Source organism: Sorex fumeus, unplaced genomic scaffold, assembly GCF_029834395.1.
Source record: "Sorex fumeus unplaced genomic scaffold, SorFum_2.1 ptg000051l, whole genome shotgun sequence".
Classification (NCBI taxonomy): Eukaryota; Metazoa; Chordata; class Mammalia; order Eulipotyphla; family Soricidae; genus Sorex; species Sorex fumeus.
Genome location: NW_026606108.1, coordinates 43,587,840 through 43,659,928, shown reverse-complemented (window position 1 = coordinate 43,659,928; position 72,089 = coordinate 43,587,840). Strand labels below are relative to the sequence as shown.

Here is a 72,089-nt window from a genome sequence, read left to right as displayed (position 1 = left end):
GGGACCGCGCGGGGAAGGGACGTGGCGCTCCGGGGGCCGTGCGCACGCGGCTCCCGGGCGGGCGCTCTGGGGTCGGGGCGGGACGCGGCGCTGCGCACCTCTCCCCTCCTGGCCCCAGCCCGCAGCATGCAGAGACCTTCGCTGTGCCCTTTCTTCTTGCCTTTCACGCCACCACCACGCAGCCCCCCAGAAACATACACACACACACACACACACACACACACACACACACACACACACACACACTCACTCACACCCCTCCCCAGCCCAGTGGGGGAGAGATACTCATGAGTTTCTCTCACTGGGGCTGGAGATAATCTGGAAATCTACCAACAACCCCTTTGCACGTCGTGCACTTAATTTCTGTGAAAGACACAATTTTTCCCTTCGGAAGCTTTGTTGGTTTTTGCTTATGGCCCCAAAGTGGCTTGAGCCTGGTGGGGAGGTGGGCCGGGGGGCGGGGGGCTAGGGTTGGGGGAGATTGAACCTTAGCCTCTTAAATGCCCTTCTCTTTCTCTGCCCCTGCCTGCTTTCCCCATCACCAGCCTCCCAAAACAACTCACCAAGTCGCCAGTGAATGCATGACTGGATCAAGCCAGACAGCCCTGGAATGAATGGTGTTGGTCCAAAAGGAATCCATGGAGCCCTTCAGAAAAACTCAGTTTGTCCTGGGCTTACCTTCCCGGCAGGAAATGGTCACCTATCATCATTGTCGGGGTCTGTTTCCTTAACTGAGCATCTCTCTGGGTGTGCCCTTGTCTCTCCAGGTCATCCCAAGAGGACTCCAGTGGAAGACACGCCTGAAGGAGCCATTTCACTCCCGCCCCAGAGGGATCCCTTAAGTGCATCATTAGAGTTTCAGGAAGGCATTTCCAGGGCAACCTAATCCACTAACAAAGTGCTTCCAGTTGATTCTGCCAGTCAGTAATGGCCCAGCCAACAGCTTACAGTAAGTCAGCCACCATCATTTCCCCTTTAAGACTCCACCACTGTCTTCAGACTCACAATCCTAATTATATGGCACTCCACCCATGAATAATATATGTGAGGTACACTACACTCCATTCCAAATAATTGTCATTTTTTTAAAAAAAAAAGTAAAAACCATAAATAGAAAGGAAAGTAAACAGATACAATGCATGGAACACATGGGTTTACGACCAACTCTTGCCCCAAGAATTAGCTTGTAGATATTTAGAAGGAGGATCAATTAATTTCTAATCCAACCTTCCTTTCATTCAATACATATCAGGTTACTAAACACATTCAGAGCATTGGCTAACGCTCTAACCCCTGATTATATTTGACTTTGTTTCTTTAACTAAAGTATTAACCTGTTCTGGCCTCAATCACTGGGATTTTAATGCTGCCCCTATCAAAAAAAAAATGCTTTTTATTTGATGCACTGATATCACCATCTAGTGGCTGTATACTCTCACTACAGCTCTGTGTGTCTGGCAATTGAAAACCACCACAAATGTTAGATTCACTCAATTTTCTCCTTTAGTGGTGGTGATTCAAATATTATCTGATGCGACTGTTCACTGTAAAGACAAATTAAAACTTTGGTTCTCATTAAATAAATGGAAAATGTGAATCAGATACTATACCAGGTAAGTGGTTGCATTGGCTATAGTTTAGACTGGCTGTAGCATAGAATGTTCTTTCTAACACAGTAGCCAGTACACCGTGATGGTAGCATGGCAGATCAGGTATTAAATTAGTTTGGGTCAGTTTAGCAGATGTGGAGGCTGAGAGATGTGAACACAGTCTCTTAAAGCTAAAGAAATTTTTAGCTTAGGTATGGAATAAAACCACCTTAAGACTCAAATCTAACAGCCAGAGAAGGTCAATGTCCAGGAGGCTACACACTGGGGAGTGACAAGGTGAGGTGTAATCCAGTGCCCTGATCCCAACATCCGGGATTCTACTCTAGAGATGAAAAGGTGGAAAGAGGTGTAGAGGAAGGAAGAGGGGGAGGAGTTGGAGGAGGAGGAAAAGAAAAGAAAGAAGAGGAAGAGGAGGAGAAGGCAAGAGGAGGAGGAGAAAGAAGTAGTAGGAGAAAAAGGAGTAGGAGGAAGAGGAGGAGGAGGAGAAAGAGGAAGAGAAGGAGGAGGAAGAGGAGGAGGAGGAGGAGGAGGAGGAGGAGGAGGAGGAGAAGAAGCAGAAGAAGCAGAAGAAGCAGAAGAAGCAGAAGAAGAAGAAGAAGAAGAAGAAGAAGAAGAAGAAGAAGAAGAAGAAGAAGAAGAAGAAGAAGAAGAAGAGGAGGAGGAGGAGGAGGAGGAGGAGGAGGAGGAGGAGGAGGAGGAGGAATAAAAAGAGAAAGAGGAAGAGGAAGAAGAAATAATAAAACAACACATATTAGAAAAAAAGATTTATATAGCAGCAGAGTAAGCCAGTGTGACTCCAAGAGGTTATCAGTAAGCCCCACTTTTTGGTACCTTAATAAGAGGCAAGAAGCCAAGCAGAGGCTTTAAGTGAATTCCTGTCCTTCTTGTCAGCAGATAACAGTGCTGGGATAATTCTCTCCTGGCAGTCCTCCATTGAAACTCTGTAAGATGACACACTGGGCCAAAGGCTGAATGTACAGCAACAGATTTCCCTTAAGGACAGAGCAAGGAGCATCCTATTCATTTAATATTCGAGCCCATATTGAGACCTGTCATAGATAAATTAGGGAGGTGATTAATTGTGTCTTAGCCTCAGCTTCCTGCTGTCCATATTCACGGGCCCCATTCACCCTGTGTGTATCTCAAAAGGACAATTTAAATTTTGAAATAATGTGATCACTTCCCCACATCCTCACCCTCTTCCATATCCTTAAGTTTCCTCTCCCCTTTAGCAGAGATAGATTTTATGCTGACTGTCTGTTTTCAAGGAGGAAATGGATCTCATAAACATATTCATAGTAATAGACTGTGCACTTACTGTTGTAGGTGCCTCAAAGGCTCTCATATTCTCACCACGATAATAATAGCTTCTGTTTATGGAGGAGCAGCTGTTAATCCTTGAACCAGCTCTCTTCCAGCTCTGCCTGACAGTGTGACATGGAACAGGAGACTTCATGTCTAAGAATCAAGAATAAACAGAATAAAGAAGACTTGCTCCCCAAGTATGTTGCGCTGATGACATGCAATATGTATGGAAGACACTTAGCAGTACTCTGGATCTGGAGAGTGTTTAGTAAATACCAGGGCTAGGTGTGATGGCAGTTGAAGTACTATTTTCATTGTTGTTAGGCTCACATCAAAGCATTCAAAGCTTATGAAAGATACCCAAAAGTGCAATTCTTCTTTCAAAACCCTGCTCTTTTCTCTGTGCAGTTTAGTAAAGAACATTGTTGATCATAAGTGTAGTCTTGGGGTATTTGGGACTTTGGTGAAGGAGATGGGAAGACAAAATGGATAACTGAGAAAATAATCAACTTCAGAAGACTAAACATGAAAATGCAACTATCTTTGATGAGGCAAAGTTACATTTCTGGTACTATTTCATTAGTTCTATTAAGTATCTACATTGTGGTCAACACAGTGTGAGTTACTTAATAGACAAAGCTTATTTCAATGCAATCTCTGAATGCAATACCCTCCACCTCTCTCTCCCCTCTCCCTCCCTCCATCTCTCTGTTTCTCTCTCTCTTATAGAGAGGGGCCCATGGATGAGGCTTAGTCATGGAATACCATCTTTACGTACATGATGCATGCAAGTCATATTCTCAACACTACTGTTTGTATCCACGGCACTACAACAAATATAAGATACTCAGCAAGCACCACAACCAAGTACAACTAAATGTCAGACTATATAGCCAGGTGTGTGCAAGCACTATAAACAAGGATGCTACTCTTAAATGTTGCAACAATACAGGCAAGGAGTGGAAAGGTTTTAGATGATTGTCTCTCATTTTCAGAAAGCACACTGCTTTATTTAGCTTTGGGTCCTACAATGTGCACATACGATTTGAATGAATCACTTAACCTCAGGCGGCCTCTGGATTCATATCTATAATATGAGTCTGCCTTCTCTTATAAAAACAAAGTGACTGATGACAAAATAAAAGCCTAGTATAGCTACCAAACCTCCAGAGAGAAACGAGGAAGTCATTTTCTATGCTTACACAGAGAATTAAGGTGGCAAGTGGTGATTTTTCTAGTTAACATAAAGTCTTCTAAGAAAGAGTTTGGATTAAATTTATAAGATCATAAAGTTCAAAGAGGAGAACTTTCAAGATCATCTGATCAGGCTTCATATCCAGCTCATAGCAAACCTTTGGTCTAGTCAGTTCTCTCAGTCAGTCTCTCCTGAAATGTAATTTGATAATTTAAGCTATTCCTATCACCATGGTGCCTTTGAATGGGGGTCTGTAGAATAAGTTATTCCAAGTAAACTGTCACTTTGAGGTCAAAGTCTTATGTCTTATTAGAAAGATCTGAAACAAAAACAGCCCTTTAAGGAAAGAAAATGATTCTACTTTCTGCATTAGTAAGATCTGTTGGTTTGGGGGAAGTGATAGGTTGCAGAAATATACACTTTTTTCTGTAATTGACAGAAGTATGCTCACCATTTGTGTGTGTGTGTGTTGTTGTTGTTGTTGTTGTTGTTGCTGTTGTTTTGATTTGTTTTGTTTTCAAAACAAGCAAGTTTATCTGGAACAAATGGTCAAAGTTAGGAGTGCTGGTTTGGGCCATGCAGTTGAGTAAAAGCCAACTTGCATGTATGTGTTTTGAAACTTTGATCTTATCTACATAAAACCTAACCAACACAAATACAGACTCCAAAAGGATTGGCAAATAGGAGGGAAAATAGAACATAGCTGTCAGCCTACCAAACAAGTGGTTCCAGGAAATATACATGCAGTTTTGAAGAAATGGCTGTAAAACAGCCTCCCTGACACCCTGTCCTCAGCAGTCTGTTTTACAATGTTGTATTATTCACTGCATGAGACTTGTTAAACATGCTGTATTATACATGTTGTCATTGTCCTCATTACGGCTGCCATATGTTCTATAACATATCTCTTGTTAAAAGAGTAGTACAATTTGTTGCCAGTGATTACCAATATTTCATCTCTTACCTGGGAAACCTGTTTGTCAAATGGCCTCTTTATAGTATACCAAAACATGCAACATGAGTGCAAACAGAATCAACTCAGAAGAAAGCTAAGATAATAAGGTCAACAACACTTACCTAAAAATTGCAATAATCATAATCAGTGATCTCTAGAGCACATTTTAAAACTTTTCTAAATAGACTTACATATGTAAAAACGCATTTTTTCAGACTTCCTGAAGCCATTCATACTAAATTAAGTGTAAAAATTCCTGTTGAAATTCAAAGGAGCAAGCTTTAGAATCAGGCAAGCAGGGTTTAAGGTCCTTTAGCAGCTAGCTGTATGCTTGATCATGAGCTAATCACTTCACCTCTCAAGGTGTTTTCAAAATGTATATTCTATAAACAAAAACATTCATTTTGCAATTGATGTTAATATTTGAGATGACATTCTGAAGTTGACAAGGATTCAATAGGTAATGGTCAATGGTGTTATATTATGCTTAGCTCAATTTTCTCTCCTACCATTGTTCTCCAAGTTCTGCTCATATCATATGGGTCTGTGTGAATGAGTGAACAAAAAGGTATCCATGACTTATTTATGGTGCTGTGGCTGATCCCATTTCTAAAATTCTGCTTCTCTCTGCTAGTAAGGACAAAGAAGGAAGAAAAGGGATATCAGGAACTCCAAGCACATTTGTCCTTGTAGATGGATAATTAGTTTATTAAAATATGCCCTCATGCTTTATAAAGTAACTTTCAAAGAGTGATGAATGGAATAAATTGAATAAACAGTCTGATTCATTAAAAAAAATCTCACATCATTTTATAGTGATTCAGCAAGTCATTCTGGAGTACCAATTGTTTGTATAAGGAATTTTTCACAACTAAATCCAAACAAACATGTTATACTCATAGACTGAAATGAATCTTACTTGGGATCTGCCAATAGGGAACAGAAGGAAGAGAGAAAATCAAATAAAGAATGTAAAGATTTAGCTCAAAAAACAAAACTGAATTGCTTTATATTAGAGAACTCAAGAAATCCAAACTGGGACTTTTGGATAGACTCTGAAACACTACAAGATATCCAGAGCACTTTTTTTCCCTTGCCTTTGAATTATTAGCTAGAAACATACAATGTAGAAATAAACTTAAACATTTCTTAATATTTCTCCAGCAGGTAGCAGAGCACCTGAAATCTAGATTATATTTTAATAAATATTAGTTGAATTTGATTGCAGAAGCAATAGTATCTTCTCAGACCGAACAATTTGTTAAGAAACTAAAATGAGTTTTAGTCTATAATGGGCTGTGTCTTGAGAATATAAAGTAGTTACCTTTAATTTAATTCTCAAAACATTGTATTTTACCTGCTTTTGGGGACCTATTCATTAGGCCAGGCTCAAAAACATTAACAGTTGCAAAAATCAGCATTTCCTAACTCACCTGATTCAAAAAACTTTTCTGAGTGCCCAGCATGGTTGCAGACTACAATGGAAAAAACAATACACCATCAAAAACAATTTATTTTTACTCAGAAGAGTAAGAGAGCACAAATTTCTATTTTCAAAATTTACTGATATTAGTTTCTTAAGATATGTGCCCATGGACAAATCAATGACTAAAATGAATAAAATTAGCCCTTTATTTCCCAGACAATTTTGCCAGCATTTCATTTCCTTTAACTCCTAAAAGAATTCTGAGCAAGTTGTTTGCATTCTGGATAACAACATAAAGGAGACTTTAAGAATTTTAGGAATTAGCCACAGGCCACATGCATTCTACAACTCTCTTGTAGCTACACCAAAATTTGTTCAAACATATGATTTTCCTCATTAAAAATTATCAACTAGAGGAAAGGGCAGTTCAGATAGAGAAGGGAGCACCAAATAAAGGATGTTTGGAGGATCCTCCCAGGAGGGGAGATGCATGTCGAAAGTAGACTATGGACTGAACATGTTTGCCACTCAATGCCTCTTTTGCAGACCACAACACCCAAAAGGAGAGAGAGAACACAGGGTATTGCCCTGCCACAGAGACAGGGGGGATGGGGGGATGGGGGTGGGAGGGATATTATCCTTGGTGGTGGAAAATGGGCACTGGTGGAGGGATGGGTATCTGATCATTGTATAATTGAAACCAAAGCACAAAAAATTGTAAATCTACAACTTTAAAAAAATAAAATAAAATAAAGGGGAAAAAATTATCAACATGGGATAGAAAAATAGTATATTAGATAGGGTACTTTACTTGGATGTGGTTGACCCATGTTGAATCCCTGGCACCCAATATGATATCCTGAGCCCTACCAGGAGGGATACCTGAGTATAGAGACAGGAGAAAGCTATGTGTATGGTCAGGTGTGGCAATCAATCAATCAATCAATAAATAAATATGTACCTAAAAATTCTCAACGTGTACCTAATATTTGGATTGGCATCATACACACCAATACATTCCTAGTATCAATCATCATTATATATCCCAAATATAACACAGTGCCTAGCATAGAGAACTCCAAGTATTAGTAAATTGTACAGCCGAATGAACACATAAATGAATGAAAAAATGGGCAAAGCAATTTTAGCAGAATACAGTAAACATCTTATCTTTTGTGACATGTTGATAATTTTCTTAAGTTCTGAAATGTTAGTTTCAAAGGAAAGAATTGGATAGTGATGTGACTCAAATGATAGACCACATGCTTCACGCATGCCTCGTATATGTGATTTCATACATTGCTGCATGGCTCCTCTGCGCTGCACAACTCCTCCTAGCACAGGTGGAGGCAGCCGTGGTGACCTAGTGCTGCCTGAGGTGGCTCTGGCCCTTGAACACTGCTGGGTATTGGCCTTGAGACTGCGGCTGGAAAGGCACATGGCAGAATGATTCAGGAGTTCCAAAGGTGAAATATAAAATTATCATAATCAAAGAACTAGCCCTTTGTGAATCCAGATGGATGGATAATATAGATTTATACATATATATATTTCCAAATGCAGGAGCTTTTAGAAATAAAAATTTGCTTTAGGGAAAATCAAACAGAACAACAAAATACTAGTGCTTTTTAAAAAGTTTGGTGGGGAGGGTTGGAAGGGGGAGCGGCACACCGGGCAATGCTCAGTGGTTACTCCTAGCTCTGCACTCATGAATTACTCCTGGTGGAGCTCCTGGGACCATATGGGATGCTGGGGATCAAACCTGGGCCGGCCGCATGCAAGGCAAACATCCTATCCACTGTACTATCGGTCCCTAAAAAGTGCTTAGATTGGAGCCAGAGCAAGAGTATAGCACTTAGGGCACTTGCCTTGCATGAGGCCAACCTCGATTCAGTTCCTGGCACCCCATATGGGCCCAGAGCCCAGTCAGGAGTGGTCTCTGATAGTGGTGATGGGGTTGGTGGTGTTAGAAAATTGTACACCTGCAATTTGATCGTGAATGATTTTATAAAATCATGGTATTCTGAATAACTTTATAAATCATGGTACCTCAATTTAAAAAAAAAGTGATTGGATATGGTGGGGGAGGTATTCTTTATTCAGACAATATATCTTGACAATTCTAATCTGCATGCACTGTAGCACTGTAGCACTGTCCTCCCATTGTTCATCAATTTGCTCAAACGGGCACCAATAACTTCTCCGTTGTGAGACTTGCTACTGTGTTTGGCATATTGAATACACCACGGGGAGCTTGCCAGGCTCTGCAGTGCAGGCAGGATACTCTTGGTAGCTTGCCAGGCTCTCCGAGAGGGACAGAGTAATCGAACCCGGGTCAGCTGCATGCAAGGCAAATGTCCTACCCGATACTTTTCAAAAATAAAAAAGGAATGGAATGTGAGTTAGAAGGCCTGATGATTATTGACCACTACCACCACCCCGCCTCCTCCCAATACACACACACTCAAACATTCTTATACTCGTCAAAGGATTTAAGAGGCCAAAGCTTACAATTCAAATACAGGACAGAAAATGTCATACTTGTTCTGTATAATCAGATACTCACAGCTTCTCACAGGAAACTATACTGTTACAGACAATAATCTGAGCCTTGTCACCTCACACACTCACCCTGGGGTGTCTTGAAATGACAGGATAAGTCTGGTTAACATTCATCAGGAAAACAAATACCTTGGCACAAATGGAGTGACACCCAAAAAAAGATGTGTGCATCTGATAAAAACGGGATTTAACCTGATGTCTCTTGACCAGCTCCTTGAATTTTTTAGATATTTAAAATGAGATCTTGAAATTACTTACATCTATGTTGCTGAAGCACTATCATAATTATAAACAGGCTAGGCTTTCCCTAAATAAAAATTAAGTAAAACATAAATTAATATTTAAAATTATATAAATGGGCCAAGGATGGAAAGGTGTTTGATTTCTCTCTTGCATCAAAAAGTGTAAGCAAGCACAACATATCTATTCTACTGTCAATTTGCTCCAGGACTTGTATGGCTCTAGTGTAAAGAGAGTATAAGAAAGTGACTTAGCCAATAGAAAATGACCATGAGTTCAACAGAGCACTTCACAATAGTCACAACTTCTTCCCCTACAAATCATTAGCAGAGTCAATTGGCTGACCAAAGTTAACATTGAGTCTGTCTCCAGAGTCTAAGTGCTAGCAACACATGAGGTAGCTGTGATTCAAACAAGAAACTCCAAGGTTCTTTCCCCGTTTCTGGGCTAGAGATATAGCAGAGCAGTTAAGGCACTTGCCTTGCATGTGCCGTAATGTGTGAGGCCAACCATGGTCTAATCCCAGGCATGGCATATGGTCCCGTTAAGCACTGCCAGGAGCAACCCCTGAGCAAAAGGCCAGGAGTTAGCTCCGAGTACTCCCAGGTATGGCCTCAAAAGCAAAATAACTAAATGAATAATTTTTTTGTTTTGATACCTTCGTTCATTTTCCCAAATATTTATATGCCTATGTGTGCAAAGAATTATGTGAGGTATTACAAAGTATGAATAAAGATTATATAAGATATTATAAAATATGAATAAAGATAGAAAACATTTATAAAGACGTGGCGAAGCATGAGTAACTCTTACCCTCAAACAAATTTAAAGTTTAAAAGGGAAAAACACAGAAAAGTAGTTCTTTTTTTTTTTTACCTTTTGGGTCACACCCAGCAATGCTCAGGGGTCACTCCTGGCTCTGCACTCAGGAATTATTCCTGTGGTACTTGGGGGACCATATGGGATGCCAGGGATGGAACCCGGGTCGGCTGCGTGCAAGGCAAACGCCCTACCCGCCGTGCTATCGCTCTGTCCCAGAAAAGTAGTTCTTAGTCTGTGTCCAAGTTGGAGAAAATGATGATTACTTGAGATCAATTAAAGATGTCCTGAGAAATGCATGGAGTAATGCAAAGCAGAAATATGTTTTAAAACTCCAAGGAACATGATGGCTATCACAAAGTGCTAATTAACAAATTATTGATGATCTCAAGAAAGTCCCACCTTGCATCAGATGTATGTCAAAGCAGTACTCCTTTAGAACTCATTTAGAAAGTCTTCAAACTGGTAGATCTCACTTCACTGGATGATCTCAGAAATATTAATTTGGGTATAAAAATGCACATTATAGTATCAGTCCATACAGCTCACTAGCTGTCAGCAAGTGAGAACTAAGAATCAATCTGAGTGGCCTTTCCCAATTTTGTTGTTTTGTTTTGTTTTTACTCCACCAGATCCTCTTTCTGACACAGTTGGGTACCACAAAATGTTTGGTTCTGGATGGCTGACAATGGTGTGAAAATGACAAAAGAAAAAATTCTACAAATGACAAGGATGACACTGGGTACCAGCAAGAAGACCTGACTGCAAGAGCTTGAACGCATCTGTGGCATCTGAGTTGTTATTTAGACTTCGGTCTCAGTCTAAGTTGCACAGTGGACAGAAGATGCATTGTCAAATCATTTGACTGTTTGTAGGACATAATAAACTCTTACTGCATCCTGCAAAGAATTATCAAGAACCCTGTGAATATATAGAAGAAATAGCTAATGGGGCACATATTAAAACTTCAGAAAACTGGAAGAGAAAAAAAGTGAGGAGGAAGTTGTCTGTGTATGACCTTGGTAGCATATCCCCTGGAGTAGCCTGCTGTAGTAATTAGGAAGAGCATCAATTTATGGGATGTGGTCATTTCCAGGAACATGTTCCCACAATAAAAGAAATATGCCCAGAGTTTCAGACTGGGGGATAGAGGTGGAGGAGGATTCAAAAGACTGCTTCTATTTCAGATGCCTCAAGAGCCCTGTAATTAAGGATATCCTGAGGGCTTGGGGAAGTTGACTTTCAGTAAGCAATAGCAATTCTTTAAGGCAATTGTGTAACTGAGAGATGTAATAAGAGAACAAGAGTTATTATTTTTTCAGTACAAAAGTGCAACCTAAGACTAATTTTGGTCACCTTTCAGTACTGTAAATAAAGTTTGCCTAATGGATAAATACACACAGGGAATCATTAAGACATCCTGGTTCCAAGTAGAGTCTTGGGATCAGAGAGTTCTAGGGATGAATCAACTAGAAATATGAGACATGACTTTTCCAACCAGCTTTCTCTCCCTAAGAGAGGGTAATAACTATAGTCTGTTATGGAGATTTTTGTGAAAATCAACCAGTGCAGTTTGAGTGCTGAATTCATCATCGTAGTGAGCATTTAACAAATGGCACTTTTGTATATTCCATGTGTTTTCCTCAAACTCTTTTAGATTATTAGCTTTGTAGAGCAGAAAGTAGAGGGCCAGAACGATAGTTCAGCAGGTAGGGCATTTGCCTTGCACACAGCCGCCCCCAGTTCAATCCTCAGCATCTCATATGGTCCCCCCAACCACTGCCAGGAGTAATAACTTAGTACAGAGCCAGGAGTAACCCCTGAGCATTGTTAGATGTGATCCAAAAAGCAAAATAAATTTTTAAAAAAGAGAAAAAAAGTAGAGTTGCATTATTAATATTTTTTAAGCAGTGCTCACTCTAGAGCCTGACAGATTAGAAGAAAGCAGAGATGTATCACCAATGCCCTTTGAGCATGCAGAACCTCCTATAGAGAAATGTTTTAAGCACATTAAAGGGCACCATATGGCAGGAGAATGATGTTCCATGTCTGGATAATACAGTCTCCACTTGCCAAATTGTTAGTGTAACCATCCCTGACCTTGTGAAGCTCCCTCCCTTCTTCTCATTTGTTAGATGTCATCTAGCCCAGCATGGTTTCTTGTACACAAGGATGTTTGAGGGAAAAATCCTCCATGCTCTTCTTGTTGACCTGATTTAAGCTCAGAGCGTTGTCATCGCTGTGCAAATGACTTTAAAATGTTGTTTGGCCCTGGTCTCTTTTCAACTTCTACCCTGCTGGGCATCTTCTCATGGACCTACAGCACCTCATCTTCAAGTTCAAAAGTCCGAAAGTTCAAGTCCCGAAACCAGTCAAATATCTGGTTTCCACTCCCATAAGTTGCATTTCACCAAGTTCTTTCTGAGTTAATAAAATTTCAGACCTGTTTGCTGTCCAGATGGAAACAGTTCACCTTGTTCCTCTCATCCTATTGGCAAACACCTCACCTGCTGTTCTATTTCTTGGGCCCTCCCCTACATTTCTTTCCCATATCCCTTCTTTTCTATTTCCATTTGTTCAGCTCTTCTTTACCCGAATTTGTTTTACCCAGTTATTATTTAATTCTACAAATAATTACTGAACACGGATGACAGACATGCACTATGCTATACATTTCAGAGGCAAACAGGTAGAGTGTCTTTGTCCTCATGGAACTTCTCGACAAGGACAAGGACAAGGATCTTCCTTTTTAATCCCCCTTCTTCTTTTCTTCCTTGTTGTTCTTGATGTTGTGATGCCCAGGAGTTGATACCTGGATATGATGCTTCCACATTTAGTTGTGGGGTGTGTAGTGTTCACACACTCAGCTGCAATGCTCATCAAGGTTTATGGCAGTGCTTGCACACATACTCGCCCGGGGTGGTACTTTATTTGAGGGCACATAAACTATGGTCATCACATTCACTGGAATTCACTAGAATGCACCCCCAACCCCCTTGTGCTTGCCTGGGGTCAGACTTTCTTGCCACGGTCACACAGCTTTTCTTCTTGTGGTTCTCCTGGTAGGTGGGGGGGGGGGGGGGGGGGCGGAGTCACATACTTTGATGGTGCTTACAGACACCTGACACCAAAGTAACTGGAAATTGCTTTAATGGCAGGGAGCAGAGACAACAGAACTACCAAGTTTATAGCAGAGTTACCAGTATCATACTCAGTGTTTGTGGGACAATGGGGATTTGAACTCAAGATCACATGCTCGCAAGGTAGATCTTCTGAGCTTCTGCATTCTTCTTCTAAGCTGATCTTAAGTAAACAAATATATTGTCTCTCACCAATAGTGATACCACTGGTCATTAAAAAGGAGCCAGGTAACATGAGAAGAATTACTTGTACTGGAGGTGAGGATAATCAAAAGGGAATGGAGTGCTACAAGCTGGGATTCTTTGAGGAAGTGATATCTAAGCTCAGGCAAGGGGCAGTTATGTGAATTTTGGAGAGCAGATAGAAGGGCAAGAACAAGATCTCATATTTAAGGTCAGACTAGGTTGGACTTAGGACCCCGAAAGTCCCTGCCTTGGAGATCTGTGAGAAGAAATAAGATTTGATAAGTCTGCAAAGCTAACAGGAGTTAACCTATGTGGCCCTGATAGTTGCTGGAATTTGAAATTTGATGGAAATCTAGTTTTTTCTCATTGTAAATTTTATTTTATTTTAGGTTCCATTGCTATAATAGTGTTTAAAATACATTTATTTATATACAAAGTCACTGCCCCCCCCCCCAACCACCCACAGTAATAATACCCTTTACCATTGTGCTTATGTCAACTCTAGTGTATTCTTCTGCCCCCACCTCACTCTACATCTCTCCCCTCTGCTTGGTGATAGGTTTTGTAAATTGAGGCCAAAGGTTTGTATTCAAGACTGTCTATCGCCTTATTTTGTTTCTGTATTCTACAGATGACTGAGTTCATCCTGTTTTTGGTCTCCCTCTGACTTACTTCCCTTAACAGACAACCTCCAGTAACATCTTGATGGCAGCAAACTCCATGATTTTATCTCTCCTTATAGCTGCATAGTACTCCATTGATTATGGTCACCATGATTTCTTTATTCATCAGTTTTGTACTTTTGGGTTGTTTCCATAGCTTGGCTATTGTACAGTGGGCTGCAAAAAACATAGGTGGGCTAATATCTGCTTAAAGGAATGTTTTCATGAACCCATGGTAGTTATTTTTTTAATTTTTTTTAAATTTGGGAGCTGCACCTGGTGGTGCTCAGAGTTTACTCCTGGCTCTGTGCTCAGGCATCACTCCTGGGATCAAACCTGGTAAGCCATTGGCAAAGCAAATGCCTTACCCACTGCACTATTGATCTGTATCTGCCTCTTGATGATTTTTAACATTAAAAGTGACATGTTGCAGTTTACTTGTTTTGTTATGGGTGACTCCTAAGCAGTGCTCAGGAGACTGAGGGGCACAACTGCTTATTCTTGGCCAACTGGGCTGGTGGTAAAGTACCAGAGCCTGAGGATACCATAACTGCTCTCTCCATGCGGTGCCAGAGAAATCCAGGCTACTCCATCAGCCTCCTGGGCTGTACCCAGTAATACTCGGGGAACCATTTGGTGCCAGAAATAGAAGCCAGGTAGGGCTCATGTTGCACACGAACACTCTAACCACTGTACTCCCTCCAGGGCCTCTTTATTTGTTTATAAAGTTGACTTTGGTTGCTATGGGATAATGGATAGTAGGGGAGAAATATTGATTTCAGTGAGTAGAATCAGTGAGGGATCCAGGCAATGGACGACAGTGTCTCAGCTAAGGTGGAGGGAAGGTGAAGGAGGAAAAGCAGGAGATTTGGGGTGTATCACAGAGATACTGCTGTCAGTCTTATTTTGTGTAGTTATCCTAGTGGCCTCCCTCCTTCAAGCTTTTTCATCATTATACTCTCAACACAAAAAATGACACTGTTTCCTTCTATAGGTGACATCCTTTGCCAAGGTACCTTAATTTGCTCTCCATCTTTTGTAGAATTATTTCCAACATCCTGAGTAGAAGACTTAAAGTCTATGTTTTGTGGTACAGCCAGTCTAGAGATACATATGAAGGGACTGGCGAGGAAAGAAAGGACTCACAAAGTTGTTCCAAAGCTCCTCTGATAAGTCATTTCACAAACACTGCTACTCACAGAAAGTACTGCTGGTGTTTGTTGTGTGGAAAGCAAGTGTTCACAGCTCTTCAGCTACTCTTGAAACAGAGAGATTCGGCCCCAAATGAAAAGGCAACAATACATCAACCAGCGGCTGTGCTTTCACTTTTAAGGGAAGTAATAGCGACTTTCTAGGAACTAGGAAGAACTAAATAACTCCTTAAATGCAGATGAAAAAGAACTTGTTTTGTCACCTTTCTAATATCACTCATTCCCCTGAAATATAAAATCCCATACAAAACAAGTGAACAAACACATTTCAATAAAATTTTATAATCTACTATAAAAAATAACTTCATATACCCATCCGACAAGGGGTTGATATCAAGGATATACAAAGCACTGGTTGAATGCCACAAGAAGAAAACATCCAACCCCATCCAAAAATGGGGCAATGAAATAAACAAAAACTTTCTCAAAGAAGAAATCTGAATGGCAAAAAAGGCACATGAGAAAATGCTCTACATCACTAATCATCAGGGAGATGCAGATCAAAAAAAACAATGAGATACCATCTCACACCACAGAGACTGGCCCACATCCAAAAGAACAAAAGCAACCAGTGTTGGCATGGATGTGGCAAAAAAGGGACCCTCCTTCACTGCTGGTGGGAATGCCTACTGGTTCAGCCCTTTTGGAAAACAATATGAAAGATTCTCAGAAAATTAGAAATTGAGCTTCCGTTTGACCCAGCAATACCACTCCTGGGAATATATTCTGGAGAGACAAAAAAGTACAGTCAAAATGACATCTGCACGTCTATGTTCATTGCTGCACTGTTCACAATAGACAAAATTTGAAAAAAAAAAAACCCTGAGTGCCTGAGAACAGATGACTGGTTAAAGAAACTTTGGTACACAGACACAATGGAATACTACGCAGCTGTTAGAAAAGATGAAGTCATGAAATTTACATGCAAGTGATTAGACATGGAAAGTATCATGCTAAGTGAAATGAGTAAGAAAGAGAGGGACAGAAATAGAAAGATTGCATTTGTCTGGGGAATATAATGTAACAAAATAGGAGACTAACATCCTAGAATAGTTGAGATAAGTACCAGGAGATTCACTCCATGGCTTGAAGGCCAGCTGCACATGCCAGGGGAAAAGGCAGCTAAGATACAGAAGGAAACACTAAATAAAGGATGTTGGGAGGGTCCTCCCAGGATGGGAGATTCTTGATGAAAGTAGACTATAAACTGAACATGATTGTCACTCGATGCCTCTTTTTCAAACCTCAGCACCCAAAAGGAGAAAGAGAACAAAAGGGAATGCCCTGCCACAGAGGCAGGATGGGCTGGGGGGCTGGAGGGTGGGAGGGATACTGGGATCATTGGTGGTGGGGAATGGGCACTGGTGGAGGGATGGGTACTCGATCATTGTATAACTGAAACCCAAGCACAGAAGTTTGTAAATCTACAACTGTACCTCATGGTGTTTCACTAATAAAACTTTAAAAGAAAGATAACTTTATAGAATAAAATTCTCCCTCATATTGAATATAAAGTTTCCCTCTCTCAATGGGGGCCAGGAGGACTGGTCAATGATTGCAGTGGTTGGAAGCTTGCCACAAGAGTGTCTGTGAGGTGAAGGGCCGTTAAGGTAGATAAGGGAGCAGATGGCAATAATACTTGGAAATCATCATTTTGAACGGAAACTGAGTGTTGAAAGTAGGTAAAGGGATATACATGATAATCTTTCAGTAACTGTATTGTAAACAATAAGTCCTAAAAAGAGAGACAGAGAGAGAGGCAGACAGACATCAGAGACAGAGAGACAGAGAGAGAGCGAGTGAGCAAGAGATGGGCAGAAAGAGACAAAGACAGAGACAGAGGCAGACAGACATCAGAGACAGAGACAGAGAGAGTGAGTGAGAGAGGGAGGGAGAGAGAGAGGGAGGAAGTTAGAGGGACAGAGACAGACAGGCAGAAACAGAGGGACAGAGAGACAGAGATGAAAACTTCCTGACATAGGGGTAGGGGGGAGGCCACGGCAGGGAAACTGGGCACACTGTTGCTGGGAAATGTACATTGGTGAATGAAAGAGTATTGGAACACTGTATGACTGAAACCCAATCCCGAACAACTTTGTAAATGCTCATATCTCACTATGATTCAATAAAAAATTTAATTAAAATAAAAGTTTTTCTTCCCAGTCTCTGCCTTTAACAAGTATTTTTTAGAAATTTAAAATTCCTCTCAGGATCCTCAAACCAGATACAGTGAAGTCATCAGTGTTGCCAATTCAGATTACCAGCAGAGGGCAATGTTGCACGGCCTCTTACAAGGTTCCAAGGTCTTGCATTCAGAAAATGAAAATCCCCCACCCCACCTTAGCTGCTTCCCTGGGATTCTGAAGCAGCAGTTTCCCTCATCCATAGCTTATTACCTGCTAAATCTCACGGACCCCAAATTAACAATCAGAACCCAATGTGGTTTACCACCCTGGTAAGTCCTGGCAAGACTTGTGAGAAAAGGACCTACTTTTCCCTGTGGGCTCGAGAAATACAAACACAGTTCAATGTTTGTAATTTGGGTTTTGTTAATGTACAGACATGCTAGTGAGAAGAATTCATCTGCCTACCCAATTAGGAAAGATACTTTATATCTCAGACATTGTGATCAAACAAGACCTAAAGATGTTTTGGTATTGCTAAGGTGTTGTTGGGGTTAAAGACACCCTGCATATGCAGCTACATACCCAGAAACTTTCTTTAAAATTAAAAAAAAAAGTCATTGGGCACTGAATGGCTGGTATGTGTAGAAAAACAGAAAGGAAATAATTTCAGTTTCAACCCTCAATTTAAACTTATTAGGTAAGTGTAGGAGCGATAGCACAGAGGTAGGGCGTTTGCCTTGAACGCAGCCAACATGGCCGACCCGAGTTCGATTCCTCCACCCCTCTCGGAGAGCCCAGCAAGCTATCGAGAGTATCTCACCCGCATGGCAGAGCCTGGCAAGCTCCCCGTGATGTATTCGATATGCCAGACACAGTAACAACAAAGTCTCCAATGGAGATGTTACTGGGCCCGCTCGAGCAAATCGATGAACAATGGGAGGGCCTTTACCTTTTACCTTTTAGGCAAGTGTCAGGGGCCAGAGTGATAGTACAGCAGGTAAAGCAAGGTAGAGCACTTGCCCTGCATGTGGCAGACCAGGGTTCCCCAAGAACAGCCAGAGGTCATTCCTCATAGCAGAGCCAGGAGTAACCCCCAAGCATCACAAGGTGTGATGCTCCAAACAAACAAGCAAAAAAAAAAAAAACCCTTAATATACAAGTATAACATTGGCACCAGAGAGAAAAAGTGACAAATACTCTCCAAAGAGAATTAAAGTTAATAAAGGAATCAGAAGAAGAATTTGGCTAATTATCCTCAGGACTTAAAGTAGGAAAGTGAATAAGGAATTTGGGTAAATAACCCACTAGACAACACTGTGTGAAGCAGTTTTGAAAGCAAGAGAGCAGAATCTTGAAAAGAAAAGTTAAGATTCTTTGCAGAAGAAAACACATTGGCTGAGAAAGTATGTGGGGGAGTAGGTCGAGGGATAAGGAGTTAAATGACTTGGGAAATGAACAATGAATGACTCAATTCAGCTGAAGAGAAATTTGGGGAGGAACAGAATGGGACCATTGCCGAGGAGTTTGGACTTAAATCCGTAAATGAGTTGTCATTGAGAGTTTGGGGGCAAAGATAGAAGAAACAAGTTTTTAAAATAACAGCCAGTCTCACAATAGAGTTTAAATATTATCCCCACCATCAACTTTATCACTACTCAAAGAAGTGGCTAGAATGATGGTACAGAAGGTAAGGTGTTTTGTCTTGTCCTCTGCAGACCCTTTTGATTCTGTGTCCCCCATATGGAACCCGAGCGTTACAAGGAATAATTCCTGAGCCAAAATAAGTGATCCCTGAGCAACACCCTGTGTGGCTCCCAAAACAAAACAAAAATTGAAGAAGGATTTCCTCTGATTTCTTATCCAATCAATAACCTCACTCAAGGTCTGGTTTTGTCATTAAAGTTCTAATTATTTCACTTTTCCAATTTTGAAAACTGTTTTCTACCCTATACTCCATCATATCAGAAAGGTAAATAAAGGAAAAACATGACCATGTAAGCACTTGGCAAAATGGTGAAACACACACACACACTTAAGGTCTAATGTTTAAGAACAGTCATTGAGTTCACTTCTCACAAGGGGCAGGCTGCTCTCTGCATGTTGTGGTGGGTGTATTGGTTCAGTCACTCTTTCAACAAATATTGTTAAGCATATTCTAAGTTCTAGGCACTATTCTAGGTATTAAGGATATAACAATGAGTTAAAAATGGCCCAACCCCCTTTTTTTTCATGGCAATTACATCTTGGTTAATAAGCAAACATATCAGAATTCAGGTTATTTGCGACAAATTTGAAGCAACTGAACTAAAGGACTAGTACAAGAGTGATAAAAAGAGTAAGTAGCATGTGTGTGTATATATATTTACCTTCTGTATTATCATTCTATCCACTTATTTGAGTAGTGATAAAGTTGATTGTAGGGAGAAGATTTAAACTCTATTGTGAGACTAGTTGTTATTTAAAACACACACATACATTTAAAAAACACTATGTTGTATGGGAAAGCCATTAATAAAAGGGATAACAAGGAGGAAGAAAAGACGTGAGGTAGATGAAGCTTCAAAAGTTCTTTTCTGACAGGTGGACTTTACTTGAGACATTTAGCAATCAATAGTAATAACACTAGTAATAATAGTAATAACATTATGATAGTTTTTTATAATTACAATGACAATCACTGTGCTAAACACAATTTTATTATTCACAATACACAATTAAATTTTATTAGTGTGATACTTCCAGGTGCACAGAAAATCAAGGCAGCAAAAGAAAGTCTTTTGGTTTCTTGACAACAAGTTTCTAATGTGGTGGGGTGGGGGAATTCCCCTACCCACAAATAGTGCCAGGTAGCCTGCAGCATCATTCCCTTCTGACACTGCCTACTCAGAGAAAGCAAGAGTGGGAGAGCAGTTTGGAACACAATCATCACCACCTTTGTTTCAGATTCTCAGATTGTTATGAACGTTTTTTTTAAATAACTGGTTATAAAACAAAGATAAAGATTCATCCTCCATTTGGGCTCAATGAGTTTTCTAGAGGCTCACAGAATGCAAAGAAACCTTTTATGTTGCCCATTTATAAAATAAAAGTCATAGCTCAGGAAAATGCAAAGAAGAGAGACATCAGGAAAGTATGTGGGTGTTGGGGTGGACAGTCTGTGTTTCTCAGAGAGCTGATCTTTCTCCTTTTCCTTGTGTTCATCCACTGGAAGGACACGAACCCTGTCCTTGTCCTTTTGAGTTCTTCTGGAGGCTCATTACATGACCAATTCACTGATCATTAACAAATGATTCCATCAAAAATCTCTCTTCCCTTTCATGGGGTTTGGAGGTGGAGCTAAAAGTCCCTACTAGACAATTGGTTCTCTTGCAATCAACCCATCTAGTTGAATTGTGAGACTTCCCCAAAAGTCACCTCATAAACATAAAAAAAATCCTTTTGTTTCTCATCACTTAGAACATTCCAAGGGTTTTAAGGAACTCTGTGGTAAAGATATGAAAATGAAAAACAAATACATAAATGTAATGGGAATATATTTTTATAATCAACAATATGAAATACTGAAATGGAAGGAAGAAAGGAAGGATGGAAGGAAGAGAGGGAGGGAGGGAGGGAGGGAGGGAGGAAGGAAGGAAGGAAGGAAGGAAGGAAGGAAGGAAGGAAGGAAGGAAGGAAGGAAGGATTAGATTCAAATAAGTAGCTTGCCCAAGTGATCTTACTTACATGGCACAAAATGAATTTGAACCAGACAGTCTGACTCCCATGTCTGCACTCTTAACCCAGACTGGATTGGGGTACAGAGATAAATAAGTCATACACTCTGCCTTAGAATTGCTCATAGTTTAGTAAGAGAGACAGACTCATAAACAAATAATCCCAGAGAACTGATAGAAGCAGTAACAGAGGTATAATAGACTTAAGGAGACACAGAGGAAATAGTGACTAAGTGCCTGAGAGTGGGTGAGGAGGAGGGTCATCAAAACGCAGACATATTCATTTGTGTTTATGTAATTCATTGCTCTCTCTGGACCTGGTTACCCACAACGAATCTGCAGTTCCCTTAAAAACCTCTTTCCGGTGGATTTCCCCATCAGCCTTCACAGGTTGCGGTTTGTCAGCCTCATCCTGCACGCAATAAGTAGTTCTGACACAGGAGCAACTAAAAGTTTTAGGCCACTTTCAAGACGGAAGAAAAATAACCAGATAAAATCTACCTTCACCACTGCCCAAAGTGGGTGAAGACTGAAGACCAGGTGAATTAAAGTGAGATGACTGTGCTGTATTGTAATGGAAGAGAAGGAGAGGTTGTTGGCAAGCCACCTGGAAAAAAAAAATACCCTAAACCTTTTTAATTTGTGCAGGTGGCTGACCATAGAGTTGCTCAGATAGAAAACCCATTGCTGGAAATCCTCATCACCTAGAACTATTTGTTTTAAACACGTCATTCCTAGGTTCATGAATGAACTTATCTTGAATTCCCTGAAATTGTATCTAAAACTCCATATACCTACAAATACAACTCTGTATTCATCTTGATTTTTTTTCTTTTTGGGTCACACTCGGTGATACACAGGGGTTAATCTTGACTTTGTACTCAGGAATTACTTCTGGCGGTGTTCAGGGGACCATATGGGATGCTGGGATTCAAACCTGGGGTGGTAGCGTGCAAAGCAAAAACCCTACCCACTGTGCTATAGCTCCATCCCCTGTATTCATCTTGAATTCCTTGAGATTGTATCTAAAACTCCATATACCTCCACAATACAACTCTAAATTCCAGCAGAAAATAAACCAAGTTTATTTTACAGGAATTTCTATTGAAAATTATTTTAAAATAGAAAATTAAAGAGGATAACTTGACCTTGATATGTCCCTACTGCTAGACATAGTCTGGAAGTGATAGAAGACAAATACTTATTATTTGTTAAGAAGTACTTTTCTTTTGCAAAGAAGTGCCAAAGGAAAGTTCTAGAGAAAAACATCACAGAAACAGTAAAAGGTAAAAGGCCCTCACGTTGATCGTCGATTTGCTCGAGCGGGCCCAGTAACGTCTCCATTGGAGACTTTGTTGTTACTGTGTTTGGCATATCGAGTACGGCACGGGGAGCTTGCCAGGCTCTGCCGTGTGGGCGAGAAACTCTCGGTAGCTTGCCGGGCTCTCCGAGAGGGGCGGAGGAATCGAACTCAGGTCGGCCATGTTATGTTGGCTGCGTGCAAGGCAAATGCCCTACCACTGTGCTATTGCTCCAGGCCCCACAGAAACAGTAAAAAATTAAATAAGATCTTAAGCCTTGGATAAGTTAATAATTCAACCTTTCACCTTACATCTTCTACATTAAGGAGTGCTGCTCTTATGATAAGATGCAGAATCCTAGGGTGCTTGCAATTATCAGAGTATTCTACCAATCTTAATAAAAACACAGCCAGATAGAAAATGTTTCAGGTGACTGGAGTGGCAGCACAGCAGGTAGGGCGTTTGCCTTGCATACGACTGACCCGGATTCAATTCCCAGCATCCCATATGGTCCCCCAAGCACCGCCAGGAGTAATTCCTGAGTGCATGAGCCAGGAGTAATCCCTGTGCATTGCCAGGTGTGACCCAAAAAGAAAAATAAAAGGAAAATGTTTCAGTCCTGTTGATATTATGCATATGTATATGTGCACATATGATTATACGCATATACAGCTATGTGAATATCTTGCATATCCTATATTCAGAGAGAAGTGTGTTTTACACCAACCACATCTACTTCTGGTGGGGCTGGAGAAGGGGTTACTGGAGTAGTGACTTATGCAAATATATTTCACAAAATCCTAACCTGAAGTCGAACAACTGCTGGCAAACTTACTCCAAACTGGGTTAATGCTTGGGTCTCAATAAATGGCCTTCCCGCACACATTCAGACCAATTTAGAAGTATCTGGGACATGTAGGATTGTTTCTACAGAAAAAGTCAAAACTTCTACAGAATACATTAACAACCTGACTTGATACATTTGAAGCAATCTATAGATCAACTTTCAGAGAAGAAATTTAATATAAAAAGCAAGCTAATTAAAGTCTGCCTCTTACTTTTAGAGTCATTAGAGTGTAGCCATTAATGATCCAGTAAAGACATCTTTCTTTTCGTTCTATCAACAAAATTTAAACATGAAGAAAATATAATTTATTTTTCTACAGAGTACTTTTTCTCTAAAGAAACTTATTTCCTAAGGAGTATTTTTATTATAGCTGTATAAACTCTCTGTCACTCTCCTCTCTCTCTCCCTTTTCTAATTTCAGTTCTTTAAAATTTTATTCAATAACATTTTCATCACATGTGCTATTACTTCAAGACAAAACATCATTAGTTTTCAATCTCTTTATTAGAACAAAAGAAGTCCTAAAAATTCAATGGAAATAAAAACTGAAATATATGAAATTACACATTTAGTATGTATAGCATCTATTATTACAATAATTAGCCAGCACCATTAATTATACTGTTAACCAGTAGGAGTTTTCTGAGTAGCTTATAACATACATAGAAATGAATGTGGAAAAATGGAAATTAACATATAAAATAAAATTTATCAAACATCTCCAATTAATGCATTAGCTTATTTATGAAGGTCATCTGTGTGTATATAGCACAGCGGGTAGGGCATTTGCCTTGCACGTGGCCGACCCAGGTTCGATTCCTCTGCCCCTCTTGGAGAGCCCAGCAAGCTACTGAGACTATCTTGCCCCGCATGGCAGAGCCTGGCAAGCTCCTTGTGGTGTATTTGGTATGCCAAAAACAGTAACAACAAGTCTCACAATGGAGACGTTACTGGTGTCGCTCTAGCAAATCGATGAACAACAGGAGGATAGTGCTATAGACAGTGTCCGTGGAATTTAGGAACTGATAAATCCCAAGTAATCTTTGACAATTTGATGATCAGCCTCCCAGTGACAGTGTAAATGTTACAAGGGCAGGATCACAAGTATGGCCTGACACAGCATTGAAACCAGTACTTGGCACACCACAGGCAGAGATTCTAAAGGAACAGGTAAATAGAAGCTCTCCATTCATCGTCCACCCTACTTCACTTCTCAGTTAAAGAAAACGGAGCCAAAACAAGCTGAGCCAAATGATTAAAAACAATACACTCAGGTTTCTCTTTTCCAAAACAACAGTCTTGATCACTTACATGGTCCTCTGCCTCATTGTAATTATTAACAAGGACTATAAACACATGTGAATTTTATCATTACATTAGGTCTAAATGATAATATGTGAAAGAAATTACATTAGTCATGTGGTCTCTTACATTAGTCATTTTTACAAATATCAAAACTTAAACATAGCTTTGGTAAATTGCCCCTTGATTCTGTTTTTTTTAAAATATTTTTGGACAGTTTTACAGAGAAAATACATTGAAAATGGATTTAAAATGTTTACTTAAGCAGTGAAATGTTTGCAGACAAACTATGCATCTATTATCAAAGTTCTGAAACTAGGCCATTAATAAAATTTTTATCAGCAAAATATTCAATAGTCAGTGAGTTTTCAACCATATACTCTTATATTCTGAAGAGGGTCCGCTGACTACTTTTTCTTCAAAACAAACAAAGCCTCAACACCTAGAAAAAGTTGGTATAACAGAATGCAACTTTTCCCATTTAACCTTGACTGTACCACTTATTAACTGGGTTACCAAAGGCTAGTTCCTACATTCCCTTCAGATATACCCAGCACTTTACCACCTCAACTTTCTCATTAGTGAAAGATGTTGATAAAGTGTTTACCTCATTGGTAAGATTCTTTTACCTAATAGTGCCTGCTAGAATTAATTGAGCCAACACATGCAAAATACCTAAGCTAATGTTTTGTTTATAATAAGTGCCAAATTTGGGTTAGATTTTTATTACTCAAACTACTAAATGGGTTTGTTAAAAAAATCTTTTGCATATTTATCACAAAAGAGAGAAAAAGAGTATCCTGCTACCATCACTTAAAAACAAACAGTACAAAGTTAAATTAATGTCTAGTAGTCATGGTGGGAACTACCCCTTCACCTTGCTGAGTTTCTGTGGTTCAGGAGGTTTTCATATCACCCTGGCTTTAGAGGTGTGTATCTGACTTATGGGGCAGAATGAACAAAGCATTTTGTACTCCTTGTCTCTGTGGTTATTGCAGTGAAGGAAATAGGACATAGAATCAAAATCATACACATATAACATGGAGATATTTTTGACATAATATTGAGTTAGGATATTGTTAGAGTTACTGGATTCAAACATACCTCAAGGTAGTAGAACTCCACATTTGCTATCCATTGTGCCAATGTATTCCACCTTATGCTGCATTCAAGCCATTTTCTATTTACTCTTAATTGTGTGTGTGTGTGTGTGTGTGTGTGTGTGTGCTTGCGCGCACACATATGTAATACTTATCCAGAAATCCAGGAATCTATAACACAAAAGATACAGCTAATATAAGGAAATTTTATGTTTGGGGCCAGAGGGAGTAGTTCAGTGATGAAGAGCATCAGCCTTCTATAAGGCCTTGAGTCCCAGCTCCTCTTACATACCCCAAGTGTGGTCTTCTAGCACTTAAGAGAGTGGCACAACTAGAGTGTGTGATCCTCTGGAACACCATAGCTCGCAGAAATACCTCCAGACCCCAGAGTCACCATCCAGTAAAAAATTTAACTCCAGCTGTATTGCCCTATTTAAAATTTTAGAATTTCTGAAGTGCACGATCGCATTTGCGGCCATGTGGCATTTTATACCCTACACCACTGATGTACCAGGAGTAGCACACCCAATTGGATGTGGTGTAAAGTAAAAGACAACTTGTCTGAGTCAATAAAAAATATTAGCATAGAAGACTCAACCTTGTAACAACATGTTAGTAATCTCTTATACAAGGGCTTAATGACTCCATGGTGAAATACAACAATCTTCACACACTTTCTTTTAAGGAAACATTTTTAGATAATATTTTCAGAGATTATTCTAAACAAGCAATATGAAATAAATTATTTAGGGCCTGCTATTGGGGCAGGCTTGGATGGTGGTTGGAAAAATTATAATGATGGTAGGAAGGTACAGTGGTGGTGGGATTGGTATTGGAATAGTGGATGTAATAAATTATTGTGAACAACTTTACAAAAGTAAAATAAAATTTAAAAAATAATTTAAAAAATTTGAACACCATAGTTTGAGGCTTGTAAGCACAAAAGCTGGGGAGTAACCAATGAAAATAGCACAGGTAGAATTTCTGATGCTATTGAAAAGCAGTCATGTGTCTTTGAACAGATTACTTAACTATGTCTTGAGCTCATCCTCCATAAACTAAGGACTGAACTATGATCCATCTTATAAGGATATTTGAGAATTCCAAACATTAACATAGTTAAAGTATTAAGAATATAAGATACAGATATGGTACACTTTTTAGTTATCATTGCTATTTTGATCTTAAGTAAATTATAAAACTACCAAAGGGAAAATGACTCTTATGTTGATACCTGCAATTTTTATGTACGTGGAATAAGAAACTAAAAAGTTTAAAATGCCTTTTTGTAGCAAAGGATTTTAATATTTATTTCCCCAAAGACAAGAAGATACAAGTGCATGAAAGGCATAATGAGAATGGGAAGACACACCACATAATATAATCAAAAAGAATCTATAGAACCTTGTTCTGGTTTTTGTTCATTCACTGATTATTTTATTTTATATTTATATTTATACAATGACCTACCATTTTACAGGCACTTTCTCTTGTTCATTAATAAACAATATGTTCTGCCCTTTTAGAGATACTTTGCCAGTGATAAAGGAGGAAAAAGAGGTAAATAATATATTGATATATCCGAATATGTGACAAAAGTCAAATTCTGCATGCTTTCTGGGGGGTTAACTTTCTCATATGTAAAATAAGATGCACATGGTAGGAGGGACAAAGTGATAGTTCTGCTTGCTACCTTCCAAAAGATTTTAAAACTATGAATATGCAATAGACATAAGAAACCACTAGGGGGCAAAATAAGTATGGCAGAAATAACCAGATGAGACATTCCAGAAACAGAAAGGCACTTTTGCAGCACAAACTCATAGGCTAACACCAAGTGTTGTATATCATTGTAGGCAGGGAAAGTGCAGCACAGAATAACACTCAATATGTTCTTTATTCTGTGAACAAATGATCTGATTTATAGATCTCGTGTCTGTGTGTGTGTGTGTGTGTGTGTGTGTGTGTGTGTGTGTGTGTGTCCTTTCTCAGTCATGCTCAAGGGATCACGCAGTACTGGGTATTGAATCCAGGAACTCACACATGCAAGGCATGCACTCTGTCACTCGAGCCACAATCCTGGAGTGAGATCATGTTTTTAGAAGAGATATCAGTATTCAAGAAGTGTGACACTTTGTTAGCATTTAAATAACAGCTATAAGTGAAAATATAATAATGCAGTCTCTGCCTAAAGAACCACCAAACATTAATCATTGCATTTCGTCTTGAACTAACACTTTATTCATAAGATCAGAATATAGTATCTATCTAAAATTCTTTCACTTCATTTATTCAAAGTTTTTGATGTGTATCAATCTCTATAAAAAGAAAAGGTGTACTATTTTTTCCCCATATGTATTGCTATGGTGGAAGTGGGGTTCCATACTTTTGAACATCAGTACCATTAACTTAACACTATTGTTACCATGTTAACACGCACACACACAAATAAATATATATATTATTTTTTTAAAAAATCTTTCATAGTCTCCAATTAAAACTTGGGATTATCTTTCCCTTGAATAAAAGCAAGCTTTTCTTCTGGCAAGTAGAAACTTAAGAAATAATACAGTAGTTTCAAGGATGGAGTAATAATGGTGGTGCTACTTCCAGCTGATCTTTAGGCTGCTCGTTCTCAGAATTCAGGTCACTGAAGCAAGCCCAGGCCATGTAGAGATAAAGTGCTCCTGCTAAGCTCCCAACTCCAGATCACTCGTGAGATATGTGAATATGTGAGGTTTCAGAAGACTACAGTATCCACCTTTGTGCTCCCAAGCTGAACTATGAATATACCTGTGTTAACTGATGACATGCTTTTCCAACTATAATGAATATTATTACTATTCTTGTTGTTGCTTGGGGCCAAGAGTAGTTTGGGTAATACCTATCTGGATTCAGGGTCAACTCCAGACTCCGTGCTCAAATATCACTACTGGAGAGGCTTGAGGAATCAAACCCTGGTTGGATACTTGCAAGGTAAGCAGGCCTGTGTTATTATTGTTTTTTAAGTCATTGAGTTTGAGTTGAATTTTGGGACAGGGGATAATAATTTATTTAGCAATAGATAACATGAATTTATGTAGGTTGCAATAGTATTCTACCCCTAAAATATATTTTGCTTACAGTCTTACAAAGCAATGTTGCTTTCATACAAAAAAAGAGAAAAATCAAGGAATTCAGTGACTCCCCAAGTGGATGTTACTGCAATGATAACCTGGAATGACTCAAAGGAGATAGAAGCAGCCTAAGGTGCATTGGGTGGGGAGGTGCAAGGTGCAGGATCTCTCTGTTTGTTCACTTTAAAAAGGTAGATTTCCAGAGATACTGAGTGATATTTCTTTTTATATTAAAAGGGGACAGTAGATCAAATAACTTCAGAAACCTCCAAATTCATTTCTGTGGCTTCCCACTGGCATGAATCCACTTCACTAATGCCCTGGGGGAGGGGGACATTCTTAAGATATTCTATTCCTTGGGGCCTAAATCCTATGTGTACTAATAGTCACATAGAGGCATCTTGGTGACAACTTCTCCTTGAGGAGTGTCATTCTCACTGACATCCTCTGACAGCTTACTATAAATATTGTCCTAAACAGCAGACATGCAAATAAGATATTTTTTCTGGTCTGGACTTTTTGCAACAAGGAATAGCAAGTTTGGCTGGCTGAATCCCTGCAGTTACTTCATTTAGCTGTCAGCGCCGAGGAATAGGAGCAATTTTCCCAGCAAAGATACTGAGCATGGTTATCTTGTAGTCAAGCTACAGAGGGGAATGGAAGAAGAGGATTTTTTTCAAGATCAAACACCGAGACAAACAATATTTGCTATACATAGTAGCTGTAGTGATCTGAACATAGGACGGTCTTAAAAATATGTGTCAAACTTTATAAAAAGTTATTTATGCCCCCAAATTCAGTCATAACATGAACATTATCCTATTTTCTGATGTAAATTTGGCAGTTACAATCATTCATTTAACATCTAATCTGTGTTATCTACTATCTAAATGTCACAGGAAAGAGACTATGACAAATCTGACACAGACTCATAGAATATTAGAAAAATGAGGTAAGTCCCTTGTTCTGATCACCAGTTCTGATCACTTCACTCTGACTAAACCACTCAGTGTGGGAAGAATTCTTCTCTGAAATAGGAACCAATGGCTGAATATATGACACTTGACTTTGGAAAATGGATTGATGACAGATTACTATCAGGGCGTTCGCCTTACACGCAGCCAACATGGCCGACCCGAGTTCGATTCCTCCGCCCCTCTCGGAGAGCCCGGCAAGCTACCGAGAGTATTTGATATGCCAGACACAGTAACAACAAAGTCTCCAATGGAGACGTTACTGGGCCCGCTCGAGCAAATCGACGATCAACGGGAGGGCCTTTACCTTTTACCTTTTTACTATCACATATTGTCATAGTTCCTCTAAGAAGGGTCCCCAATCCAAGCAGGATCACATGCGATTCATTTAGGACTTGAAGTACCAGGTATGGAGCTTTTCCTATTTAGGAGAGGGAACTAAGTGAAAGTTGGGGAGATCACTAGGTTTCTAGTGTGAAGTAAAGGTGAAATCAAGACCACACTTGAAATTTAGGTCTTAGAATGAATCTTTTCACTTCTGTGAATGCAGGTCCATCCTCATTTTAAAAATCAGAGGGTGAATAAAATCATAGAGTGAATGCTTTCAATGAATATGTCCATCACAATTCTCTTTTAATTTTCATAACGTCTGGTGTTTTGGTTATTTTCTCAGACATCTGTTTTCCTGATTTGTCTTTCATTGAAGGCCTGTTTTTTAGTTCATGTTAGAGAGATAGCAGTTAACTCAGGATAATTCCTCAGGACCCTTTCAACATTTTAATGTTGAGAATTCAAATTTCAGGGAATAAAAAGAAGAGAGCATGTTTATGACATTTAGTACAGAAGTCAATTTTGAAATTAAATGAAAGAGCTTTTAGAGACACTACAGGAAAGAAATGTTATTTATAAACTAAAATCAACTATGTTTTTAAATGATGTTAGTCTTTCTAAATGAAATCTTAGCAAAAGTCAATAAATGTTTGTTTTCTTCCAGAGCTAGAAATTCATTATCTCAGGCAGTAGGAGATTTGTGATTTTCATTAAATTCTGCAAATTTAGGTCTGCAGAGAAAGAGCAAAAAAGATCTTGACTGCTCAAAGTTAATCAAATGACAAAAATATGTTTGTCTTTGATATCCAGTTCTAAGAAGGCAGAACTTAATGAAAATCATGTTTGATGTCACATGTGTCTGGTTGTTTTGAAATAAAAAAATCAGTGTTATAATTAGTAGCTTTAATAACAAAAGTCACATAGAAATATTTGAATTATAATACAGTAATACAGTAATTATAATACAGTAATATATGATTATAATACAGTAAACTTTGATTAGTGTATTTTCCATGGAAGGAAATTGAGAAACTTAGGGCTGTGCCTATGTTTAAAGTTCTGCTTTACATCTTTAAACATAAGAACAACTGATAAAACAAAGTGAGATTACAGTCTTAGGTACTAATATCTTCACCTGCCCATCTTTTTTTTTTTACATTTTTATTAGTGAAACACCATAAGATACAGTTGTAGACTTACAAATTTTTGTGCTTGGGTTTCAATTATACAATGATCAAATACCCATCTCTCCACCAGTGCCATTTTCCACCACCACGGATCCCAGTATCCCTGCCTCCCCCCATTCCCCCCATCCCACCCTGCCTCTGTGGCAGGGCATTACCTTTTGTTCTCTCTCTCCTTTTGGGTGTTGTTGTTTGCAAAAGAGGCAATGAGTGGCAATCATGTTTGGTCTATAGTCTACTTTCAGCATGCTTCTCCCATCCTGGGAGGATCCTCCCAACACCCTTTATTTGGTGGTCCCTTCTCTATCTGAGCTGCCTTTCCCCCTAGCATGTGTGGCTGGCCTCCAAGCCATGGAGTAAACCTCCTGGTACTAATCTCAGCTATTTTGGGGTGTTAGTCTCCTATTTTTTTCCTTTTTTTTTATTAGTGAAACACCATGAAGTACAGTTGTAGATTCACAATTTTTTGTGCTTGGGTTTCGACTATACAATGATCAAATACCCATCCCTCCATCAGTGCCCACTTTCCATCACCATAGATAATATCCCTCCCACCCCCACCCCCCCATCCCACCCTGCCTCTGTGGCAGGGCATTCCCTTTTGTTCTCTCTCTCCTTTTGGGTGTTGTGGTCTGCAAAAGAGGCATTGAGTACCTGCCCATCTTTTGCCATAGATTTTCACATTACTTGAGAAACAATGATTTTAAAAAAGAGACTCTTGGGAGGCCAGAGCAATAATACAGTGTGTAGGGCGTTTTCCTTGCACGCGGCTGACCTGGGTTCAATCTCCGGCATCCCATATGCTCCCCCAAACACCGCCAATTCCTGAGTGTAAAGCCAAGAGTAACCCCTGAGCATCGCTGGGTGTGACCCAGAAAGCAAAAAAAAAAAAAAAAAAAGGAGAGAGAGAGACTCTTCTGGGGGCCTTGAGGAATAGCATATTAGCTTACAAAGTCTGCATTGCAAGTTATAAGGTCACAAGTATATGGTACGTATCCCACATGTGCCAATCACAATTCTGGCAGCTCTATTTGTGATCTCTGGTGCCACACATGGTTTCCAACCCTAAGAGAGTCAGGTGTTCACCAAGGCATGCAAACCCTGGTGAGCAACAAAACTTGGAAGATTAACAATCACCACGACCATAAATTCCACCCCTAGAAAACATGTGTGTGATGAGTGAAACCTTAACGAGAGGATGTTTGGACATAGAGACAGACATGCATAGAGGAAAGACTGCGGGAGAGACAGACACAAGGAGAAGGCCATGTGAAGATGAAGGCAGTAATTGGAATGATGCTTCTACAAGTGAAGGAATGCCAAAGACTATCAGGAAACCTGCAGAGGCCAGGGAAGAGGCTTTGCATCAATTCTCCCTCCTGGCTCTCAGGCCTTCATATCTTAGGAAGATTCTGTTGCTTAAAGCACACTGTTTGTAGTGCTTGTTATGGTAGTCCTAGGAAAATAATAGTTAATGAAGCTGCACTGTAGTCTCTCCTTGCTATCTCTCAACATCAATGAAAGGTTCCTCCTCATCCATAATTTCTGCACATTATAATGAAAATGCTGCTATGTCAGTACCATTTATCTCATTTAGGGTCTATTCAGCTAACTCATGCAAATGTTGGGTGATATGAGACTGATATTTTTAACTTAAAAAAGGAAATTTTAAATACGTGATTTAAGTATTGACATAAAAATTTCTTCATCTATACCACTTTTAATTTTAAGCAATTTTGTGCTTTGGGGAAGTTATACTGCACATAAGATATGGGCATCATCCAAATATAGCAATATGTATGCATGCTCAGTGATCTTAGCATGTAAGTAGTTTGGTAAGATCAAAATACTTAAAATGGTACATCACAATTTACTCATTCATAAAATGAAGTTAGCATTATCTTCAGCTGAACTATATATCACGATCACGACCATGCTGTTATTCATCGATTGCCTCGTCTCCTTCGTCCTAGCCCTGAGATTTTTTTTAAAAAGTGCCATATTCAAGGCTCTTTCAGAGTTAGGAGAATGATACCCATCATTGTTACTGGTATTTGGCATATTGGGTACATCACGGGGAGTTTGCCAGACTCTGCCATGTGGGCAGGTTACTTTCGGTAGCCTGCCAGTTTGTCCAAAGTAGGAATGAGATAATAAGATGTTGCATGGCCACAAATGCGGCCGCGCGCTTCCAGGAGCTGGGTTTTATAGTATAATTTCCATTTTTAAGTTAAAAATATCAGTCTCAGGTCACCCAATATTTATGTGAATTAACTGAATAGACACTAAATGAGATAAATGTGTGACAAGCATAGATAATATGTGTCATCGCAAAAGTTCTGTTTGTATATGGTGGTTCTCCTGCACTCATTTATTTTGCTCATTAGTATGTTCAAAATAACAATGAGTTGTTAATATATAGTATTTCATAAATATTGATGACATGCAGTGCTGGTTCTTCTCTAAATCATTCACTGACACTGCCACACTTGTTTTTCTAACACACTAAGAATGAAATAATTAGGACGGAATTATAGTAAAATAATTATGAAAATATTTGTGTTGTGGTCATAGTGATAGTACAGCAGGTTGGGCACTTGCCTTGCCAACATGGCTGACCTAAATTTGAGCCCTGGCATCTTATATGGTCCCCCAAGCTCTGAAAGATTCCTGAGTGCAGAATCAGAAATAACCCTGAACATTGCCAGGTATGACCCCAAAATAACAACAGCAAAAAGGTATACTCGTCCATGCCATTTTGATGCCTACTAACTTAACTCAAACTTCGGTGCTCAAGTCGAAATCTATTTGGCATAGAGCTCCTAAGGTAGCACTATCTAGCCATAGAAGATAGTGTTTATTACACATAGAAAATAGAATTTTCTGTGATTTTTAGACAAACAGTAAAACTGTTATGATAAGCAGGTATTAACTAACACACCTGTAACTGAGAAGGTCATGGAGAAGTTAACCAAAAAAAAAGTGAACTTTCACCGTGGGAGGATCCTTCCAACACCCTTTATTTGGTGCTCTCTTCTCTATCTGAGCTTCCTTTTCCCCTAGGATGTGTGGCTGGCCTCCAAGTCATGGAGCAAAATTTCTGGTATTAATCTCAGCCACTCCTGAGATGGGCGCTGGTGGAGGGATGGGTACTTGATCATTGTATAACTGAAACCCAAGCACAAAAATTTGGAAGTCTGTAACTGTACCTCATGGTGTTTCACTAATAAAAAAATTTTAAATAAAATAAAATAAAATAAATTTTTTAAAAAAGTGAACTGCCTAAGGAAAGTTAAATATATCATGCTTACATTAATATCTAGGTTGCCCTCTCACTAAGATAAAAAGCCTATTCACCTATGATTTTCAAGAAACATTAGGGGGCCAGAGCGATAGCACAGCGGGTAGGGCGTTTGCCTTGCACGCGGCCGACCTGTGTTCGATCCCCGGCATCCCATATGGCCCCCCAAGCACCACCAGGAGTAATTCCTGAGTGCAGAGACAGGAATAACCCCTGAGCATCGCTGGGTGTAACCCAAAAAGCAAAAATGAATAAATAAATAAATAAAATAAAAAATAAGAAACATTATATATTAACTACATTTATGTCAACTGTTTCACTTTGCTGAGATACTGACATTTTATCTTTTCAAGTGAATGTTTTCCACAACATTATTCAGCTTATGCACTGTCTCATGATAATGTAAAGCTCGTGTTTTGATGAGAAAGGTGAAAAAGAAAAAACAGGAATATCCATACTTTAAAACAATAAAGTAACATGACAACACTAAAATAATCAAGTATTGGGGAACACTTTCCACAATTTCAAGTAAAACTGTTCTAACATGGGAGGGGTGCTTGGGTCAATAGTTCCTGACAGAAAAAGGAACTAAAATTGATAATGACAACAAGCCCAAAATGGGAAATCTGGGGCAGAAGATACATATTTCAATGCACTCCACAAAATTTAAAGGCAAATTATACAAATATATAGAAACTTCAGGGAAGTCCCAGATTGAATCTAAGTGATAGATCTTAGAAATAATTGTTCAAGAAAAATAATTATAGTTTTTCTAAAATCCACTTTGGTCACTGATGAAATCCTATTGCTCCTATAGCAACATAGATTCTACAATGATAATCACTGCAAATATTTTTGAATATTCAGTACTTCAGGCATTAATAGCTGGGTGAATCATATCATGTAATCCTCCTAGCAACCGCAAAAGATGAGTGCCATTATTATCTTGCTTTTACACAGGATGAAAGTGAGACACAAAGAACTGAAGTAATTTACTGAATATTTGTGGAAGGGGATATAAATTCAGGCATTTAGCTCCAAAGTATACACTCCTAACAAACATGCATTAAATGTAAAATACAAGGTCAATAAAAGGTAAACTTGAACATTAAGTAACATCACTTGCCCAGTGAGAAGGTTACAAATATTTTTTAACTGGAATAACTACACATTTGGGTATTATAAACTGATTACAAACTGTATCACTGAAATTTTTAAAAGCTTTATATGTGTTACATGTAGATAATACAAAATTAATTCTAAAATATACATTATAAACATTATATGTTGAATCAAGTATAACATTCATTAGAAATACTGCCTTTTCATAATATCTGCACTTGTAATACAGTAACAATATAGTCTAGCGGTTTAGCACAAGGATTCAGGAGCCAGACTGTCTGGATGCAAACCTTAAGTCTACTATTTCTTCCTACTTCCTAGCTTAATGATGTTTGACAAGTTGCGTAAGCACCCTTTTCCCAGTTTCATCATGTGTCAAAGATACATTACCAACTAAAGTTGCTAATGCCAAGTGTTTAGGACTGTGCCTGGCACAGAGAAAGTATATTCAGGTGCAAGCTGTTCTATTTTCCCAATGCTTCTCTTGTGCCTTTGGCACAAGTGGCTTTCTGCTATCATGAGAGACTAGTTCATCTTCTGTTGCTGTTTTTCACATCATCTCTCCTTTAAGTTAATTGAGATTCAAAGCTTGTACACTGAAATTTTCATTCCAAGACACAGTGTCCATTTACCTGCACTATAGCACTGTAGCACTGTCCTCCCATTGTTCATCAATTTGCTCGAGGGAGCACCAGTAACATCTCCATTGTGAGACTTGTTGTTACTGTTTTGTGCATATCGAATACATCACGGGGAGCTTGCCAGCCTCTGCCATGCAGGCAAGATACTCTCAGTAACTTGCCGGGCTCTCCGAGAGGGATGGAGGAACTGAACCCGGGTCGACCGTGTGCAAGGCAAATGCCCTACCTGCTGTGCTATCGCTCCAGTTCCATCCATTTATCTAACATGAGAAATGTTTTTGTTCTTTAACATGGGGCTTGTAATTTCTACAGTAAAAATGTTCATTTTCTAAGTACTTTAAAAGTATACTTTTAAAAGTTTTAACAGATCTGTACTTGGCGACACATGCATACTTTAACACATAGATTAAAGCTCCCAGAATATTTGTCAAATAAAGCTTAAATCTCTTTTCCTTTTAAAAATCAATTCTATCTCAAAGGAGCATTGTTGTTACAGTCAAACCTATCTTCCTAAAGCAACAATTTGTTGATCAATGTAAAATAACTAAAGTCACAGAAGCTGAATATGATGACAAAAGAGTTTTCTATGGCAAAAGGATGATTTAGGGGGGATATAATTGTCATACTTGGGATATAGGGTTTCATAATTAATATTAAGGGACATTGAAAACCGATCCTGGGCAGCTGACAATGATTGGTTTTTACCATGATGATCAGGTTTTAGTGTGAAACTTGACATGATGAACATGTGGCAGCCAAATCCCTCCCTCATTTGGCACTTGTGGAGAGAGCTGAAAGCTGGGGGAAACTGCACAGATTCAAAGAGTAATTTTGGGGGCACAATTCTTCATACATACTATAGCAATGGGAAGATAGCAACTTTAAAATATCTAAGTAAAATTTCACTGGCATTCTAAGGAATGAGTTTTTGTGTGTTTTTGTGATGGAAACGGGTTAATGCACATGCACTTGCATGATCTGCATGATATGTCAGGCTAAAGTGTATTAGTCATGAAAAAAGTTTTCCTTGTTTTGTTGCAATCTTGGTAATTGTCATATTAGGTCCTGAGATAGGATTGTGACTATTACTGTCTACTTCATATTTCATTGTCTTTTGACCTATTCAAGGTTTCTATTTCTAATCACACAGTTCAGTGATGTTAAAGGAGGTAAGCACATTAACTAATTATTCTAGTTTACTTTGATATGACTTTCTCTCATTGCCTAGATAATAGAAGCAACCCTAAAATAAAAAAAAAATTCACTAAGAAAGGCCTCCCTCACTACTTATAAAATTGACTGGTATCCTCAAAATACTCAAGAAAGGCATTGAGTTTTAAAACACAGTTTCTGCTTATGTTTCAAAATTGAACAAACCAAATGGAAGACTTAATCATGAAACTCAATTTGCTTGCTTGGCTTATCAATTTGGGAAAGAGTTAAGAGGAAAGAAAAATCTAGTATATATGGTAATTGATTCTGCAGACAAGCAAGATTTGAGTAACATCTAAAGTGCACAATTTATTCCTAAGAAGGGACTTTTAATGCTTATATTCTTGTATTTTATATAAGAAGAAATAGAATCATCAGAATAAGACTAGAATTCTTCCAATTATAATATCACTACATGAAAAGATTACTTAATATTTCTAATAACTAGAAACTCAGCTTAAGAATACGATAAATGAAACAGTGCTCAAGCTTACCATTTATCTACAAACTTTCATTTTGAGGTGGAGTGGACACTTGGCAATGCTCAGGGCTTACTTATTCTTTGTTCAAGGATTTGTCTTGGTGGAGCTCAGGGAGACCAAATGTGGTATGGAATGAACAAGAGTTGGCAGTACGCAAGGCAAGTGCCTTACCCTCTGTATTATCTCTTCAGACCCATATTTCATTTTTAATGTTAAACAGGATAATATTAGAGATAAGCTAGGAAAAGTAGACACAAAATGGGTCAAGTGGGCTTACTTCCAGCAAATCAGGATATATGATTACACTAATGTTGCACGGTACTTACATACCTATGTTTGAAAACAATTGGTAAAAGATAGTAAATTAAATCTTTGGATTAGAAATTTCAGAAATTTTCTGGTTAAGCAGAAAGCAGAAAATATCAAAATGTAACTAAAAGTAGCTGCCTGTTCATCTCCAGAATAAACTCCTTGGTTTGGGGAAGTTTTTATTTGTTTCTTGTTTTTTTTTTTTAAGTTCCTTGCAGTTTTATTATTATAGGTGCATAGTTACTATAAGAGGACTTTGTAAACCACTGCTATAAATGTTATTTATCCTCACCAAGCAATTATATTATATATAAAATGATTGCCTAAATTTATGTTGACTATCCTAGAGTATTAAATCCAATACTATATCAACATATATGAAGTTTAAAGATGTAAAAAATAGCTTTTTTAATGGAGTTCAACACAAAGCAAGGCTATTTTTTTCAACAAAAAACAAAACCCAACTCTAATTCTCATATAATCAATTCAAATGATAATAAGAGCTCAATTAATAATCAAATAATGATTCAATTACTTGGGTACTTTAGGTGAAACTGTGGGGAGATGGAAATTGTAAAAAGGGAAGTTTAGGTTGAGGTAGAACAAGTGATTTACTCAGTTTCCAGAAAACTGGCAGTTACTTTTAAATATTATATTCCTTGTACTTGTTTTCTTTGAAAAATAGATCAAAATATAAAATTATTGATGATAAAAGAACATAAACGGTCATATTTTCATATTATATTAAACAACTACATTATCATTTTTCTCTAAATTCTAATAATAGGCATACTTTTTTTTATAGAGGTTTTTTTCCTTTGCTATTTTGGAGGAAGATACATAGAGCTTTCATTACTTTGTTTTATATTTAGATGATTGTTTTATTTTTAGTGCCTTGTGTGTCTGTGTGTTTTGAAAGTTTTAACAAAATTTTACTATTCTTCTGGCAACAGATTCCAGAACAAAGTTCTGATTTCTTGTGAGTACCACAGAATTTTGTTCCTCATTGTGTAAATTTTAGTATTATCCATTTTAAAATCAGTTTTGTTCATTGAATAGTGACATGGTACTTGAAGTTAGAATGGGAGTTAGGATTCCACCACTTTGAAACTGTCAGTTAACACATAAGCCAGAACAATCTTTTTGAAAAGTAAATCTAAAATATCACAATAACCTTCAGTGAGAACAACTGAATTCCAGAAGGTTCTTTATCTTCCTTGTCCTTCTCTGCAGCTCTATTCTCAACTCCTATGCAGTTCCTCCATGTGTTTACTTCAATAATTCTGGCATCATTTAGACCAGTGTTTTTCAAACTAATGTTGCCATGGGACATTTAACAATATCAGGAGACACTTTCAGTTGTCACTGATAGGATGAAGGATGCTACTGACAACAAGTAGGCAGGAGTTAAAAGTGCTATTAAACATCCTGTAGAGGTGTGCACCCCCTCCTCTCATCCACCAATTGTAGGCTGGAGAGATTGCCCAACGATTAAGACTCCTGTTTTTGAAAGTCCCAGACACCACTTAGATCCTGTTCTTACCCTAAGCCAAGTTTCCCTTAACCTCAGGTTCTTAACCTCTTCTTTTATTGAAACAATGATCTCTGCCTTTCCTATCAGCCCTCTTTCTTCCCCTTCCCACTTAAAAAAATATGTAATAACTACCACTTACCTGTTTTTGGTTTTAAAGCTGACTCATCATTGATCTACAATTTCAGGGACTTAGTTTAACGTTTCTAACGATTATATTTTTTCTTATTGTTACCCTCATAGCAGCCAACCAAACTCGTTTTCTTAAATATCGGCCCCCCTTTCAAAGAATTAGAGCATTTAAAAGCATTAGTAATAATTTTACATGTATTTGCGCTTGATTTCCCTCCTCCCCCCCTAACCTCTGTCTTGTATTCACCATATTAACCCCAGATGGAAGCAGAGATGTCATATTCCTTCGCACTTGGTGTCACTAAATGAACATTTAACAGCCTCACCTATAAAAGAATAATCATCATTTTATAGGGTTTTAAGAATTAAATACATATACATTCTTTTGCATAGTTTTTTGAATTTTGAACTTCTGAGGTTCTGTCACTGATGAAAGAAACTTCTGAGAGCAGGCTCGCCTTCCTCCAATCCGTTTTAGGGAAACCCTCCCCCCAATTTGCGCTTGCGCCTTTCCATCCCCACATACCCGCAGAGACGGAAATATTTCTACTCTTCCCATTGGCCTACCCCTAGACCATTCGGAGTCGGCTGATACTGCGCATGCTCACTGACAGCTTCCGGTTCTCTACCCGCCCACACCTCGCGAGATTCAGGTTGAAGGGAAACGTGAAGAGGCCCACTACGCCTGCGCGTGCCGGAGCGTCCCGGAAGCAGTTCTTTGGCCCTGTGACACGTAGCAACCGGGGCAGTTCAGGGTCTGAAAGTGAGTCTGGGGGGCATTTGAGGGGCTGCTGGAGCTACTGCCGCCGCCGCCGCTGCCGCCTCCGCATTTCGTGAGTGTCTGAAACCGGTTTCCCGCGTTCGGCTTCTCCCTGAACCTTTGCAGCCCGGCCTGAGCCGCTTTTCGGCACCGCGCTAGGGCCTTTTGCCGAGACCCTCGCCCCCCCCCAGGAGCCCCTTGCTGTGCCGCGGCATTGCAGAAGACAGCTCTCTGCTGCCAGGCGGCAGGGCGGCTGTCGCAGGGAGGGACCTGTGTTGTCATCTGTTAACGCCCTGTCCCTAGTCGAGGAAGCCTCTGGACGGTGCTGGTTCCTAATTTAGAGCCCCGAGCCCCGTAGAATCCACCCTCGACCCTACCCGAGTCCCCAGATTTTTGAAGTGGAGGTGCCTTCCTTGGGAGCCTGGACGTTATTTCCTAAGCAGCTGCCCATGCTCCGAATTCTAGACGAAATCTTTGCTACCTTCTGGGGGGCGGGGGCTTGCTTCAGCAGATTGGAATTCTGTACTCTGAGCACCCTCGTCAGCACGGTTTGCCATTTCTCATTTTTTTTTTTTTGCAGACCGGTTGAAATGTCAGGTTTCGATAACTTAAACACGGATTTCTACCAGACCAGTTACAGCATCGACGACCAGTCACAGCAATCCTATGATTATGGAGGAGCCTATAGCAAGTAACTTTTCACCTTTTTAACCCCCCGCTTTTTCAAAACAAAAAAACAACACCTCAGATTTGTAGTGAAAGTGTGTATCTAGAATGATGGTTCTGTCGGGAATTCAGTGTGGGACCCTGTGTAGTATCAGGACGCGGCTTTTTCCATACCCTTTCTGCCTCGGGAGAGTTTGCGGCTTGTTGAGAGTGCCCGGAGTAGTGTTTGATCTCCTCTGCAAAGTTGTCCGCTGTGCTATGGCTAGGAGAGTTAGCTCGTGGAGGAACTGTTTCCTTGCGAACAGTATTTTCACATCGCTTGAGATACGACATGGTATCTCTGCAGGATGAGTTAAAAATGAAAATATTTTGCTGTTTGTTTTAATAGTTTTATCTCTTTGACTTTCATACTTTTATCGGGGCTACCACTAGCTCGGGATGGAGCTGGGGTCTGCCTTACCTAAGGCAAGAGCTTCAACCCTCCTCTCTCTCTCTCTCTCTCCTGCCCTTGCCTTTCAGACTTTTATCAATGTTAACTGAACATATTTGATGACACTGCTTGATGTAAAATCCCTACAATGATTTATCAGGTGGCTCTTTTTTTTAGCCTTGCATTGTTGTTTTTATTGCGCGTCATACCAAAACCTTATGGCCATTACACTCAGGTTGCCAGTTGAAAACAGGTTTGCTCAAACCTTTAGGTTTTGAAATGATGGGTATTTGATCGTTGTATAACTGAAACCCAAGCACAAAAATTTGTAAGTCTACAACTGTACCTCATGGTGTTTCAGTAATAAAAATTTAAAAAATATATGAAATTAAAAAAAAAACAACACTCTCCCCAAAATAAGCTTTTAATAGTCTTTGGAATTCATGGCAAAAATGCTCTAACTGAAGGATTTCTGACCATTCCTTTTAGGACATCCTGTGCTTTATTTCTCCAAGTCTTAAAGATAAACCTTGTTTAGATCCTTACCCCATCCGTTTCCTTTACAAAGGTTTACTGAACACTTTTTTTTTTAGAAGATTCAGGATTCCTTTGCAAATCTTAGGAAAATTATGGACTCATTCTCCAGAAATTATATACATGTGCTCAAACACCTATCTAAATATACTTCTAACTTCAGATTTTTTTGTGTCATCTGATAATCATCTGTGGACTCAGAATTAAAGACCTCATGAAGACTGTCTCAGAATAAAGTCAATTGAAGGTTGTGTGTCTTGTCAGCCTGAGAGAACCATGTAGTACTTCAGAGTGTTTGCATTTTCAAATCTGAATAAAGTGACCAAAAATAAAAACATGCTAAAAAAATAAGTCAAGTTAGCTCTACAGCATGGTGTAATTGGGGCAAGGTATACATTTTACAATTTACAGACCAGTGGTCTTCAGCCATGAGTCCACAGGGCAGCACTGGTCCTAGGGTGTTGAAGGATTGAGAATAGTTGCTTCTAACTGCCACTCAGACGGACATGCAAGACAGGTGCTAGTCCACAGGTGTGACAAAGCTGAAGAATTCTGCTATAGATGCCTAGAGCATGTTTGATTCTCTCTCTGGCTCCCCGCCCCGCCCCCCCCCCCCCCCCAACTTCACACAGAGAACAGAACAGAGGGAGTGACGATATAAAAAGTTTTTTCTCCCTATTAAATCACATTTTCCTTTCTAATGAATTATCAACTATAGACCATTGAGGATTTATCTCTGATCATTAATAGGGCCAAACTGGAAAAATCATGTTTAGAAATTTCCACTTATTTACCTAAAATCTGCATTTTTGTGGTAGTTCTATATATTAAATGCACACATAATCTTTAGCTCCACAGAACTCATCTACTGAGCCCTTGTCTGTAGCAGCAACAGGCTTTTGAAAACCTCTTTCCTGTATGCTCCTGTTTTTTTCTCAAAACGTTCAGTGGAACTATTGCAGTTGATTTGTAACCTCATCGGTTTATGGTCTCTGGTATCCTATTCTGTTTGTATCACTTAAATGTGAAGCCTTCCACTTTGTGTCTCATTAATTTTTCAGAGTGGTTATTTAAATCTTTTCTAAACTATTCTTAGGATTCCATTTTACCCTGGTCATGTACCTGTGAGTTTTGGTTTAGTACTTCACTGTAGATGTTTATACAGATATGCAAATAGTGTGTTACTTGGATTGTCTTCAAGTTTGACCTACCTTATTTGTCTTCCTTTCTGAATTTGCCCTTTAGAAACACCCTCTACATTTTGTAACTTCTGTGGGTACATTATATGTATTCATGCTTTCATATAAAAATAGTGACTCTTTAATCTTAATTTGTTGAGTTAATGAATGCCTCATTGGACAGGTCCCTTATGTTATGATGCACCTTTAAAAATATATACTTACAATCCCCTCTTTTTTAGTTCACATTGCATTTGATTTATTTTACGTTTGGTTTTGGACCGTTGTAGGATAACACACAGCAGCTCAAGAGCACCGAACGCAGGCGGTGAGACAGTGCCATCCAGTGAGCTCGTGAACACACAACCTTCGGCGTGATAAGATTTTACAGACCATACCAAGCAGCACTCAGGAATTACCCCAGGGAGTGTTCAGCAACCGTACAGTGCCAGGCATTGAACCCAGGATTCCCAGATGCAGAGCTTGTGCTTCTGTCCTTTGAGCCTTGTTTCCAATTCAATGTATATTTTGTTTGTTTAACTGGTGGGGGTGGAGGGGCTGTACCATATATAAGTGGTACTGAAGACTACATTCAGCCTTGTGCTTAGCATTGTCCCAGCACCAGTGGGGACCCTGTGGTAGTCAAACCAGAGGGGACACAACTGTAACCAGGGCATGCGTTTTATACCCTCTCTGATCTTGAAAGTATCTTCTCTCTTTTGACCCCACTCATAGTACTTTCATAGAATACCTAAGGATTTTCATTAACTTAAGTAGCCAATTCAGTATGTTGAAACTTTGTGTTTATTGTTGGTAGGAGTGTCGAATGTTCATGAGACTCCGGGTTTTTTCTCTGCTACCTGTCTAATGCTGTAAATGTGATTTGGATTGTTAAGATCATGTTTCCCCTTCTCTGTTTTAGTGTAAAGCCAGCAGGGGCTAATTGGGAATTTTCGTGAGTAAATCTTGCCATAAAAGCAAAATTAATACAGTTGCCTCATACTGTCTTTCTCACCTTACATCGTAAAGAAGGAATGATTGTACCGTCTTTGAGGCTATCACCTGCTTGTGTGGGCCCGTGCCCATAGAATACAGTGTGGACTGCAGAGCTGAGGATGTAGCTTAGGTGATTTAACACATCCTCTCATGTGCAGGACAGTCCCAGCATTTATGACTTACACTCCCCACCACTGCAGGTGGTCCCCAAACCCTTTAGGTACTGAATTGTTTGGCCCACACCTGAACCAGCAAGGCATGCACTATTGAAGTTACCCCATAAGTCACTATTATTATTACTGTCATCCCTTTATTCATCGATTTGCTCGAGCAGGCACCGGTAATATCTCCATTCATCCTAACCCTGAAATTTTAGCAGCCTCTCTTTACTTGTCCTTCCCAATGGTGCCACATTGGAGGCTCTTTCAGGTCCAGGGGAATGAGACCCATTATTGTTACTGTATTTGGCATACCGAATATGCCACCGGGAGCTTGCCAGGCTCCGCCATACCCCTATAAAAAGGTATAGAAGTAGAAACAGTGAGCTACCGGCCTCACAGGTCTATGATATTTTTCAGGAATACTTGGTCAAAGCAATTTCCATAACAGTATTCCAGTATCTCTTCAGGTTCTTTGACATTCATGAATGTTGCAAAAACTGTGATTGGTAAAATGCCTAGGACCCAATTATCAATCAAGATCGTGGAATCTGAGTTTGTTTTAGTGACCATTGTGTTCTTAGTTGGTGGCTGGGGAACCAGTTTCATTTAAGGATGTCTTTGATAAATTAGTAGGAATTTCATTATTAAACCCTGATTCAGGTATAAACAGTTTAAAATTATTTTGTCTGATTAAGTGATGGCGCATATTCCTTATGTGTGTAAGGCCCTGGATTCAGTCCCCTAGCACTGCATGCCAGGGATGTCCGTGGTAGCCCTGGAGCAGAAGTGGGCTCCTCTACTGCTACATAAGGGCTTCTCCATAGTGGAAGAGGCAAGTGAAGAAACAGACAAGCAAGCAATATATATGTTCAAGGGAGAATACGGGCTTTCAGGGCAAGCCATAATTCTTGATAAATTATGAGTTTTACTGTTGTTTTGGGGCCACACCCTGCTATGCTTCAGGCTAAGGCTTACTCCAGGCTCTGTGCTCCTGTTATTACAATTTTTTTATGGCCTTTTTTTTTTTAAAGCAAAAACTGTTCTGTCCCATTTATTGAAAATAATTCAAGAGCTGACTGAAACGATTTAAATCTTACAACAAAAAGCTATATAAATTAAAGAGAATTATAACCTTTCCAGTTGATATTATATAATGTAAGCTCAAAAGGCATTTAAGTAATGTATGATAAAAATATGATATAAAGATATACCACATGTGCATATGAAGGAATACCATCATGGTATACAGGATACTTCTGTTAAAATTTTATCAGTATCATGCTTTTTTTTTTCTTAAATTTTTATTAGTGAAACATCATGAGGTACAGTTGTAGACTTACAAATTTTTGTGCTTGGGTTTCAGTTACACAATGATCGAATACCGATCCCTCCACCAGTGCCCATTCTCCACCACCACCCGTCCCAGTATCCCTCCCACCTCCCTTACCCATCCCCCATCCCACTCTACCACTGTGGCAGGGCATTCCCTTTTGTTATCTCTCTCCTTTTGAGTGCTGTATTTTCAAAATTTGCAGTACCACGTACATTTTCAAAATTTGCAGTACCATGTACTTCTTTATACCCACTTCTCTGTTCAGGTTTTTTTTTTTTTTTAATTTTAGTGAACCACTATGAGATACAGTTGTGGACATTACAGGTTTTTGTGCTTGGGTTTCAGTTATATAATGATCAAATACCCACCCCTCCACCAGTGCCCATTTTCCACCACCATGGATCCCAGTATCCCTCCCACACCCATCCCCCCATCCCACCCTACCTCTGTGGCAGGGCATTCCCTTTTGTTCTCTCTCTCCTTTTGGGTGTTGAGATCTGCAAAAGAGGCATTGAGTGGGAATCATGTTCGGTCTATAGTCTACTTTCAGCATGCATCTCCCATCCTGGGAGGATCCTCCCAACACCCTTTACTTGGTGTTCCCTTCTCTATCTGAGCTGTCCTTTCCCCTAGCATGTGCGGCTGGCCTTCAAGCCATGGAATGAACCTCCTGGTACTTATCTAGAAGATTCTTGGATTGCAAATTTTTAAAGGTGTGAAAGCCTCTACTTTTACTTTGGGGGAGGCCTCCTAAGTGATGTTCTGGAATTCCACTGGCCAGTGGCTCAAGCTTCTTGGTGATATGGCTTCTTGATGCCATACTCCCGTGGGCTCAGGAGACTCTAGGCATAAACCCAGATGTGTTGAGGAAGACCTGTGGTGCTGGGATTAAACCTGCGCAGGCTTCATGATACAGGACTGGAATTTATCATGAGAAAATGCTTTTCCCATTTTAGTCCTCTTAAATAATTTTAATTACTATTATAGCTGTACTTGCTTTAATTATACATATTTATATAATATGTACATAAATTAAAACGTTCTAATTATACACATTTATAAAATATGTACATATAATGAGACCTATCATTGTTACTGGTATTTGGCATATTGGGTATGCCACGGGGAGTTTGCCAGACTCTGCCGTGTGGGCAGGCTCCATTCGGTAGTCTGCCAGTTTGTCCAAAGTAGGAATGAGATAATAAGATGTCATAATAAGATGTCGCGCGGCCGCAAATTCCGGGAGCTGGGGCCCCGGCGAGGACAGCCAGGCGCGGGGGCAGGAGACTGAAGAGCCTTGAATATAATCTCAGGGCTAGGATGAAGGAGACGTTACTGGGGCCTGCTCGAGGCAATCGACGAATAACAGGATGATCATGATTCGTGCTTCGTGATTCGTACATATAATACATTTACCTGTATTATATGTACATAAACATATACCTGTACCTGTAGCTAAAGACAGGCAGAGAAATTCTGAATAGTACAGTCACAATGAGCGTTTATGGTGTACACTGAACTTTGGTTAGTTTCTTCCCCAATGTTTCTTGATTATATTTTATTATATTAGTTTCTTGATTATATTATATTAGTTTCTTGATTATATTCCTTGTTAGTATATAATAAACTGCCTCATTTCTTTTTTATCATTGTATAGTAACTTGTGCCCATGATGTAGTTTATGTACTGAAAGCTGTTTATATTATTTTGTCTTTCATCCTTTCCTGTTAAAAGAACGCTAGGACCAGAGAGCAAGCCCAGTGGTGGAGCATAGTTTTACCTTCAGGATGCCTATGTTCCAACCCAGCAGTGCTTAGTTGCTGTTCTGATTTTTTGTTTTCTCTTTCAAATAACTATTTCACTTTGTATTCCCAACTATAGTTGGAATCGTACCAAGGTAGTTAAGTCACTTCCTAAGCAGTGGAGTTAATTGGTGCTTAGAGACATTGTGTCAAGTTATTTTTGTTGTTCTTGTTATTCTTGTTACCACTAAAATGACTAATGATCACTAAAGTAGCCATTTTAGAAAATGCAGAAATTGCTGAAGTATCAAATGAGTTAATTGCTGCATAGCTACTCTGGAAAATTAAAAGCCCTATTTAAATGCAAAGTGTATTAATGTTTTGTTGTATTTAGAAAGCTTTCACAAAGAGCAAAGTTGATTTTTTTTTTTAACCTCTAGTTTGAAATGGCTGTTTGTTTTTCAAGAAGCTTGATTTTTTTTTTTGTAACTCTCACTTGAAATGCATGGTTGTTCTTAAAAGAGATTTATCTACTTGCAAGATAATAAGACACATTACAAAGCAAAGAAGAATAAATTTGTAGGCCCAAAGAGATAACACAATGGGTGAGGCAATCACCTTGTATGCCATTGATCTGGGTTTGATGCCTGGTACTACATATGGTTCCCCTGAGACTTGCCAGGAATGATCCTAGAGCACAGAGCAAGGAGTAAGCCCCAAGCACAGCCAGATGTAGAATGATTTTATATTAAATGGAAACCTAATTTATAGCAGAAAATTGTATTATATGCAGTATAAAATCTGCCATTTGAAATCTTCATTCACGGTTTTAGGCATGAACTATTTTACATGCTAAGGAGAAAAAAATAGAATGAAAAAGATTTTTATTCATCCCCTAATGTTCAAAAGGTTATAGTTTACAAAATGCCTAAGTTCTACTACAAGTGGCACATAAGATTATAAGATTATAAAAGATTATAAAAATAATAGACAGCATTTCATTGTAGATAATCAGTTTATCTTAGTAATCTTTTATCCACCATCTATAAAACTGGGCCCAGTAGAACAGAGAGATAGTATAGGGGTAAGGCACTTGCGTTACACAAGCACTGCCTGGACAGTTTCTTGAGCAGAGTCAGGAAGTTCTGAGCACCCCTGCTGGGTGTAGCCAACACCCTACTCCCCAAAGCCCAAGTGAAAGGGCAAAGTGGATCCTTATAAATTTCCTAAGATTCTCTGTGAGAAATATCAGTCTCTGGGGTGGAGAGAGGTGGTGATGGATCTGATTTGTGAATGTAGTATTTGAGAAATGTCACTTCTATTGATACACAGGCAATATGCTGGCTATGACTACTCGCAGCAAGGCCAGTTCGTTCCTCCAGACATGATGCACTCACAACAGCCATACCGTGGGCAGATTTTCCAGCCATCTCAGTACACTCCAAGTACTCCTCAGCCGTTTTATGGAAACAACTTTGAGGATGAGCCACCTTTATTAGAAGGTAAGGGATTGGTTGCAACATTTCATAGTACTCTCTAGTTTTGAACTCATCAGTGAAACTCTTATATTGGATAAAGTTGTCCTTTTCTTTAATAGAATGTTTTAGAAAAATATACTCTGATGCATTTTTTTTAATTGAATCACTGAGAGATACAGTTGCAAAGCTTTCATGTTTGAGTTTCAGTGATATAATAATCGAACACCCATCCCTCTGCCAGTGTACATTTTCCACCACCAGTGTCCCCAGTGTCCCCCGACCCCCACCCTGTGATGCATTTTTAAACAGAGTATGCATGAAGCCATATAAGGCTGGTTTTTAATAAAATGAAAACTAGACATCTTTATAAAATTATAACAAAACATACTAATAGGTGAGCATTGATTTTACTTCAGATTCTTATATCCTACTGTTGAAGAATTGAAAGGAAGTAGCATTGGATTGATTATTCTACATGGGCTGTATTTTACAGGAAGATAAAATAACAGAACCAGTAGTTTCACTGAGAAATGCAATGGTTTTAAAATTATATCCCAAATGGGTAACATTATATTTTTGAATTTGAAGTCCTTTGAAAATCTAATGAGAATTATACTCTCCTTGGAAAGATACTAAAGACATAGATTTATTTGAATACAGTTTTTTAGGGCCTTCAGATAATTGTGAATCTCCAAGAAAAATAATCCCTTTTTATTAAGACCATCCACATAGACTTTGCTTTACAGTCATAACAGAGATTATCTTTTTCATTATACGCACACACCTTTTTCCTATTCAAACCAGTAATTGGACATCTGTAAAGTCCACACACAGTTCAAGATCAGAATTGAGATCTCACAAAAATATCTCTGGACTTAGATCCTCTTTTGATACTGTATTCATTTCAGCAAAGTTTTTGTCTTATCAGTTAAAAGTATAATGCTCCTAATTGATCCTTAATTTCTTTTCTTCTAGAATTGGGTATCAATTTTGATCACATCTGGCAAAAAACACTAACAGTATTACACCCCTTGAAAGTAGCAGATGGCAGCATCATGAATGAGACTGATTTGGCAGGACCAATGGTGTTTTGCCTTGCTTTTGGAGCCACATTATTACTGGTAAGGTTTTGATTTCAATTTGAAATGTGAGATTAAAGAGCAACCTTTAAATCTTCCTCCAAAATCAGCTTTTGACACCAGAAAATCTGATATGTTTTGTATGTTACTGTATTTTTATGTATTGTATTTATTCCTGTTCATTACTTTTTCATTACTAATAAGCGAGGGACTTCAGTTTCTCATCAGAAGTCCAGTTTTTACTTTATTATTTTTTTTTTTTCTTTTTGGGTCACACCTGGTGATGCACAAGTGTTACTCCTGGCTTTGCACTCAGGAATTACTCCTGACAGTGCTCGGGGGACCATATGGGATGCTTGGAATTAAACCCAGGTCGGCCGGGTGCAAGGCAAATGCTCTGTCTGCTGTACTATCGCTCCAGCCCCAGTTTTTACTTTTTTAAAGGTTGATTAATTGTTTAGTCTACTGCTCTGATTATGTGTGTATGTGTGTATATTTAGGAGGAATGATTGTGTGTGCGCGCGCGCATGTGTGTGTGTGTGTGTGTGTGTGTGAGAGAGAGAGAAGAGAGAGAGAGACAGAGAGAGAAATCTTCAAAGTATAAAGACCCTAGCATAGTGCCATGTGTTGTGCCATGTGTTACATGTGTTAGAGGTATTGGTTGTTACTTTCCTGGTATATATATTTTTAATTTTATTTTTATAAAGTTCACAATATTTGATTACATTTAATATTCAAACACCAATCCTGCCACTATTACACCTTCCCACCACCATACTTTGGATGTTTCCATCCTGAACCCCAACCCTGCCCCAAAGCGAACTGAAATAATTTATTTTGTATTGTTTGTTATGAATAAACCTCTAAAAATGCTCCAGAAACCTTTCCTTAGAGGAGAGAGTGTGAAGATTGTTGTATTTCACCCAGAGGCCATTAAAAGCCCTTCTATAAGAAATTACTAATATGTTGCTAGGAGTTGAGCCTTGTGTGCTTTTCCTGATAAATGTTAGTTTTTAACTTTTAATGAAATGATAGATTCAAGAATGACAGGTTTAGTTCGTATCTACCATATTTCCAAAAATGTTCAAGCATATTTGAAAATAAAAATTGTATATGAGATTGTTTATACTTATTTAATCTTAATCTTCAGTTTTTGGTTTCAAAAGATAAGTAATGTACCTAATCGGAGTGAGATTTTTAGTCAGCAGGAACTTCACCATCTTTGAGCAAATCATTTAATCCCTCATCTCTGTCTGATAGATATTACTCTTACCTTGCCCATTTAAAAAGATTGTTTTAGAGATTAAGCAAAACAATTTATCTGAAGGAACTTTGTGTGTTTTGGGGGCACACCTCGCAGTGATCAGGGCTGACTCCTGGATCTTTGCTCAGGAATCACTCCTGGTGGGCTTTGGGGTGTAGGGGATTGAACCTAGGTTAGCCACATGCAAGGCAAGTGCCCTGCCCACTGTACCATGGCTCCAGCCCCTATGTAAAAGAAACCTGTGAAAGTTCAGAAAACTCTACAGGGGAGAGGTTTTTTTGTTAGAATATATATATTAGAACCTGCGTTAGGCCATCAATGAACACAGCCAAGCTTTTCCGAACCACTGCATTCTTAATCAGGCATTAAAAACTAAATACCTAGTCTAACAAAAGCTCCAAGAATTTTTCCACCTAATGTGATTTGTAGAGGTGATTTTGTAGTTCATAGTTTATCTATTTTTGGCGGCAGGGGAGGAGTCACTGACAGTGCTCAGATCTATTCTCAGCTTTGTGCTTAGGACTTGAGAGTTGTTTCTGATGGTGCTCAGGGGACCAGAGGCTTTGTGGCGATCAGACCTGGTTCGCCTGCATGCAAAGCAGGAACTCATCCCATTGAGCCATCTCTCCTCTTACTGGGTTTTATATATTGAAAATTTGTATATATATTTTACATATGTATATATTGAATATTTGCTAGACAATACAGAACTTTGTGAAAGCCTCTCTTAACTGATTTTAATGTTACAGTGACCTGACTCCATGTCTATTCATGTAGCTTGACCAAGAGCAGTGTAATCCCACTTAGCTGGTCTTTGTTGCCCTTCCTGTTCAGGGATGTTTTTCATAAGACAGGACTATTAGTTTTACTTTGCCATAGGGTTGTACGAATCAACTAACAATTTGAAAAAATAAGGGAAGAAAACATTTTTTATTTTATTTTTCTTGCCTGGTTAGTCAATTTTCTCTTCCCCTCCCCTGCTTCCTGCTTATCCTGGTTTCCTATCTTTTAGGTCCTCTAATACGCACATAAATTGAAACATGAAGTAATTTCTGCTATTAAAAAGAGTAGGCTGCATCTGCCAATGAGAGCAAATTGCTGTTGTGCAATTTTGGTGAAGTTAGATGCTTTCAAGTGGTATTAGTGGTTATCCAAGCATTTGGAATGACTTTCCACCTTGACTGTGTAGTTTGTTTAAGTTCAGCCAGGTTCCTTTTTAGAAGCCTGCAACCATCAGTAATCATACCATGATTTTGTGTCTTTCTTTGATCAGTACTATACCAAACTCAGTGCTGAAACGTTGGAAAGCCAAATATCTGTGTATTGAGAAGTAGGTGCAATCAACTTTTAAGAAAGATAAGCAATCTGCTTTCTGTATAAACAATGAATTTCTCTGTATATTCTACTGACTACAGATGTGGTATTTTGTTTTCAGGAAATAAAGCCTCTTGCCCCCAATAACATATTTTACTCCTTTAACCTGTTATCTTTTCTTTACTCACAGGCTGGCAAAATCCAGTTTGGCTATGTATATGGGATCAGTGCAATTGGATGTCTAGGAATGTTTTGTTTATTAAACTTGATGAGTATGACAGGTGTTTCGTTTGGCTGTGTGGCGAGTGTCCTTGGATATTGTCTCCTTCCCATGATCCTCCTTTCCAGCTTTGCGGTGATATTTTCTTTGCAGTAAGTATCAGGGCTTTATTTAGGGGGTGTTGATTGACTAGTTCTGTGCAATTAGGATTCATCTCACTCTCGGTGTGAGATAAAGAACTGATTCAACAGGCAGACGGTGCCTCTGTGTGAGAACTGTGCTTCATGGTTCAGTATAGAACCCTGAAACTGAGAAAATCTTTTATGCCATCTCTTCTTTTACCTATGATTTTATATATATATGTTCAATATTTTTGTATTTATCATTAAACTGAACAATTGTTATTTTAAATTTAAATATTGTGTGCAGGGTTGGGAGCAATAATCCAGTGAGTAGGGAGTTGGCCTTGCACACAGGTGGTCCTGGTTTGATCTTCAGATCCCTTGTGGTACCCCGAGCACTGCAAGGAGTAATTTCTGAGTGCAGAGCCAGGAGTAACCCCTGAGCATTGCTATCGCCCATATAACGTGTGTGTGTGTGCGTGTGTGTGTATACACACACACACGCACACACACACACGTGGGCTGGAGCAATAGCACATCAGGTATGACATTTGCCTTGGACGCAATCGACCTGGGTTCAATTGCTCCATCCCACTCAGAGAGCCTGGAAAGCTACCCGGGGTGTATTCGATATGCCAAAAATAGTAACAAGTCTCACAATGGAGACGTTGCTGGTGCCTGCTTGAGCAAATTGATACAACGGGAGGACAGTGCTACAGGCCAGTGCAGTGCGCACACACACACACACACACACACACACACACACACATAAATTTTAGTGAGCATATGTCAACTATTTGCTATTTGATAGTATGGATTTTGCAAGATATTACTTTGGACAAAAATAAGGTTTTACATTTTTATTGTAGACAGCCTTGGACTCTTATTTTTTGATAAAAATTGATTAATTTTACAGGAAAAAATTCTGCTGAAAGAGTGTTTTATAACCAGGTTCCGTTTTTCTCCCGTGGAACATTTGGCTGTCTCTGGGCAGAAGGCCGCTTGTCTATGGTTCAGTGGTTCTGGATGGCAGGAATCCCATTGGGGTGTGATGTGTAGAGGTCACCGGGGTTGGCGTGAGGATCTTGCTCATGCACAGGCTTGCCTCTCATAACTGAGTGCGGTGCATTTAGACAAATTTCATGAGTGTCAGGATCAAGAAATCCCATGCTCAAAGGAGCAAAATAATAGTTATAAATGGTTTTTTTTTATTACCCGAAACAACTCAGCTTCTTTGAGCTGTACATATTTTAACATTTGAAAATAAGATCTTGATTATGTCTACAGATGTCTGCATGCAGATTAAAATGCTTTACTTCAGAGTTGGTTATTTTAGTATTCTTACATAACTAATCTGTTGCCTTTCTCTCTCTCTTGATTACAGAGGCATGGCTGGAATCATTCTCACTGCTGCAATTATTGGATGGTGTAGTTTTTCTGCTTCTAAAATTTTTATTTCTGCATTAGCCATGGAAGGACAGCAACTTCTAGTAGCATATCCTTGTGCTTTGTTATATGGAGTCTTTGCCCTCATTTCCGTCTTTTGAACTGAATTTATCTGGAATGTGGACATCATTGGGCCAAATACACATAAAGAACTTTGAACTCTTAAATCGGACCAGCAAACTGCTGTGGCACAACTCTCACACAGTTCTAACCTTTGCCTATTGGAGCAGTGAAAGTAAACATTGTATCACTCTGTTCATTTTTACGGAACTTTTGAATACTATATTGGATTGATCTGCAGTGTGACTAGCTTTAAATGTCCGTGCTTATTCAAATAAGGAGTGCTATATCTTTCCTTTAACCTTTGAAAAACATTTTTCCTTATAAATTAGATTACAATGTTTATAGATAGATTTTTATCAACTGTGGGAGACGAACCGCAGAACTGATAATCTTTCTGAAAAACAGCCCAGGCATAGTAAAGAAAACCCAGACTTACTGCAGAAATATTTTTCCAAGTAATACGGAAGAAAAAAATTGCCTATATCTCAAGTCACGTATACTTGAAACAAAAAATAAAAGTGATTTCGATGTAGAGTTTCATGAGTTTGTATTTCAAATGTGGACATTCATTTAAATTTAAATTGTCTCATGGTATTTTTGCTAAAGTTTTGGTGATACAAGAAGTTCACAATTGACCTTATTGCAGATATAAAATATGTGTTGGATATAAAATGTGTTTGGACATGATAACAGCATTAAATAAACCAGAGACCTAGATTGGCTACATTAGTGCTCATAGTTGAATATATTTCCCAGGGGGGAAAGAAAATAACCTGTTTTGAGAACGACATTTAAAATGTCACACATGAATTTTGCAGTTATTAATACTGCAGTTATCAATGTAAAATTTGATGTTTACCAATTAAAATTTCCCAATTTCAACTCTAATATTATTTACTTTTGGTGAACCACTATTCTTTGTCATTTAATCAATAATTATAAAACATTGCCTTATAACATTCTATGGGCTTTAGGTATAAAGTAAAACTCGACAAAATATCTCCAAACCAAACAAATCAACGTATGTATTTACTACTTTAAGTTCACTATTTGGGCTGGAGCGATAGCACAGCGGTGGGGTGTTTGCCTTGCGCATAGCCAGCCCGGCCAAGCTGGGTTCGATTCCTCCGCCCCTCTTGGAGAGCCCGGCAAGCTAGAGTATCTGGCCTTCATGGCAAAGCCTGGCAAGCTACCCTTGACGTATTCAATATGCCAAACACAGTAACAACAGTCTCAAAATGGAGACGTTACTTTCCCCGCTCAAGCAAATCGATGAACAACGGGAGGACAGTGACAAGTTCACTAGTAAATGTCCAATTTAGTCTTTCACCATAGAATTGACATCCACTTTACCCTATTTATGTATCTCTATTTCCTCTTGTGTTTAACACTTACTGGGCCTAGATTACTGTGGTTATTTTTATTTTATTTCAGATGTTTGTTTCTCAGTATATCACATATGAGGGAAATCATACTGTGTCATTCGCCATCAGGTTTATTTCACTGAGCTTAGGTCTGACATTGCTATTGTAAATGGCAATGGTTCTTTTTATTCGCTGACTATTCTATCATGTATACACCATGTTATCCACTGTCAGTGGGCACTTAGATTTTTTTTTTCAGCTTTTTGCTATTATAATTAGTGCTACGATAAGGGAGTTATCTATATCTCTCCAAATTAGTTTTTGTATTTTTCAGGTAAATTCCCAGAAGAGAGGCAACTGAATCATGTAATAGTTCTCTTTCTTTTTTTCTTTTTTTGATAAATCTCCATGTTACTTTCTTTAATAGCTGCAGTTTATCTGAACACCTGTAGCTGCACATGTTACCTTCTCTCAGATCCTCCAGCACTTCTGACCTTTGGGATAATAGCCATTCTCATCTGTGTGCAGAGATAACTCATTGATTGTTGTGTTTTATGAATTATTTGTCATATACTTCCATGGGTGGTGTGGGGGCATTTTGGCCATACCAGTTATGCAAAGGGATTACTCCTGGCAATGCTCTGGACACCATATTCAGCTCTTGGGATCAAACTTAGGTTAGCTGTAGGCAAGGAAAGCACATTAATTCTGTATTGTCTCTCTAGCTCTCATTGTCATGTGTGTGTGTGTGTGTGTGTGTGTGTGTGTGTGTTGTGTTTTAATATCTCACTATGTACCTGATTACTAAATATCTTCCATTCAGAAGCATGTTTTTGTTTTTCTTTTTCTGTGCAGAAGCCTTACAGTTGGACCATTTGTGTGTGTGTGTGTGTGTGTGTGTGTGTGTGTGTGTGTGTGGTGTTTAATATCTCACTATGTACCTGATTACTAAATATCTTCCATTCAGAAGCATGTTTTTGTTTTTCTGTGCAGAAGCCTTTCAGTTGGACCATTTTCTTAGGTTCTGATCTTGACTTGTATGTTCAATTTATCTGGTTCATCCACTGTGATAAACAGTATGGAGAGTTCTCAGTGAACTAAGAATTGAGTTGCCATATTATTCAGCATTCCACTTTTGGGCCTCTTCCCCCGGGACACCAAAACATTTATTCAAAAGGACATTTACACACTATTATTCAGTGCAGTACCAAAATAGCTCAGAGATTGAATCAACCTAGATGTCTACCAACAGATGAATAGATTATGAAGATGGAATATATATATACACAGTGGAATATGATACAGTTACAAGGAATGATGAAATCATGTAATTTACTGCATCCTGGATGAAACTGGAGTACATAATTGAGTGAAGTAAACCAGCAAAGGACAAACAGGATTATCTATATACAGTGGTATATAGAGTAACTGGGCAAGGAATGTAGTGTAATAAAGCAGAGATGCCTATTTCATCCTTGACCCAGGGTTTAGGGAGAAGGACAGAAAGTGGGGGGTGAAAAAGAAGAGGAAGGGAAGTAATGGAGAAGGACCAGGAGCCTCAGGTACACTGGTAATGTGGGGGAGTGGTACAGTTAGAAATCCACAGACTCAACAACACTGAAAACAGATCCAAACTATAATCACCAAACTTGAGAAGGGTGACTGTCGAGATGGTATGGTGGGCCGTGGGTGTGGGAGGGATCTTGGGAACATAAGTAGTGGGGTTGGTGCTAGAACACGCAATGTCTAAAACACCTGTCCTGGGCTGGAGCAGTAGCACAGCAGGTAGTGCGTTTGCCTTCAGGCGGCCGGCCCAGCTTTGATTTCCAGCATCCCATATGGTCCCCTAAGCACCACCAGTAGTAATTCCTGAGTGCATGAGCCAGGAATAACCCCTGTGCATCTCCGGGTGTGACCCAAAAAGCAAAAAGAAAACAACAAACAACCTGTCCCCCCCCCCCCCAAAAAAAAAAGTACTACAGAGTTACAAAAAGAAAAGCCCTAAGAGAAATTTACTTTGAGTTAACATTGTTTCCCTTTGTTAAACTTCTTTGGTATTTGTGCTCACTTGCCAGAGAATCTGTAAAATAATGTATCTTGTATGTTGATTGTTGCCCCCACTTCCTTTTGTTGCAATTCCTCAACAGTATTGAGGAATTGTCTCTGATTCTTTGCCACACTCTTACAGTTACAAGAAAACATATGGGAAGGAAAATGTTGCCTTTTAAAAAGATTTTAAAAATAAATGCCAACTGACATTAATGGTTCTTTAAACTAATTTTCAAACAAAAATGGGATTATTTTAAATTATTTCTTACATACGATTGTAATCTTTAATCTCTAGAGATTTGAAATCTCAAATCATTTTTCTTTATTAATGATCTAGAGAAATATATACCAACTAATAATTTTTGCTGAGTTTTTTACACTTTATAAATTGTTTTAGAATAATTTTATTCTAAAGAAGAATATTACTCTTTTTAGTAGGATTTTTTAAATACCATTTCCATTCATTTTATAAACAGTACATTCTTGTTAAGGCAAATAGAGCTGATTTTATATATGCTGTAAAAATGGATTATAGTTTTGCTGTAATATACCCCATTACCTAAGGCTATCTTCAAGAGCTTTATAACTAGCTTTAAATGTTAAAATGCCACATAGGCATCTTTCTTTTGATAAGAGTTAAGTAAGTGGGTTGAGGATGTGGCTCAGTGGTAGCACATTTACCTTGCATGCAGGAAACTTGGATTCTAGGACAAGGGGGAAAAGAAAAAGGAAAAAATGAGCAGGTAATAATAAGGTTCTATAAATCTTAAAACTGTCTTTAGATACTGGTCATCCGATTGGAGAAAAAAAAAATTTAATGGGCTGGAGCGATAGCACAGCTGGTAGGGCGTTTGCCTTGCATGTGGCCGACCCGGGTTCGATTCCTCCATCCCTCTCAGAGAGCCCAGCAAGCTACCAAGAGTATCAGACCTGCATGGCAGAGCCTGGCAAGCTCCCCTGGTGTATTCAACAGTAACAACAATCACAATCACAACCATCCTGTTATTCGTCAATTGCCTCAAGCAGGCCCCAGTAACGTCTCTTTGTCCTAGCCCTGAGATTTTTTTAGAAAGTGCCACATCCAAGGCTCTTTCAGAGTTAGGAGAATGAGACCCTTCATTGTTACTGGTATTTGGCATATTGGGTACGCCACGGGGAGTTTGCCAGACTCTGCGGAACAGTAACAACAAGTCTCACAAATGGAGATGTTACTGGTGCCTGCTCGAGCAAATCCTTGAACAATGGGAGGACAGTGCTACAGTGCTACAATGTGTATAATGACAATGATCTAGAATGTACTATAAATACTGTGCATTTGACATTTTGCAGTAGATACTTTTGGGCATTGTTCAACTCATATAATCTTAGGCTAAGTAAAAACAATTGAATCTAAAGTTTAAAACAAATAGCAGTTATGTTTAGAGAACTTGTTTCCTACCAAAAGGGGAATGTTTTCTTTCTAAAATTATGTACTTCTGTTCCCCGCCCCCCCCCCCCCCAGCCTCCCACCCCATATAAATATAAGAATTTAGAAGTTGGGACAGAAAGAGTACTGTAGAGCTTAATGTTATCCTATATCATACTTGTACCAATCTATGGAGATTCATGAGAAAACAAGACCACAGTGGGAAATCTGCCTAGTAGCCTCCAGAAGAAATTTCGTTATCCAGATAATTTGCTTAACTTGCCCTGTGGGATAAAAAGAAAATGATAATATTTATCTTCTCACAAAATAATGTTGAAAGTTTTCCAACAAACATAGCATTATAGGTAATAGCATGAAGGATATTTACTGAAGAATTAACACTGGGATTAACTTTGAAAATGCTAGCTAGATTAAGATTTCTACCCAAATAATGTCCTCTTAGGCCTACCACAAGGTATTCATTGATTTCCTTTTGCTTTGGGGCCACACCTGGCTGTGCTTAAGACTTACTCCAGGCTCTGTGCTCTGAGGCCAGTCCTGGCAGTGCTCTGAGGCCCACACAAGGTGCTGGGAATTGAATCTGGCTGGGCCATATGAAGGCAAATGCCCTACTCACTGTTTCCCCCCCATGTCTCTTAATTCATTGACGTATGTTGTGATGTCATATCATATTCCAGATACTAGTTATTAAATTATCTAAGTGGGGGAAGATGTTTTTCATGCATCATGATATATTTTGTATCATGATACACTTTTTCAGGTGTACATTAAGAATGTAACACTTAGAATCAAGTGAAAATACCTGATTTGAAAGTAACTTCAAAGATCATTGTAGTCATGGAGAATATATTTTTTCTTCTTGAAATATAGGGATGGAGTGGCAATGATGGTCTCAAGGTTTATTGGCAATAACCCAGGAAAGAATTTCTGTGTTTTAATGAATAGAGAATATTTCATTAGCTTGTGAATCATGTTAGACTAAATAAGATCTATCAGTACTGCCTGCAATTCAGGCTATTAATATTTTATACCAAAAAATTGGAACAATCGATTTTTAATTAGCCACTTTGTCACCATCCAAATTATTGAACTTTATAGTGCATTGTTAGTCGAATTTTAATGCACTGTTTAATTCATTAATAATTGTTCATGTAATAACTGGTAAGTTCATAAAATGAAACATTAAATTCTTGATTTCTAAAGATTGGCAGGGCACTTTGTCAATGTGTTTTTATATTATTATTAATAAATGCTACCTCCAGTTGGTGACCATAAAACCCAAAGACTAAAGTCTGACCTGGTACAGCTCTGAGTTTTGTATCACAAATGGGAATATTTCTTCTACTCTTGTGCACAAAGTTCCCACTCTAGTTAATGAAGAACATTATCTGCTGATGGAGCACAGTGTCCTGTGTTTGTGAAAATAAATTAAAATGATTACAAACTCAAATGAGGACTAATTAAATACAGTGCTGTTCTCCCAGTTTAAAAGCACAAATATTTTCTTGAGCACATTAAGTTCTAAAAATCGGATATTACATTTTTGTGTGTGAGCTTAACTAATTAGGCTTAACTTGCATGTATAAATTTGGTTTATTTCTGAACCTTCCACTAAATCTGCTGATAGCTTGCAGGGTGATTAATAATGCATTAAAATATTTTAAATAGCTTTCAACATTGGCAGGGAAAGAATATAGGAAAAAATGTGAATTGGAAATTAGTAGAAACATTTTAGATGCTTGTAAATTACGCTTTATTTTCCTTTTTTTATCCGTGTGTCTTACTCTAATTTCTTCTAAAAGCAGAAATAGCAATATGGTTATTTTATTTATTTCAAGTTAAAATATAATTCAAGGGCTAGAGAGATAGTATAGGGCACTTGCTTTTTTGTCCTATGAATCTCTGGCACAAATGCAGTCCCCCAAGCATTACTCAGGGTCACTCCTGAACACAGAGCCAGGAATAGCCCCAGACTACCATCAGGCATGGCCCCAGTATTATATGTGTGAGTATAATTCAAAAGAATATTTGTAATGATGCACTTATCATTTTCAATTTTGTGAACTTTGATCATGAGCTTGGAGGATTTGATATATACTTTATGCACAAGTAGCTCAATTTTATGTGTTTTATTTTTATAAAAATGAAAATGTCTCTTTACAGATTCTTTATCATTATGATAAAAAATTAATGCCTGGAGCAATAGCACAGCGGGTAGGGTGTTTGCCTTGCATGCAGCTGACCTGGTCGGCCCAGGTTCAATTCCTCCACCCCTCTCAGAGAGCTGGGCAAGCTACCCAGAGTTATCTCGCCTGCACGGCAAAGTCTGGCAAGCTACCCATGACGTATTTGATTTGCCAAACACAGTAACAGCAAGTCTCACAATGCAGACATTACTGGTCCGCTCGAGCAAATCGATGAACAAAGAGAGGACAGTGCTACAGTACTGTAAAACAGAATAAATGGTTTATTGAGATTTCAACACGGATAATACTTCAAAAACATGCTAAATTCCCAGTTTACCCCACCTCTATATTCTGGCAACTCAGTCAATTTATTCTGGACAGTTTATACTTTTTTGTGCCCTTTTGTTTCTGATCTCTTTCAACTAGCATATTTTACATTATATTTAACATATTTATGTTATATATACACACATAATTTTAACATCAGAATGTACCTTATTATTTTTTATAGTTACATATTGCTATTATATAAGCAGCATTTAATTTACTTCACTAGTCATCTATTGTCAAACAAATTGTCTGTTAAGGTTTTTGTGGGTGGGGTGGTGGTGCTCAGTGTTAGCTCCTGGCCTTGGACTCAGAGATCACTCCTAGAGACTATATATGATGCTGGGGTATGAGGCAAATGCCTTAGCTCCTTGAACTCTCTCCAGTCCTGGTCTCTAACTCTTGAAACACTGCATGCTGAACTGGTTTGACATCTTTTATTATTAGATGTCACTTATGCTTTTAATAGTGCTCAAGTGGGCCATTCCCTTAACTTAATTCTGAAAATTTCAATAATTAAATTCTATCTTACATTTTTTTTTCTTTTTGAGTCACACCCGGCGATGCTCAGGGGTTACTCCTGGCTCATGCATTCAGGAATTACTCCTGGCGGTGCTCAGGAGACCATATGGGATGCTGGGAATTGAACCAGGGTCGGCCATGTTGGTTGGGTGCTAGGCAAACGCCCTACCCGCTGTGATATCGCTCCAGCCCGTATCTTACATTTTTTAATATGAGCGTAGTTTGTTTGTGTGTGTGTGTGTGTGTGTGTGAGAGAGAGAGAGAGAGAGAGAGAAAGAGAGAGAGAAAGAGAGAGAGATCTATTAAAATATGAAAATTTTATCACTGTTCTTACAAGACATTGCTGGTTGGTTTTCAAAATTTTTATTGTCTTTATACTAGACTTAGGGAGTAGAAAGTGAATACAACTAAAAGTATGTTCAAAGTGTACTGTCCTGGGGCTGGACGATAGCACAGCAGGAAGGGCGTTTGCCTTGCAAGTGGCCAACCCGGGTTTGATTCTCAGCATCCCATATGGTTCCCCGAGCACCACGAGGAGTAATTCCTGAGTGCACGAGCCAGGTGTAACCCCTGTGTATCGCCAGGTGTGACCCTAAAAAGAAAAAAAAGTGTTCTGCCATTTCCCCATTCTGAAATACTTTTTCGGTTTTAGGCCATCACACATCAGTACTCAGGGCTTATTCCCAGCTCTATACTAATGATCACTCCTGGAGGGACACAGGTAGTATCATGAATTGAAGCTGGGTCAGCTGCAAAGCAAAACAAGCTCCATATTTGCTCTGTTATTTCTCTGACCCCTTATGTCATTTTTATAGGCCAATTTCTATAGCGTATTGAAAAAAACATCTGAAATGTGCTCATTTTAATTTATTTTTTAGGATATCTTTATTTTTGGATTAATTGTGTTTGGGCCATACTCAGAGATTCTCAGGATTTAAACCTGTCTGTGTACTCAGGAATCACTCCTGGCAGAGTTTGGGAGACCATATGGGGTGCCAGGCGTCAAACCCAGGTCAGTTTCATACAAGGCAACCATCCTAGCCATTGTACCATCTCTCGGCCCTCATGGACATCTTAATTTTTAATTCTTTTTTTTTTTTTACAGGTTACACCACTTTTTTTTAAAAAAAATTTTATTAGTGAAACACCATGAGGTACAGTTGTAGACTTACAAATTTTTGTGCTTGGATTTCAGTTATACAATGATCCAGTACCAATCCCTCCACCAGTGCCCGTTCTCCATCATTTACATTTTTTTAAAAATTTTTGTTAGTGAAACACCATGAGGACATAGAAAGATTGCATTCATCTGGGGAACATAAAGTAACAAAATAGGAGACTAACACCCAAGAGGGGATGAGATTAGTACCAGGAGTTTTGCTCCATGGCTTGGAGGCCAGCCACACACTCTAGGGGAAAAGGGCGCTCAGATAGAGAAAGGAGCACCAAATAAAGCGTGTTGGGAGGATCCTCCCAGGATGGGAGAAGCATGCTTAAAGTAGACTATGGACTGAACAAGTTTGCCACTCAATGCCTCTTTTGCAGACCACAACACCCAAAAGGAGAGAGAGAACAAAAGGGAATACCCTGCCATAGAGGCAGGGTGGGATGGGGGGATGGGAGGTGGGAGGGATACTGGGACCCATGGTGGTAGAAAGTGGGCACTGGTGGAGGAATGGATGTTTGATCATTGTACAATTGAAACCCAAGCAGGTTACACCACTTTTGATTAAGAACAGCGTAAGAACACCATAGAGAGTAACTGCCACAAGTTACCAGCCAGTGATATATATCAATTTTTCTGAGTTCTGCTTTGCAGGGTGTTTGAATGCCCTGCTCAGGGAACACTGACATTCACTCAATCATTACAGATTGTAGCTCACAATTTGCTTTTCCTCACACTTTTTTGTAAACTCTTTAATGTTCTTACAGAATTTTTTGATGGTCCTTAGGGTATTCTTTAGCTAGTTTACCTCGAATTGGGTGCTCAGGGTGGGGGTCTTTCATCAGGAAAAAAGACTTTCATCAGCAATAAAGGACTGAATTACTTGGGTCCGTTTTTGACTGTTGGTTCCAGTTTTCCACACTAATTACTGACAGACCTGCCCCGTTTCACCAATACTTGGGTGATGGGTCTTGTTTTAAAATGCGGGTTGAGTGAGTACTCTTCTGGAATGTTTGTGTCGGTTCTCAAGACCCTATTGCCCCCCCCTTATCATGTAGAGGATTGTTAGGAACATTAAGCCCTGGCTGAACCACTATATTTGCTTTATCAGCTAGTATGTTACAGAAGAGTTTCATTTCACAGTTGTAGATTTCTTCAAATTCCTTCATCAGCTTCCTACTAGCTGGTATTTAGGATCTGGTGCTGCTCGTGTGAACATTTTTAATTTCTCTTAGAGTGGCTCACGGTGCCCATTGAATTAAGTTCAGAACATGCATCCCAGTCAATTGAACTGTCCATAACTTTCAACTGGATGGTGTGCAATAGAATTGTACCAGTGATTATTGAGAGGGATAAGATGTAATATGTAGTGTCATGTGATAGTGGATATGGTCAAATAAAGCTTCATCACCCAACTTTAGTTATCAAGGGTTATTATCGACCATAGTAACAAAGAAAAAAGGAGACTAAAATCAACATGTAAAACTCAGATATCTGCAGAATCCCTCTGTTATGTAAGTATTTATTGAGCTTAAAGAGTTTAACTTTGTAATAAAAATATTTGAAATATTTCCATATGCCTTTTGCTTGGATGGGGTAGATTTCTTTTAAATTTATTATAGGTTAGGAAGTTACAATTCTATTAACATGTATGCTATTTATATATAAAATTATTGTAACCTCCCACCACCAAAGTGCTCACAATCCTCCAACACTTTTTCTGTTCCTTCTAGTTTTGTTTGTTTGTTTTTTAATACCTTCCTCCCTTCCTCCACGGTTTGGTAATTGATTATGTGTTCCAATGTCAAAAGTTTGTTCTTGTTCAGTACTGTACTCTCTCCTCTCTTATTTTGACTCTACATTCCACAGATGAGTGAGATATTTGGTATTTGTCCTCCTCTGACATTTCACTTAACAATACCCTCCAATTCCGTCTACATTGCAGTAGACAGCATGATTTCATCTTTTCTCACAGCTGCATGGTATTGTACTGTGTATGTATACAACCTCTTAATCCATTCATCTTTAGTTGCATATTAGGTTGTTTATACATCCTAGCTATTGTAATAGATAGCTGAGTGATAAATGTGGGGATGCACATATCCTTTCAAAGAATGTTTTTGTGATTTGGGGGTAGATGCTGAGAAATAGAATCACTGGGTCATATAAGAGTTCTATTTATATATATTTGAGAAACTTCTACATTGCTTTCCACAGAGGTTGAACCAGACAACTTCTCACAGTGATGATTGAGGAGGGCTCGTTTCTCACCATATTTTGCTGGAGTTGTTTAAAAACAAAACAAAACAAAACAAAATTCATGGGTCTGGGAAGATGACTCAAGAGTGTGGTGCACACGCACTGAATATGGATACCATATATATGTGTGTGTATATATATGTGTGTATAGTGTGTATATATATATATATATACTGACTGCTCTATCTCTCAATTCTCTGACAGCATGGTTTGGTTTGGGCTTTTCCTATAAAAGATTCAGTCATGTCTGTGGTGTAGTAAGAGATTAAAGTGCATCTCCGATGAAGTGAATGGTGTTTCAGCATGTCTGTCTCTCATTATTTACTTTGAACTCACATTAGAATTAAATGTTTGACATAAGAGTCATATATATACACACTTTTATTTATATCACAAAAATAATAGAATTATTTATGGACAAACCATGGATCTTCAATATTAACTAGAACATACTAAAGGCAAAACAGGAACTAAACTAACAATATGAAGGTGAATAGTGAAGTGAAGGTGACAGGGGCATTTTGGGGCTTCAGTAGAATCAGCAGGGAAATTATGGAGAGACGTTGTGCAAGAGTATTGATGGTAATACTTATTTGTGTTATATAAACAACAAAAGTTTTAGTATATAAAAATGGCGTAAAAATTGCTACAGAAATAGCTATTTAAGTCAACCAAGTACTAGAAAGAAATTGTAATTTTTATTTATCAATCTGGAGCGATAGCATAGTGGTAGGGCGTTCGCCTTACAAGCGGCCAACATGGCCGATCCGAGTTCGATTCCTCCGCCCCTCTCGGAGAGCCCGGCAAGCTACCGAGAGTATTCGATATGCCAGACACAGTAACAACAAAGTCTCCAATGGAGACGTTACTGGGCCCGCTCGAGCAAATCGATGATCAATGGGAGGGCCTTTACTTTACTTTACTTTACTTTACAAAGTAAGTCAATACTAAACCAGTTGTAAGCCCTGATTTGCTGTTATTAGTAACATAAGTGGGTTCATTCTTCAAGAAAATGAGTCTAGAAGTTTCTCGTGATATTTAAAATAGATCAATGATGTGATAGAGTACTTCTATTCCTAGGTATACATCCAAAGAACAGAAAAAAACCAATTCCCAAGGATATATTCACATGGATGTTCACTGCAGCATTACTTACGGTAGTCCAAATTTGGCAAGAACCAAATGTCGAACAAGAGATGAGTGGATAGAGAAGTTGGTTTATGTACGCAGTGGAATAATACGGAGTGATAAGAAAAGATGGAATCTTGCCTTCACAATAATATGGTTAAAATTGGAGAGGATTGCAGAAGGTTGCAAAGAAGAAAGACAAATTCCAGATGATCTTTCTCCTATGTAGAATACGGAAAAACAAAGCAAATAAGAGTGAAAGCCAAATTAAAATGAACCTTTAAACTCTGACACCCGAGGTTACAAGTGGGGGCAAGAGAAGGAGGAATGCAGTAACACATTTTAAAGAGGTAGGACATTGTACCCCTTAAATCAGAAAATTCTTATAATCACTTCAACTAAATTTTTTAAAAGTAAGTGAAAGAAACTGGTTAGTTCACAAAGAAAACAAATATCTACTTAACACAGACAATTGTTTCTGGTATTAACATGCTTGGAAAACCTCTCAGGGATACATTTCAGCTTTTGGGTTTGGAGAATTCTTCGAAATCATTAATTACATTGCTCATGTTGTAACTAACGCTTGGGTCTTCTTGTTCTCTTTTTATTAAAGTGGGATAAGGTCACCTTTAGACTTCTGCAGGGAATGTGTAGTTCCAGGTCAAGATCTAGAAGTGAGTGCTCACTCCCTACCATCCTAATGGGCTTCATTTCTGCCCACAAGATTAAATGTGCTCTGACTCCTGGTATTGCAACCAAAATACTTTATTTTATACTGGCAATTAAAATATGCAATTTCAGAACAGAATCTATGAATGAGAACAGTTAAAGAGCTATACAAATTAGGAAATTTCACTAGCACATTCTACAGAAAACTCAAAGGAAAAATTACTACCTAGTATTGTTAATCTCTTCTGTAAAATTGAAAAGGATAGCTAATACATTCTGTGAAATTAGCAACCTGAGTCGGAAATCAGAAAGTTCATTACACACACATGCACACACACTGTAAACCAACATCTCTAATTAACATAGATTCAGAGAAGACAGGAGGACTGAGAGAGAGATCAAAAGGCTGGAGTGCAGGTATTGCACACACTAGTTCCCAAGTTTCATCTCTAATACCAGAAGACCCCACCCACCCACCCATTCTGTAAGCCCTGAGAACCACTGTGTATGGCTCCCAAGCAGCAACGAAACAAAATAGAAATACACAGTCGCGGGGCTGGAGAGATAGATAATACATCAGGTCAGATGTTTGCTTTGGATGCGGGCAACCTAGTTACAATTTTGGCACTCCATATGGTCACCCAAGCACCATAAGGAGTAATTCCTGAGTGCAGAGCCAGGAGTAAGCCTGAGCAGTTTTGTCCTATTTACCCCCACAAAAAAAGACATTGCTGAAAGAGATAGAAGACACAGAAATAAAATGACATTCTGTGTTTATAGATAGAAAGAATTAGCATCAATGGTATCTAAAAAATTCAATACAGATAATGTGCAATCCCTATCAAAATCCTTTGCTGCTCTACTAACTCACAAGCCCCTGTTGGATACCATTTTCATTTATTTTATCTGGAAACAGGACGTCTGTACCAGTTAAATGCTTTGAATCTTAATTGTAACTTTTATTTTATGGGACACAAAGTCACAGAATGTTTGCACCTCATTGCAGAGACTTTTTCTTCTAATGTCCTACTATTTATGCATTCATTGTCATATCCTTAATGAGATTTGTTCAATTTGGCTCAAATAAAACTATTGCCTAGTTACTCAATCTGATATGCACATCTGAAAATGAGTTTGATTGATCCATTACTAAAATTTTCTTTGTTTTATGGAGGTTAATGCGGTTCAAGATTAACATGCATGGTTAAAAGTCCTCAAGAATGACAATCCTCAATTTGAAGGATTGTCAACTAACCTATATTTATTGTAATTGTAGTTGGGCAATATCTCATTTCCACTTAGCTTTGTGATAAAAATAGTTCTAATTTGTTTTCTTTGTACACTTACTGGATTAATTACAGTAGAACAAGCCAAGCGATATTATTGTAGCAGTTGGCTAAACTTGACACAAACACGGTAATTAAAATGATTGCTTTTTAATTTCTCCCCTTTTCAATGGTTTAATGAGCTGAATCTACAGTGCTATACGCTTTAAAGAATTTGATTTGACAATCACTGGCTTTTCTCATAGGGCTTTCATTGTTTGCAAGGCAGTGGTGTTGCTGTTGTTGGGAGTTTCCTTTAGAAAGGAAACACCTGGATTCTGCGTCCATGTGATATCTACTCATTAAAAAAAGAGAGAAAAATGTGTTGGGAGGTGCGTGTATTGTTTCTATCCTACTTGCATCATCATGGAGTAATCAAGTGTATTTGCCTCTCCAAATTTATGCTGGCAACACACATGCGCATACACACATCTTTGGTAGAAAAACGGTTTCCTCCATCAGTGTTGTATATGTCTACTTCAACATGTCCTCCAGCAAGCTCACCAGTGCCTCAGTCATTCCCCAAAAACAACAATTGTATTTGACTGCTCCCCTGGCCTGTCAGTATCTTGCTTCTAGATATCTGGTTACATCTGGAAAGGTCATTTTTTGTTAATATTAGAGGCCTGGAAAGAAATAAAAGATGGTTTTTGCCAAAGGTCTAGTCTTTTATTCCTCTAAAAAATCAATCACTTGTACCACTCTTGGCCTTTTCCATTGTGTTCCTTCATGGTTTGCCAATTAACATCTCCCAGTACTCAGGGGTCACTAATCCGGACAGCATCCTTTGCTTTCCCCTCCTACTGATTCCCATCAAAGTTGTGAGAAATCTATTGCACTTCCTTTTTGATTTTTTTTTCATCAGAGGCTGGGTTGCTTTGTGCAAACTTTGTGCATGGGTTAAATAGCCTAATTATAAATGGAGACAAAAGAAGAAATAGAAGGAGAAAGGTTCATTCAAAAAGGCCTGGATGAGAACACTTTTCAACTACAAACTTTTAAGTTAAAGTATCTGAGTTAGTGCTGTTTTGTATAATTTTAGAACAGAGCCCAGTGGAGAAATGGGAATATTTCATTTCCTCTGTATATCCCAGATGGAATTTTCCATTTTATACTTGATTGTGGACAACTTCCTCTTTAGTCTAAAATCAAAAATTTTAGTCAAAAATCTAAAATCAAATAATTTTAGCTGAACTTTAGTAAAGAAGGGTTTAGAGGACAATTGGAAAAGCATGTCATTTTCAAGGTTCTTTAGTGTCCCTCACAGTTTTGAACCCAATGTCAATGTCTCAGTTTAATTCTGGGACCTGAGTTTGCTGACTTCATAACCTGACCTGCAATGCTGTTCATTTGCTCTCTTACACATTCAACTTTAACCCCCATGTTAGAGATAAACATCAAATTAGAGATAATGAATAATAAACACATTAGAGATAATAACACCAAACATCAGCCAAGTGGCACAAATGCTAACCGACTTTGACTGTGAGTGTGGAAAGGTCGGATTACAATTGAATCTCACAAAGACAATGTTCATGAGAAACAGTCTTGTTCCTGATGTTCCATTCACTCTCAACGGAACCCCATCTCCGAATGCAACAGTTACATATACCTAGGTCGAGAAATCAACATGATGAATGACCTGACTCCTGAGTTACGCAGGAGGAAGAGAGCGGCTTGGAATGCCTTGAAGAGCGTTGAAGAAATAACTAAGAGGACAAAGAACCTCCAGCTCCAAGCACATCTCTTTGATTCCACTGTTCTTCCTACATTAACATATGCCTCAGAGACCTGGGCCCTACGAAAACAGGATGAGAACGCTATTCAGGTCTCTCAAAGAGGAATCAAAAGAGCTATGCTTGAAGTATCACGCTTCACTCAAATGAGAGATAGAATCCGGAGTTCCGATCTCCGTCAACACTCAAGAATCAGGGACGCTGTCTCATTTGCCAAGGAATCAAAAATCAGATGGGCTGGACACATAATGAGGTTTAAGGATGACAGCTGAACTAGAGCCATTACTGACTGGATTCCACAGGACATCAAAAGATCGCATGGATGCCCACCTACAAGATGTCAGACTTCTTCATTAAGACCCTGAATAATTGGTTTGAGGCTCTGCATGTTCCTAGAACAAGTAGATGCCATTGGGCTATGCTAGCACGCAACAGGGATGAATGGAGACGTTACTGGCACCCGCTCGAGTAAATCGATGAGTAATGGGGTATCAAGTGATCAAGTGATTAGAGATAAGCATATATTTATTCCAGGAGGCGAGGGTCACACCCACCACCTGGCCCCCTGGCGCCGTGTAATCCCATCAGCGTCCAAGACTCAGAGACTATAAAAACCAGCTCCCCTAACTGCGCGGCCGCATTTGTGGCCGCGCTATATCTTATTATGACATCTCATTCCTACTTTGACAAACTGGCAGGCTACCGAATGTAGCCTGCCCACACAGCAGAGTCTGGCAAACTCCCCGTGGCGTACCCAATATGCCAAATACCAGTAACAATGATGGGTCTCATTCTCCTAAAGAGCCTTGAACATAATCTCAGGGCTAGGATGAAGGAGACATTACTGGAGCCTGCTCGAGGCAATCGATGAATAACAGGATGATTTGTGATTTTGTGATTGTGATATATTTATTCAAACCACAAACTTCTGATCATCTCTTACCTACAGAAACTTTGAGATGGTCCATGTCACTGTAAATTCAATATGAGCACAATGAATGAAACTTGCTTTCTCTGATCTCTTCTGACTAGCTGCCCTTCATAGTCACAACCTTCCCAGGCCCTCCATTTCTCCCCTCTTCCTTCCATATATCTGCTTCTCTCCTTTCTCCG

The 72,089-nt window shown here is 38.8% G+C and overlaps 2 protein-coding genes across 2 annotated transcripts in view; one reads left to right on the top strand and one right to left on the bottom strand.

Annotated features, from left to right (window-relative positions):
• The window catches only part of KCTD16 (potassium channel tetramerization domain containing 16), a 304,339-nt gene extending 304,150 nt beyond the window's left edge, over window positions 1–189 (bottom strand). The window contains exon 1 of the mRNA XM_056124296.1: window positions 1–189. This exon is cut by the window's left edge and continues 779 nt beyond it. The gene's annotated coding sequence lies outside the window, so the exon portion shown is untranslated.
• Window positions 190–40,718: 40,529 nt separating this feature from the next.
• YIPF5 (Yip1 domain family member 5) lies at window positions 40,719–55,568 on the top strand. Its single transcript, XM_056124297.1, has 6 exons — window positions 40,719–40,867; window positions 41,375–41,485; window positions 49,167–49,336; window positions 50,288–50,433; window positions 53,160–53,341; window positions 54,696–55,568. The coding sequence occupies exons 2-6, from the start codon at window positions 41,385–41,387 to the stop codon at window positions 54,856–54,858; spliced, it is 762 nt and encodes a 253-aa protein (XP_055980272.1). The 5' UTR covers window positions 40,719–40,867; window positions 41,375–41,384; the 3' UTR covers window positions 54,859–55,568.
• The last annotated feature ends 16,521 nt before the right edge of the window (window positions 55,569–72,089 follow it).

Bases quoted from the DNA above. Each gene is read 5' to 3' on its own strand.
- YIPF5 (XM_056124297.1), top strand. From the start codon at position 41,385: ATGTCAGGTTTCGATAACTTAAACACGGATTTCTACCAGACCAGTTAC. The intron at 41,486-49,166 runs GTAACTTTTCAC...ATTGATACACAG, and splicing joins TATGGAGGAGCCTATAGCAA to GCAATATGCTGGCTATGACT. The intron at 50,434-53,159 runs GTAAGGTTTTGA...CTTTACTCACAG, and splicing joins TTGGAGCCACATTATTACTG to GCTGGCAAAATCCAGTTTGG.